This window comes from Otolemur garnettii, unplaced genomic scaffold (genome assembly GCF_000181295.1).
Source record: "Otolemur garnettii isolate 467f Iridium unplaced genomic scaffold, OtoGar3 scaffold00004, whole genome shotgun sequence".
Taxonomy (NCBI): Eukaryota; Metazoa; Chordata; class Mammalia; order Primates; family Galagidae; genus Otolemur; species Otolemur garnettii.
Window position 1 is genome coordinate 10,784,388 of NW_003852399.1, and position 72,089 is coordinate 10,856,476.

The window sequence follows — 72,089 nt, forward strand, 5'->3', positions numbered from 1 at the left end:
CAATCCTAGTGAATCAGTGGCTTTGGGCTGAAATCTCATCCATGGAGATATATAAGCAACTAAGACACCCCACCCCCCGACAGGTGACAATTGGAAGAGGACAATCCCACACTCCCACAACAACACAACCAGGGTACAACCTTGGTGGGTCCCCAGGTGATGGGCCCAGGTCAAGAGTGCCAAACCAATTGTCCCGGTGGACACAAACACCAATTAGGTGTGACAGTTCAAAAGGTCTTCAGCATGTAGGCAGCACGAGTCCACTGGCAGCTCAATTTGACCTTGGAGGGAGGGACCATGGAGCTGCTACCACTGTCAGGGAAGTTGCTGCCACCGTTGGGGTTGGCTCACTGGTCTGGGTTACTGATTTGTGCATGTTGCAGGAGATGGCCAGGAGCTGGAGGGCATTGCCACAGGCTGCAAGGGTCACAGGAGCCAGGCAGAGAACCAGAGGGTAGAGCTGCTGACCCCTGGTCTCATGCTACAGGAGCCAGGCAGGAAGCCGGAGGGCAGAGTCGCAGGCCTCGGTGGGCCTCAAGAGCTAGATGGGAAGGGTTGCAGGAGCTGGGCAGGAGTCCCCAGCTGCAGGCCATGGGTCTCAGGAGCCAGGCAGAGAGCCAAAGGGTGGAGTCACCAGCCCTGGGGTGGGTCTCAGGAGCTAGATGGGGAGCTGGAGGGTACAGTCTCTGACCATGGGCCTCACAGGTTGCAGGAGCCAGGTGGGAGTCTCCAGCCCTGGGCCACAGGTCACAAGAGCCTGGTGGGAGTTGCCACAGGGGCTGCCAGTTGCAGGAGCTCTGCAGGGATCTGAGCTGCCCACCAGGCTGCTGAGCCAGGGAGCTGGTAGGCCACAGTCCCCAGTGGTCATTAGCATGAGACTCAAGTAATGCTCTTTCCAAAATGGGGCAAGTCTCTCTCCCCTTGTGACTCCCCGCCTCTATTTAAGTTATAGTTTATTTATTTATTTATTTATTTTTTGAGACGGAGCCTCAAGCTATCCCCCTGGGTAGAGTGCCATGGCATCACACTCACAGCAACCTCCAACTCCTGGGCTCAAGCGAGTCTCCTGCCTCAGCCTCCCAAGTAGCTGGGACTATAGGCGCCCGCCACAACACCTGGCCATTTTTTGGTTGCAGCCATCATTGTTGTTTGGTGGGCCCAGGCTGGGGATTCGAACCCGCCACCTTGGGTGTATGTGGCTGGCGCCTTCGCCGCTTGAGCCACAGGCACCGAGCCTTAAGTTATAGTTTCAGCGCAACTATTCTATAGCTCATGAGGTGCCCTGCCCTAGCAAAAATCTGCCAAAGCTCCAGATTTTGCAGGGGGTAGTCTTCCAGACCTCCAGGAGATGGGGTAGGGGTGGATTGGGAGTTCAGGAAGGTAGGGAGAATATTAGATCAACTTTTGGCCCAGGCAAGAGACTTCCTGGGCTTGCAGAGGTATCTCTCCATGAAGAGAGACCTGCCCTCAGTCTTTCTCTCCCCTTTGGTGTAACAAAAGTTCCTCTGTTCTTTACTCAACTCAAGCTGCTTTCCTGGGGGGAGAGGAGAAGGATTCCTCTCCTCTTTGGGATGGGTTTTATACCTGAAATTTGTTTCCTTACAGTCCCAGCTTGTCACAGCAGGGGTGATGTGAACCTATCAATCCTCTCTCTCAGCTCAGCTCCCAATTTTCTGCTTTATTGGGTTATTTCTGGCCATTATTTCTCCCTCTGGACAGGAGCCTCTGCTGAAAGCTCGCTTCAGTCAGCCATTGTGCCTCCCTCCTCTCTGGAATCACATTTCTAAGCATGAATTTGTGAGTAACTTTCTCATATGCAAAATGTATGTTAAATGAGACGATGCATATAAGAAAAACTGGAAAATAGCTGTTATTTATGTTCTGGCTTTTAAAATAATCTGAAGGTTATAAGGGATATCTAGGAAGTTAAGACTATAAACTGAACAGCACCTCTGGTATATCATCCAGCTCTGTGCATGAAAAACTAAAAATAGAAGTAGAGAATGTAGGGGGAAAAAACAGATAACAGATCCAAGAAAACAAAACAAGCATCATTACATCAATGTGATGGCCCAATGCTTACTCTTACAAAGATATCTGTAAAATTTCTACTGAGGTAACTTAGGATCTAGGAATACTGGCAGAAAAGAAAGAAGCTCAGCTTCCTGGACTAGGCTATGGGAGGTCTAACTATTCTCACTTCTTTGAGAACAAGAGAGGTAGGTTCAGCCATAGTCATAGGAAATGGGGGCCAATCTCTAAAATAATTATGTTCACATTCAGAGAAACTATGAATAGTTATTGGTGTAGTTTGGGATTTGTCTGTATGCATTGTCAAAAAGTAACATTTTTAGACAGCAAAACAGCTGCAGTATCTTCAGTCCCAGAGGTGCAGAGCTGGTCTTTTGGCTAATTTAGGAGAATTCTGCAGTCTGAACTGGGGCTTCAGAGAGAAGTGATGGAGTTATATTTGCCATTTGTGCATCAGTGGCTGGTGAGATTGTTTAATAAGCTCAGGTGAATCTTTGAGTAAATGCTAGAATTTGGATCTAGAATAGGTCAAGAGAAATGATCAAATCCCAAACCTCTAGAGTGGCACACACTGAAAGGCCAGGGTCTGATTCGCTGGTGACAGAGCCACCACCTGCTCTTCACATACATGCACATTTGGGGCCAGTGTTTCTACACCCCACCCCCCATCAGTTCTTCATGGAGGACAGAGCGACTAGATAAGATGCAAATGTCTTTATCTCCATTACTTTACTCTTAGCATAATAGGATTGTTGTGAAGATCAAATAATCTGTGTTAGGTGTTTGACACAGTGTCCAGCATGCAGTGAAAGTCCAATAAATGTTATTTTTAATTATTCCTATTTCATGGCTGTTTTAAAATAAAGATTAGAGAAGTTCACAAAAAGGAAATTCTCAGAGGCCTGGAAGTTAATAAATTGCAACTCTAGAACTCAACTTGTAGCAGCTAGTCTTTTGACTCCAAAGCCATGCTCTTACCATCACTTGGACTAAGTGTTAAGTGAGTTCAAGAGTCAGGGTTCTGGCAATTGCAATAATAACAAAAATAAACAAATAGGACTTAATTAAACTGAAAAGCTTCTGTACAGCTAAGGAGACCACAACCAAAGCAAAAGACAACCTACAAATTGGGAAAAGATATTTGCATATTATAAATCAGACAAATGCTTAATAACTAGGATTTATAGAGAACTTAAACTAATCCACATGAAAAAAAGACAATAATCCCATATATCAATGGGGAAGGGAGATGAACAGAACCTTCTTTTTTTGCTAGACGAATGGCTAGTAGACATATGAAAAAATGCTCAACATCCTAGATTATCAGAGAAATGCAAATAAAAACAACTCTAAGATTCATCTAACTCCAGTAAGAATGGCCCACATCACAAAATCTCAAAACTGCACATGCTAGCACAGATGTGGAGAGAAAAGAACACTTTTACAATGCTGGTGGGACTGTAAACTAATACAACCTTTTTGGAAGGAAGTATGGAGAAACCTCAAAGAACTCAAGCTAGACCTCATTTTTGATCCTGCAATCCCATTATTGGGCATCTATCCAGAAGGGGAAAAAAAAACCTTTTATCATGAGGACACTTGTACCAGACAGTTTATCGCAGCTCAATTTACAATCGCCAAAATGTGGAAACAGCTTAAATACCCCCCAACCCAGGAATGGATTAAAAAGCTGTGGTACATGTATACCATGGAATACTATTCAGCCAATAAAAAAATGGAGACTTCACAGCATTTGTATCAACCTGGATGGAAGTAGAACACATTATTCTTAGTAAAGCATCACAAGAAAGGAGAAGCATGAATCCTATGTATTCAATCTTGATTTGAGGACAGTTAATGACAATTAATGACATGGTTGGGGGTGGGGAAAGGGGAGAGCAGAGAGAAAGAGAAGGAAGGAAGGGGGTGGGGGAAAGAAGAGCAGAGAAAGGGAAGGAGGGAGGGGGTGGAGTCTCAGTGTGTGACACATCTTGTACCCTCAATGAATCCCCAACAATTAAAAAAAAATACCACAAAAGCAACAACATCAAGAAGTCATAGTTCTCCGGAGAAACAGAGCCCATAGAGATAAATGATGGATATAGATGGAATAAATAGAGAAGGAGCTGGAGGAACAGAGAGAGGCAGACAGAGGTATATGTATAGGTGATACAAATATAGATCTGGGTAGACTTATTTTAAGGAACTGGCTCACAAATTGTGGGGGCTGGTAAATCCAAAATCTGTAGAGCAGGGTGGAAGCTTGAAATTTCTAGAAAAAGTTGATCTTGCATCCTAGAAGCCAAAGGCAATTGGGACACAAAATTCCTTTCTTTCTGAGGGACTTCAATTTTTAATCTTAGGATCTTCACCTGATTGGTTGAGGGACACCCACAGTACAAAGATGTTGAAAGTCTACTGATTTACATGTTAATCACATCTTCAAAATCCTTTCCCAGCAGCATCTACAATACCAATTGACCAAATAGCCAAGCCATAGCCTTGCCAATTTGATCCCCAAATTAACTATCACACAGACAATAAATGCAAAAGCGATGTAAAAAGGTGCCAAATCCTAGGCAAAAAAAAAAAAAAAAATGTATCATTGGTATTAAACAATATGCCTAATCATGGCAGCAAACCATGCCTTGGCTTTCAAACCCTTCTAAGTTTTCGTCCACATTTAATAGATGAGCTGAGGGAGCTGCTTATGCAGGTCCACTTAGCCTATTAACAGGAAGGACTATAGAAAACAAGAGAATGAGAAGAGAGAAGTCCCTGCAACTTCTAAGGCAAAAGACAATTTCTGCCCCTGAATAATGTCTGTGCAGTGTGCAAGATTATTCTACATGTCTTTAATTGTCATTCGCCCTTGAAGGTGAACAGCTCCTTAAGTCACACCCCCCCCAAAAAAGTGAGTGCCCAAATTTCTGTCATGATTCACCATCATTATGTTTATTTTTAATGTGTGATATTAAGGTTAAATTCGTGAATGTTCCTCCTCCACAATCTTTTGAAACTTCTTTTATACTCGATCTGTGACAGAACAAAAGTACTAATTGAATTAGACAGCACCATGCAATTAGAAAGGCCTAGTCTCCAATTCCTGCATTATTTTCTGGGAATGTGAAACTTTTGAAGATTCACTCAAACCAAGAAGCAAAATATTGTTTGTACAGAAAGTCCCAAATGTACCCTAGTGAGCTATGGCAGAAGCTCTTATTATTTGTCCTAAACGATGGTAGGTGCTTTAGGCTGGTTTATTGGAGCATACCGCTGACTTGCTCATTCTAATACTCCAAAAGCAAACAGAAATTCTCTTTGTTAATGGTTTGCAAAGAGTACCTTGTTTGAAAAGTCATCACAGAGTTTAGGGCATTGGCAGAGTAGAAATAGCAGGCAGCTTTCAGAGCCACATCAGGACATGATGTTGCCTCAGGTAGCCCCATAATTTGGAAGCCCTTCAAGGCAATACTCCTCAGATAGCTTTAGGTATGTGTTTTCAGAAGATTCTGAGCTCTGCATGAGGAAAGAAGGTCACAAGAGCACCTCAACCAATTTAGTTCTGACCCCCTAACTTGTATCCCCATTCAGAATAAAACTAAAAGGCCTGACCTGAACAACACTCCCTTTTTTAAAAGGCAACTTAGTTAAATGTAACTAACCTGTTAGCTCAGTTTTTCCATTACACAGCCCCCTACATGGACTGACAAAATTTCTTTCCAATCACATCTATTAATTTCCTTGATAAGAATTCTGCTAGGTTCTATTTTATCCATCTAATTCCCTTCCCTGAGCTGTTTTAGCAACCTGTACTAGTCAGGGTTAGATCAGAGAAGCAGAACCACAGGGAGGTTTATACAATAGGGGGTTTACCATATGTATTTGATCATAGGCAATTGTGGGATAGAGAATCTATTGAGCTATGACATCTGAAGTCGGGGAAATCAGACCAGCCAAGTCTGACAGTTGGAAATGGGAACAGCCAGCTTAACAGGAACCCAGCAGGGATGGATTGGATCCAAAGGGAGTGGATGAGAATCTACATCAGACTGTCTATCTGGAGATACCACATGACCCCAAGGTGAGCCAGCAAAGACCACATGTGAGAGCTATAAGAGCACATCACATGTGGCACTGGTTCTGGAAGAGGAATACTGCTGCTACTGCACTTCTGCCTCTCTAATCTGGTACACAACATCTTTGTGGCCCCCTTCAGCCTGGAGCTGTGCATGGAAGGGAATTCTGGGAACAGCAGTTCCAGATTACCTCAATCAACACAATATAAATCCACCGCATTTCCCTGTAAATTGGTACTCCAGGAAAAGTTTTGGTTGGCACATTCACAAATCCAGTAATCAGTTAAACAGTAGTTTTGTGACATCAGGATGTAAGGTAGAGACAAAAGAGAATATTAACACTAGAATATTCTTAGAGTAAGCCCACCCTGCATTTTATAAATGAATTAAAATGAGATCCCAGAGGGAATAGGAACTTTCTCCAGGTATCACAATTGCCCAGATGCAGAACAAGAAGACAGCTTCCCTGTCTGCTAACACATTATCTCCAAATCCAGAAAGACATGTGAAGAAGTAGAAATTCCCAGGTAAGCCTACCCCTGGTAAGAGGCAGCGTGTATGAATACATATTAAACTGTGGCTGTGGCATTCCCCGTTGTTAAATATATATATATTGCATAACCTATGTTTATAATTTTTATTTTGATCCTAACATTTTCTTTCAGCATTATAAATAAACGTTCATGATAATGGGTCATTAGAAAATTCATCTAACAATAAGCTACAAAAATTAAAATTTTTCTTTAAAATTAGATTCTTGATTATTTTAACTTGTGATCCCCTCATATGAAAAGCTTAACTAAATACAATCAAGGTATAGGTTATATTAAAGTTGATATTTTTAACCTTAGCCATAAAAAGTGGTATATTGCATGGGATTCATAAAGCTCCAACTTCAGATATGAGCTCTGCTACTTGGTAGTAATGGGGCCTGCAGCAATTCCTCCAAATTTTAAAGATTATTTCCTTTTCTTTAAAATAGAAATCAGACTGCTTTTAGGATTAAATAAGGTAATTCATATGCAATATTTACTACAGTGCCACAGAAATAAAAAGAGCAAAAACATGGAACATATTAATAATTATTATTGTTACTGCTGTTATTATAATTGGCACCACTAGTAATGGTGTTACAGTGATTACAATTAGAAATTAATTATTGTTAATAAGCATTATTGATACTAATTAATCACTATGAGCATATTGGACCTAAAGCATTCGATGTAATACAGTAGAATTTTTATGAGTTCTCTCATTGAAAAGAAAAATTGATGGGATTTCTTTAAGAGGTCATATTAATGAAACTAGGGTTTAATATGAATAAAACCTGATTTTATCATCATATATGCCTTACAGTGTATTAGATCTTACAGTATGAGAATTGTTTCACAAATGTTAAGCCTAGATTTCAGCCTGAGGAATAGGAATTGTATGAAGTTAAGTATATGATTTTGCTAACATCGTACCTCTAGCCATTTTTCTTCTCTCAGTTGTCCAGGTTTCTTTTCAAAATTAAGAAATGCTCATCAAAACATAACTCTGCTGATCCAGTAGCTTCTCTTCAACTGGTCTTGGTCACTGACCACAGTAACCTCTGCATGGACCATTAACACAGGAACAATCTATTCTGAAGGTATTAGGCCCCATCATTGAAACTCCGCAACTTTTTCACTGTTCAAATGAAAGTTCCACTGATAATTCGTCATTTAGAAAGCATTTCTTGCAAATTGCCTGATTCACAAAGGTTTTCCAAACTTTCCTGATGTCCTTGCACAGTGCAATGCAGGTTACTGAGAAACATGAGATCAGTCAAATTCAATTTGATATAATTCATCTCTCTCCAAGTTCCATTGTTGTTGTGACCTGCTTCTCCTATCTTCTATCTACTTTAGCTCCCCACCTAGATGTGTTATCAATCTGCTGACCTGAAATTTTATAGATCTTTGTCTTTTTCACATTATATGTCCATCACGAGGGGCCAGGATGTCTCACTTCATCTTGGTCATTCGAGATGGAGCAGCCACCATTGCAAAAATTGCCAGTTGCTGGGCTGGAAGAAAAAGAGGGCTCTACAGTGTCCTGGATTAGCTTCTAAATGCTCGACCTGAAAGTGGCATGAAGAAGCTGTAGGAGCCTCTTCTTGTAACTCAATAGCCAGAATGGTCACATGGTCCCATCTAACTACAATAGGGCTTAAAAGCACAACTTAACCAGAAGAGGATAAACCAGAAAGCCCTGGGTAAATGCTCTAATGACTAACACAGAATTTCCAGGATTCCAAACAGCAATCTTTAAAACAAACAACACAAAACCTATAACCTCGAGAAGGTTATTTACTCATTTTCTGTGAAAGACTTTCTGTGGTAAGTCACAGAACATACTTATGATATGAAAGGATTCCAAAATCAGATAAGTGTGTAGCATACTGATTAAAAACCTCAGATGCAAGTAAATTTCAGTCCGGGGGGGTTTAATAGCACATTGCCCTCGTATCCTAGAAATTACACTCACATGGCCTATTACATACTCACACTTTCCCCATCTTTCACCCCAATCGAGAACAAAATAAAGACAAACTGGAAAAACAGAACTTTCCGAGAGTTGTGCAAAGACCTATACCTACGGTTGTCAACAATCTGCCTCTGTGATGATATTTCCTAATTTGCAAAAACAGAATCTGACCATTTCTCTTAATTTATGTGTAAGATTACTAATTACTGTCCTTGGAACATACATGCTCATGCGAATGGTAACAGTTTATGTCTGTACCTAACGGTAGCTATTTTAACTTAAGCAAAAATAAAAAATGAAAAGTTCAGTTCCTCAGTCACCCTAGCCACATCACGAGTGATCAGTAGGCACCTGTAGTTGGCGGCTACTCTATTAGAACAGCACAGACAGCAGATGTTTCATCATGCAGAAAGTTGTATTGGACAGCTCTGGTCTAAGTGTTTTACTTTTGCTTCTGGAAATACGCCTAGTTGAATGGTCCCATTTCCTAAAGCCATACCTTCAGAAGAGTAAGCTGATTTCTCTAAGGACTCAAAGAACTGAATAAAAAGTCATAGCTTTCATAACAGAACCAGCCTTCATTACTGTTGGAACACAAACAGCTCAGCATGTTGTGATCCCATTGGTTTGAAATGCCTTGTACCAAAGTTGCAGGGAGTACTTCCAGTAACACAAAAGCAGCTTACATTCAAGGTCAGCCAAGCAAGGGGAAGAAAGCAGAACATCACAGATCAGGTAGAACTTAATCTTTTTTCTGCAACTCCTTCACTTCATAGCTCCAGGCAAAAATTTTAGAATAAGGTGTATTACATTTTTATGGAAATCTATTATGGAAATTCTAGGTCAATAGTCATAATTAGCACATAATAATTTATTTTGATCCTCTGTAACTCGTTCAAATGTTTCCATGAAATTGAGAATATTTTTATACCAGTCAGTAAAAATAAAGAAAGACTTGGATCAACGTGGGTTGTGAGGACAAAGGAGAAATGATGGAAGAAAACCGTCCTGGTCTTTCTCATCAATGCACATTCACATAAACTGTGCACTGATGTTCAAGATGGGAATGACTGGTGACTTCAACAGTGGTAATGGGCTCTGAAAACATGATTCAGGCAGCAGAGAAAACTTTAATATGTTTTGCTTTGCTTGTGGAATGAAATAAATATACTCATATATTGCTAATAGAAAGGTGTATATTACTGCAGCCCCAACTCCTCATTGTGACCCCGACTCCTCACAACTTATGTTTAATCCTACCTTTTCCCATTCCCATAAAGGCCGTTACATCAAAAATGAAGAATTACTTTTCACTGCCTCACCTCAGGTTGTCAAGATTCAGTAAGAGGACTGGAGATTTAATTATAAATGGCTTAAGTCCCCTATCTGATTTGAGCAGAGTTTCAGTAACAGTAAAAATCAAAACATTTTCCTGGACATGTTTTATTAAACCATGGCTATCATAGGCCAAAATAAATTCATTCTCTGAAACCTATACATAGTCAAGAAGACTACATCTTATTTGCAAGCAGGAAGGAAAAAGGACCATTTTGATCTATCAATTGACACATATATTACCTTTTTCCAGTCCAGCTCCTCAAATTAAGCTTTTAAGAAGAACTTTAAGAAATAATCATGAAACACGATCACACATGTGTAGGTATATACCATTGACTACAAACCTGTAGTCGTCAGGAATTAATGGTTTTAATGTCTGTGTTGTGTCATCATCTACAGAGACCAGTATTTAGTCTGTTTCTATCTGATAGAAACCCTAGCATGATGGGTTCTAGCCTTAGAGTCAGACTGGGATTAAAGTACGAGCAATGTTATTTCACAACTGTGACTTTGGGAAGGTTACTTTATCTTTCCCAGTCTGTTTTCCTGCTCATTAAAATGCAGAAAGCAACATCTCAGAGGGATTGAAAGTATTAGAAGAAAAGGGTGCAAATCATCTTGCGTATGGCAGACAATCGATGGAGATGTCAGTTGTGGTTATCTCGTGTTGCTGCTGCTGTTGCCATGATGAGACGGTGCGACAGTGGTGTGAATGTGCCCATGGAAGATGCAGTAACATCAACAACCCTGGAAAGCCAAACCACTTCTGCCTGATCACTTTACACATTGAAGGAATAAATGGCTCCCTCTATGGTGAACTTAGTCTAACTAGACTACTAGCACATGAACTATCACCCTTAGCCCCCATCTCTGCCATATGGGAACTGTTTTCCCTTTTAGAGAAAGGTGGTTGTCACAGAGATTCTATTTTTCTTTTCTTTTCTTTCTTTTCTCTTTTCTTTTCTCTCCTCTTCTTTTCTTTTCTCTTCTTTCTTCTCTCTTTTTTCTTCTCTCTTCTCTTTTCTCTTTTCTTTTCTCTTCTTTTCTCTTTTCTTTCTTTTGTTTCTTCCTTCTTTCTTTCTTTCTTCATTGTAGTGCTGGCTTTTTACATTTACTTTTATTGGGTTATATATAGGCATATATGTGTGTGTATATATATACATATATATATAACATAATAAAGATGTATACATATATAATTTAAGTGTACAGTTCAAGGGGAGTACATTTGCATCCTTGTTTTCTCCTTCATCCTCCCCTCTTCCCAGCCTCTGGTAACCACCAATCTATCTCTATTTCATAAAATCCCCTTTTTTTTAGCCCCCACATATGAATGAGACATGCAATATTTGCCTCTCTGTGCCTGGCTTATTTTGCTTAGCATAATGAGCTCCAGCTCCATTTGTTGTTCATTGTAGTGCTGGTTTTTGTTTTCTGTTTTTTGTATTTTTTTAATGCTATAATTTGAAATCTGAAAACCTGGTTTTGAATTCTACCTCTTTCATTGACAAGTTGTCTGATCTTAGTTGCTAAGTCTCTTGGCCTTGCTGGATTAAAATTTCCTTACCTATAAAATTGGGGCTTATTTTGAACATAATGTACACTGTTCTTGAAAGCGCTTTGCATAGTATAAATGCTAGTTATGATGTGGATTAAAGAAAAAAAAAATGCCAGAAAGATGAAGCTATAACAAAACTCTATTACCAAGATGAAGCAGCAGGTGCTTTGAGAACTTCCTTTCTCATTGTACTGGCCTGTACAGTTTATTCATTCTCCCAGGAATATTTATTGAGTGCTTGTTACTATATGTCACTTGCAGCTCTAGTGGGTGAGAATGTAACAGTAAAAAAATCAGATGAAGTCCTACATTCTGGGTGAAGAGACAGTCACTAGACTAGTAGAGACCTGCTTTAATCCCAGATAATAGTACCTGTGAAGAAAGCAGCCCAGGGAATAGGTTAGTCAAAGTTCTCCCTGGAGAGGTGACATTTAAGCAGAGGCTTGAATGAAGTCAGAGAGTACGCCAAATGATTGTCTCACAAAGAACCTTCCTGGCAGAGAAGACACCAGTGTAAAGTTACTCAGGGCAGAGAATAACTGGAATCTCAGGAACATCAAGACTTAGTGAGGCAGAAGAGGAGTGGTAGGGGAGGGAGCCCCGAGTGATGTGTACTTGTGAACCACGGCAAAAGTCTGGACTCTATTTGGGTGAGGTGGAAGCCTCAAAGAGCATAAGAGCTGAGGAACTAGAGGAGGAGAACTTCGGTGAGGATGGAAAAAGGAGATGGAAGAAAATATGACATGGGACAGAGTAGAGGAGGGTAAATCCCCAGGGCCAGGGCAGCAGGGAGCACCAGGGTGACTGTAGACAAAGGCATTCATTCCCAAATCGGACCAGTGCCTTCTGTGGGATGAGGTCAGTCCTGATCACCAGTATGACTTTCAGTCCAACATTCAACCCAGATAAGTTCACATTCACATTTAAAGTGGCACTTGGTTTTATAGTAGTACTGAGTACATTGGATACTATCTTTTTTAATGATGGGACCACACCTATGGAACATATTGCAAGGGTACAAGTCAAATCTATCAAATATTGAACACAAATGTCTTCACACTGTGATTAAGTAAATGAGGTGAAAGCTATGTTAATTAGTAGGATGTAAGCACTCTAATTTGTACAATCAACACATCGAATCCCACAAAGGCATAAATGTATTCATAATCTATGTATATATGACTTAATAAAAAAATAATAAAGTGGCACTTTATTATTCAGAATGTGTTCAGAGGGTGATGTGAATGAAGAAGAGGCCACAGGCATTCGCAATAAGGAAAAAATAAGAAAGACCTTGTACATCCCTGCAAAGGTGTAACAAAACAAAATGTTATAAGTCTGTATCTTTTTTTATTATTACTATAATTCCTCTAGACTCTTGTTTATCACATAACAGGCAATTGAAGGTTTATTGAGTGAATAAATGAGATAAGGAATAAAAAAAAAGAAGTAAGGATCCAAGGAAAGAAAAAAGAAGGAAAGAAGAGAGAAAGAGTTGGAAGAATAAAAGAACCAATAGTTGAGGGCTGCCATCACGAACAACCACAAACATCACAAACTCGGTGGCTTTGAACAACAGAAATGTATTCTCTCATGGTTCTGAGCCAGAGTCCAAACTTGAGATCTTAGCAGGGTTGGTTCTGATCCCTCCCAAAGCTCTGAGAATCCATTCCACACCTCTTTCTATTACAACTTCTGTGGCTACCAGTAAGCCTAGGTACCCTTGGGTTAGGGAAATACAACTTGAACTCTACCTTCTTCAGGTGTACTTCCTCATGTGCCTCTGTCTACCTTTTTTGTATAAAGACACATATCACTGGATGATGATGGGACCACTCTACACACAGCATGATCACACCTCAAAATTTTTAATTATATCTGCAGACACCCTTTTTCAAAATAAGTCAATACTCACAGATTCCAGGTACACATGTATCTCAGCGAACCACAAATTAACCCACTAAGGGTGATATAAATTTTCAACATGAAGAAAACTAATGATAGGTCATGCTCTCATATCAGGAGTAACATCAAATATATTCATATGATTTACATGAATTGACACATCTTACGAACATTTTGTTCTACGTACATTTTCAAAAGGAAGAATAACGTGATAAATAATATTTGGATATTCTTGAACAAGACTGCACCAGAAATGGTTAATTAGACTCACAGATTCAAGTTCCTATTTTTAAAAGAAATTGAAAATACTGCTTACCATCCTCACGCTGGTGGGAATCACTGTTTGGCTAGTTTAATTTAAAACAGTTTGAGAATAATTATATTCATGTAAAAAGACCTGTGTGCCACAGGTGCATGGGAACAAGTTTGTGTAGTATAAATTACAAATGTTTAATAGTCAATAAACATTAACTATCACAAATATGTATTTACATTCTAAAACAAGATATGTAATAGTCCAAGAACCACTTGACAAGGGACACGCATTAATGTGATTCTCACGTTAGTAAGTGACCCATAAAAAAATTGAACATTATACATTCACCCATTAGGTGGTCTTTCTAAAATTCCATGACATTCTTTATGTGGACTATATATGGTTCCATCAAAATAAAACTACATGTATACACATATAGTTTAGTATTATAGCATAGTAGTGTAGTATAGTGTTGGCAGCATAGTTTAATATTTTCTTTCAATCCTATTTATAATGAAGGGTAAAAAATATAGCTAACATTAATTTCTTAAAATAAAATATTTAGTAATGTATTCTAGAGCGGTTTGAAAAATGCTGAGCTGGGAAAATCCTGGAGCACGAGCAGGACAAACTTTGGGAATGTGTTTCAATCAGAACAAACCCGCTAGAGTTAGCTCTAGGGCATGAGAACAGTTTGGGCACTCCACAGGGAGGTGGACTCAATTTAGTCCTGGACACATCTGAAACTACCCAAAGGGCAAATGAACTCTCCCGATTCTTCTGCTATATCTTACCAAGTAATCCTTCTCTCCAGCCAGGCAGGTACACAGCATACTCATTCTCATCTCGCCACACTTGTTCCCATCCCAATCCAAACAGAAAAATATTTTCTCCTATTTCCCTGCGTATCATTTGTGCCATGTCTTATTTCTGTTTCTATTGTGAAGAATTTCCTGGGCAGGGCTGGGTGCAGTGGCTCACGCCTATAATCCTAGCACTCTAGGAGGCCAAGGCAGGTGGATTGCCTGAGCTCACAGGTTCGAGACCAGCCTGAGCCAGAGCAAGACCTTGTCTCTAAAATAATAGCCATGCCTTGTGGTGGGCACCTGTAGTCCCAGCTACTCAGAAGGCTGAGGCAAGATTAATTGGACCCAAGAGTTTGAAGTTGCTGTGAGCTATGACACCACAGAACTCTACCAAAGGTGACAAAGTATGACTCTGTCTCCCCACCCACCCCCCAAAAAAATTTCCTGGGCACACAAGCCCTGATTGAATTTCTACAGGTTTAACTATCAGTGATTTTTCTACAGTTCTACAATTTTCTGATTATATTGTTTAGGTGTCCATTTGGGTCACCCTTGTTTACCAAACAAATATAACTTTTGTACATATTAGGAACTAAAAATACGTGTGAAATGAATGAAAGAATTCGTATACTAGTTTGCTCTTTATTAAGATGTCTGGAAATGATAAACAGTATAAAACTGACATAAAAGGATAAATGAAATTCCCCAAGGACTTAGCTGGTGATTAGGGCATAATTTATGCACCACGAAACCTACATCCATTACTCACCAATGTCTTTCAGCAATAAGCACGTTTCCAGAAAAGGACTTATGTTTCTGATCTCATGTGTATGAACTCACAAAACATGAGTCTATAGTCTATAAAGAATTGAACATAGTGCAGTCAGTTCCCACGTCAGATAAATTTAAAGAATGTTGTTCCTACCTTCAACTGCTGTTCTTCAACCAAGCAGATGTCAGGAATTTGGGATGGGAAGAGGCTCCATTAGAAAGTGTTGTTTTTACCTAGGACGTTATAATATGCTGCATTTGCCTTTATTTGATCCCATCTCAGGAAAAGTCCTTTCTTTGCTCCAACAGGGAGTCACATTCTAAATGGTAAGATGGCAAGTTTGTGATTACTTCCTTCACCTTCCAGAACTATGGCAGCCATCATTAAGTGACCACAGGACTTTTTATTAAGTGTGGATTTTGTCTCAGGATCTATGTCAACCCAGTTTTCCAGGAGTCAAGGCCAATCAAATAGCTTTATAAATCCTTGTTACCATTTCTGGGTCTAAACTACCCTCAAACTATTATAATTCTCAGGAAGTAACTACCATTTGGCCATAGCTATCTGGCATTTTTTTTTTTTTTGCCTCAATTTCTTTGCTTAACATCCACTTTTGCTGCTGTTTTTTTTATTTTCCTAGAATCAACAGAAATATATAACACATTCTGGTGAGTCTTTCTGTCAGTGTTTCAGAGGCAATACAGCATAAACCTGCTCCCTCTAAACCCTTTTAGCTGCAGAAGTTTTCTTATTTTCCTCCCAGGATGTGATAAGCCACAGTCCTGGACCAAAACATAACAGGTGGTAAAAGGGACAACAAAGGTAAAAATGGAACCAAAAGCCATTAGGAAACCCTAAGTTATTTTTTAACACCCTCTTCATACTTAACAGTGCTTTTCCTATTGAGTGCAGGGAGAAGGAATCACCTAACAGATTTCTTTGTCCCATCTGTGTCTTGACCCCACTGTCAAGACAGTGTCTTGACCCCACCAACCACTGTCCCGCTTGGTGTCTTAGTAACCTAAGTAACCTATTGTAATCTTAGTAACCTAAGTAAGCTAAGTAACATAACCTGTTGTATGTTCACAGGCATACAACTTTCCTTCCCCAAAGTTCACATACTAAGACAAATGATTGCCCTTAGAATATGAAAGGGGCAAAGTAGTGTCACATAAAAAGTACTACGGAAGAGGAGAGATTCAGTTAAGTTTGTTAAAGAGGAAGCATGACAACCAAGACATCAATACGCAATTCAGAAAAGAAGAAAAAATGGCCAGTAAACATAAGAAATATTTTGAATCCAAGAACTGCAAATATAAACCACCGGTAATTTTCTTTGAGTATTACTTTCCTGAAGTTGAAAAATATTGGCAGGACCCAGTTCACATGTGTAAAGACATCCCATTCTGATGCACGGCTGTTGTTGGGAGTTTCTTTGGGACAGAATTCCCCATAAAACAATTTGACAATAGGTGCTGCAGCAATCAAGTAAGAACAGAAGCCAGGGACGCAAAGGAGCAATATGGGGTATTTATGTGAGGTTTACAGAACAGCAGGCAGTCTGGAGGGGTATGGATCAGAAAGGCTACCTCTGGGAATTTCGGGCCTATAGGATTATGAGGGGATCAGCAGTTATACCTCAGCTCCTGGCGATACTGAAATAGGTGATACCTGAAATTCTGATGACCCCCTGCTCCAGTGCTAATGTATGTAATCACATGAGGATGCCCAGAAGCAGGAGAAACTTCATGGATGAAGTTGAGTTCACTCTCATCAGCCCTCAGCTGCTGCTGGAGAACAATGTCTCCTCCATCTCACCTGAAATCCTCTCATTCTAAAAAGAGTCTGGGAAATGTAGTTTCTGGGCTTTTCGCCCCTATGTTGAGCAGAAGAACTTAGGAAAGTGGAAATAAGCAGTACGTGTCGAACACCTATGTTCGTATTTTAAATATATCTTTGACTCATTTATTTTTCCTCCAGGAATTTAGTGAGAACTCAATGGACCAGAGAACATGATCCAAATGGAGGGATGTTCATCAAAGCCTTGTTACTAACAAGAAAACTGTTTAACTATTTCTATATCCATGGAGAGAGCATTAGTTAAATAAACAATGATGCATTCACCCAGCAGAATTCTCAGGTGGGAGACATTACTAATTCCTGATTTCCTGATCTTCCCTAGGACACACAGAAGGCGGCATGTCTTACATACAGGTGGCAACATGTGACTACGTCAGGTCAGAAAACCAAGAACAACTTGTTTTGTTTAACTTCTGCATTGAGGCCATGAAAATCCTTCGTGCAAAATTCCAGCTCCCTTCTCCTACTTTAGTGACAAGAAGTCCCTCCTTCAGATGAGAACTATGTAAGCAAGATGTCATTCTTTTTCTTCTTCTTTTCAGTAAGCCCCTGAGTTGCAGGAGGTAATTTGTTACTGCAGAATAACCTCGCCTATGCTGCCTTACTGCAACTTACTACCCATATAATGCAACTCATTACCCAAAAAAGGACAGATCCTTCTCTTCATCAAAATAGGAAAGGTCATAGAAAACATTGTTTCAAGCACATTGTTTCATAAACTTTAAGCTTTCAGTAAATATTTAGCCTTACATAATGAACGGAGAAAAGCATGTTACACATAGTATCTATAATGCAATTCCTTTTACCTAACATCATGTGATTGCTCACATGGTATATGGCTGAAAGGTGTGGAGAAAGATGAGTAGAAAGACTTTCTCCAGAAGGTTAACTATGGTTATCTAGGACTACAGGATTTCTGACCATTTTTGCTTTACTCTAAAGATTCTTCCATATATTGGTTGATTTTAATGAAGTATCTATGTACTATCTTAATAAATGAGAAAATACATGTAATTTAATAGTGAAATAACTAGAACATAGTGAATGCTAGTTATCACTAATATTTTATTACCCATAAAAAAGAAAATTATTTAAATAGGTTCCAAAAATATTTCGATAAATTCATTGCTTATTATATATTCATCAGATTAGGAACACACAGACTGGGGTGACAGAGCCAGGTGTGCTATAAGACTGCACCCCAGGAACAGCACAACCTTGGCCAACCTCTTGAAGATTTGATCATTGCTACCCAGGCAGGCTCCGGACACTGAATAACTGGATTTGAATTCATATTCTTTCCCATTAGCAGTAGCGTGACTTCATATAAAATACTTAAACATGTTAGGCCTTACTTTTATCACTTGTAAAGTGGAAATCTATTACCTCTCTCCTACGGATGACTAACTAAGCTACAGTATGTCATAGGATAACATAGTGTAGAAGTAAAGACCCTTAACTCTGGAACCACACTGTCACTGTTCAAACTTCAGGCCTGATACTGGCTAGTACTCTTTACCTTCCTGTGCTTTGATTTCCTCATCTGAAAAATGGGGGTTATATTAATGGTAATTATTTGAAGATAAGTAAGTACATAAGCAAAGAGTAAATGAGTTAATTGTTTGCTAAATTCTTAAAAGAATATGGGGACTGGGGCGAGGGAGGGGAGGGGGAAGGATAGGTGGTGGGAGGGTGATTGGTGGGACCACACCTATGGTCCATCTTACAAGGGTACATGTGAATCTCTCTAAATGCAGAATATAAATGTCTTAACCCAATAACTAAGAAAATGCTCATGAAGGCTATGTTAACCAGTTTGCTGAAAATATTTCAAATTGTATATAAAACCAGCTCACTGTACCCCATGACTGCATTAATGTACACAGCTATGATTTAATAAAAAAAGAAAGGGGGGGATTTCTGGAAATTTAAATACTTATGAATAAAAATAAATACTGCATGATGTGCTTGAAAAAGTGCCCAACATATAGTATGTACCCTTTAAATGTCAGTTACTGTGTGCATAAACACAGCCTGATGCATAGTGAGTACTCTCTGGCATTTACAGGCCTCTGTTAGGGAAAACTGGAGTGCTTAGGAGGACGTCCTTATCCTTTGAGGATGTCATTTAGAAAGTGGAGGCCTCAGGGGACTATCTCTCCTCTCTCCGATACCCCACAGTACCACAGTCCAAAGGACACCTGAGGAGGCTAGATAGATATTGAGTCTGTCCCTCTTCAGCCACTTTTAAGGCCAGAATGTCATAATAAATGTGTGTGGCTATGAAGAGAGGTCTTGAGAAATGCCCAGAGGATTTGAAATTGAGAAGTTAGGAAAATGCTATGGGGAAGGGACTTCTTGCCCCCATCCCATTTTCACCACAACATCTGTAATTCTGTCTATGGTGTATTTTGATAGTCTATAAATATAGTGCTTTGTTGAAATTTTAACATAATATATTGCCCACTCAGTAAGACCAGCTATCTCATATAAATGAACCAAAAACACATTAGTCCTACACCTCGGGAGAGCAGCAAGGCCCTAATCCCCAGGTACACTGCCCTATCCTCCAGGTTGCAGGACAGAAAAGTCTTTTGCTGTCCCTTCATCTGTCTACCTCCTCAACAGCCAGGAGCAGAACACCCTAATGATCACTCCTAAAAGGATATTTGAGGTTCAAAGCTCTTGAAACAAGTTTGAATCACCTGCAGAAAAAAAAACATGGAAACTTTGTGTCTTAAAGATTGACAAAGGGAGCCCCCAAGCTCCTGAGTGATTGAATACCCTGAACTTGGATAAAATGATGACATTGGAGGCCCTGCACAAAACACTGTCCCTGTGGGGCACGGCAGTCCTCATCGGGGCTGGCAACAAGAGTGCTTACCAGGATGCCACGTCATCTCCTTCCTCTCTCCTTTCTTCTCTCTCTCTTTCCCATCTCCCCTCACCCTACTTATAAGACATAAAATAAACTTATACTTTTACATCCTAAAGAAATGGATACTTATCAGGGATTGGTGTTAAGTACTGGTCTGCAGTAACCACAGCAAAGATGGTTTGTGGCTGAGCAGCCAGAAACCATCTTCCCTTGATGCATCATGAAGCCACCACCATGAGCCAGGGCCACAGCGGCTCTTGTGGACAGATGCCCAGAGCCTCACCAGGTAAAAGAGAGGCAGCAGAAGCAGGGGAACAGGTGGGTCGCTATTAATACTGGCAAGGTGAGGCCTGGAGCTGGATTTGATTGGGTTCAAACAAATATATTAATATAAATAGGACATGTGTCATGTATTGATAGTAAGCAGAAGTGTTACCTAGAGGCTTTTTTAAAAAAATGATTTCACTGGTTTAAAAAGATGTTAGAAAATCCCTATTGTTGGAATTCACTATTCTCTGGAGCCACACTATACTCTACCTACTCCAGGAGGGATGCCAGCGGAGGAATCTTCACTTCTTATGAGTCCATATCTTAGGGCGACACACTCGCAACTGCACTAAAGCCTAATGGCATGTGTGAGATGCACACGCCGAGTCTTCACAGTGGAGAAGACAGGAAAATCCGGAGAAATGGAAAGATCAGAGGAGCAGTATCCATATGAGTGCTGAATACTGCACCATGACGAGGGCCAAGGTCTCGAAAATGGTAGAATAGCTTCTTTCCATCCTTTATCTCACCCCCCACTAGGCTTTTTCTGCACCCCCACTCTCTTCAAAATAACAAAAATACAACAGATCGCAGCTGGAAAATACGGCAAAGCTTGGATTTTTACCCTCTGATTATTTCCACCCCAGGGAAGAACTACCATGAAAGTGCCGTGTCTAGTGGCTGAAATTGAGGCCCTGTCGGATGTAAAACATTCCAAGGAAAATAAAAAGCTGATGGCACAAGTGTAGAGATTAAACTCTCATTATCACTTTTCTCTGAGAGCTCAGAAAGAAATGTGGGATAAAGTCACTGAAGTGGAGCCAAAAGCCACTCTCATCTTGGAACAACCAAGTCCTGTGGCTTCCCGCCCCCCCCCCCCATTTTTTTTCTGTGCAATTTATCCTGAAAGCACGGCTCCTATTCCAGGACATAAGGGAACCCAGAAGTCAATTTCACCTACCTCTTTTGAAAAGCGTATCATGGGTAACCACGGGAATTAAAACAAAAGAAAAAAATCACACCCTATACTGGGAGAAATAACAGTCAGTGACATAAGGGAGATAAATACCACCATTTATGCTTTAGAATTAATGAGAGCTCCAGGCAGCCTGAAGAGCTTTTCTTTTAGGAAACTCAGTGCTGTGTTCAGTGCCTCTCTGAATGGAGAAAGCAGAATGGGTACTCCTTTCCCACCGATGTACACAGAAGAGAGATCTTCCTGGATTGCTTATTCCTTTTCAATGAATTATCTCCATTTGCAACCTAACTCCCTGGGTAATTAATAGAGGTTAAGGCGGCTGGAAGTGAGAAGCTACAAGATTTGGGGGGAAAATATATCAAGTTAGATATTTGTCTCACACACACATTGGGATGTGGATTCAAGAGTGAGGTAAAAAATAAGAAAGATTGTAGATTATTTAGTGGATATTGTTACAGAAAGATTTGCTAAGCATAAAAGCACAAAGCACAAAGAAAAATTTCACTAAGATTTGTTACATAAAAATGTAAACTTCTTTATATGCTGAAACATTGTAAATCAACTTGATAGGGAAATAACTAACAGAGAATATAATTGCAACGTATAAGGACAAAAGATAAATATCTATGATACATAATTAGTTCTTATAAATCAACAAGAAAAACCTCCAGTGGAAAAACCGTAAATAGCCAACTCTTCAAAATACAAATTATCCAGAAGCATATGAATAAAATTTCACCTCATAAAGAGTCCAAGTATTGAAATAATAAATAATGCTCTCATCAAATGTCAATGTTGTTTTGTAAATTTTTTTATTAATAGTATTATAAGTAATGTTAATGATGTAAATATAAATGATGTTTAATTTTTACTTTATTTTAATTTCAGATTAATCTATGGGTACAAATCATTAGGTCACATTGTTTTATGAGGTAAAAGAACAAGTTGTAGTTGAGCCCTTTACCCAGAAGATGTGCCATATACCCCCATATTGCATCTGCTGGTGAGTGAGAGCTTTCCAAAAGCCCTCTAAGCTACCCACCCTTCTTCTTCTTCCCCTCTACCTGAATTTAATTGTGTTTTTATTCCTTATGTGGGCCTATAGTAGTTTATCCACTAGTTTCACATTTGTTTCACTATTACATACATTGGAGGCTTATTCTTCCATTCTTGTGATACTTTACTTAGAAGAATGTTCTCCAGATCTATCCAGGCAAAATACAAATGATGTAAAGTCTTCGTCTTTTTTATGGCTGAATAATATTCCATGGTATACATATACCACAGTTTAGTTATCTACTCCTGGGTTATTTTCACATCTTGGGTTAAAGTTGTTTTTAAATGGATAAAATCTATGCTGATGAAACTTTTGGAAACTTGTAGTGAAAAATGTACATGGTTAGGAATCTTTTTCAAACAAAATGGACAATAGCTAGTCTAATGGAAGACTAGTTAGAGGATAGGCAAAAGTGGGTCCTGCCACGTTGTGGGAAGCCCAAAGGAGAGACTTTGTCTTTGTACACTCGAGCGAGCAAGCCAGTCTGGAATGCCGCCGTCACTCACACTCCACTGGAAGGACTTACTTCCAGGCTCTTGATGGGACCTCTTGCCACCTGCTGTGTGGCATTGCTGCCTAAGACCAGAGGGTGTAGTAGGACTGGACCTCACACGCACCCAGTACTATGGGAAGTTTATAATGATGGCCACTCTGCAGACACTGCATCCCATGTGTCTGCTGTGACACCAAAGCTGGGGCCACCAAACCTGGTGTGTCCAGTCGTGAAGGTCCACAGCGCTGCACACGCATCTTCACATTCTTCACTCACTCATTTCACCTCTAGAAATGTGATCTAATAAAATAGAAATGCAAACAAAGCAGTCTGCCTGAGGACATTAATGGAAGCACTTTTTCATTTTTGGGAAGAATCTAGAAATAACCTAAATTTGCTATCCTTGACAGATAGCTAAATTATGAAAAACTCAGCTGATGAAACACAAAAGTAAATAAAAATAATACTGTAAGGAAATTTGTAGTGATTTTTGAAAGTACTTAAGACATAGGAGGTAAAAAAAAAAGTCACAGCAAAACTCAGTGGTGTGATCCGAATTCAAAAACAAGAAAAGCCAGAAGATAAAATGTGAACATTGCTAATCTCTGATCCAAGAGGTTAATAGTTCTTCAGTTAAATATGCAATTATAGTTAAAGACTATTGTGAAACTGTGAAAGTGGAACATGATAGTTAAAATGAAAGCGACCTAAAAACACCCAGAGCAACAGTGAAAGCCCCCCCATATTCTGCTCTTCATGGCTGCCTCTTCCAACTCCAGACTGAATGGGAGCGTGTCCTTTTAGATGTTTTCTTAGGCAGATTCACATCTCTTTATTTCAGGTAAATGGATTCACGTTAGAGTTTCGTTAGAACATGTGTACTTTGCTGGAACTTTACTTATATCATTTAAAAATATGTCATGGATATCTTCCGTGTACATGCATACAGGTGGGTATTCCTGTTATTTTTTATTTTGTAGAGGCAGAGTCTTACTCTGTTGTCCAGGACAGTCTTGAACTCCAGGCCTCAAGCAAAGTTCCCCGCTAGGCCTCTCAAAGTGCTGGGATTAGGCTCACCTGGGCAGGACATATGCTGAAGCACTGGGACTACAGGCGTGAAACAGTGCACTGGCCAGTCTCTGTTATTTTTAACACCAAACTAAATTTCTTTATTGGACAATTTATTTCTTTAATCTTTCATAATTTCAGTTTTTCCCAAATGGTCAATAATTCTACAATAAGCATGCATTATTTTCAGGGTCAGAAAAATTCTACATTTTTTTTTTTTTTTTTTGAGACAGAGTCTCACTTTGTCACCCTTGATAGAGTGTCGTGGGGTCACAGCTCACAGCAACCTCAGACTCCTGGGTCTCACTTTTGCTCAGGCTGATCTCGAACTTGTGAGCTCAGGCGATCTGCCTGCCTCAGGCCTATTTTTTAAAGAGAGGAAGGAGTCCCTTCTGCCCTAAACAGAGAGAGAGGGCAACTGCTAGCAAATATCCCTTCCCTGTGTGGATGAAATACAGAAGAAGTTGTTCTTCCTGCAGTTTTATACCAGGAAGACCTTAGGACCTGTTGTGTGTCAGGCACTCCAGGAGGAGGACCTGCTGTGTGTCAGGCACTCCTGCTGAGGACCTGCTGTGTGTCAGGTACTCCAGGAGGCGCTAGGGAGACTGGCAGCACTTACTGCATGTAAGCAAGGCTCATCTTGTTTTCCACGATCTAAGGCCTGACTCAGAGTCAACTCTCAATGAATGATGGAACCGAATCATGCTCTGCTCCTAGCCAGCAATGGGAAGGTTAAAAGCGGAGGGAGGCTTTGGAGTTCTCATCAGTTCAATAATTTTTCTGTTAATGCCTGCTGGAAATGAGGTAAATGCTTTTCCCTGCCCCCTAGCTGTTCAGAATCCCTGGGGAAACAGCCTTGTACACAGGTGATACTGACTTTTCAAATAAAATGTTCTCAACCCTGGAGGCAGACAGACTTAGATTGCAGTCCAGACTCTAGTACCTTAGCCTAGCTTGGCAATCACCTCGTGATCTCTTAAAGTGAGAATGATGAGGGTACACAGGGATTAAAGGGAGAGCTTGGATGGAATGCCCACGGGGCCTGACACATGGTGTATTTTATAAATGTCCCTCCTCAGAGTTACCATCCCTCCTCTGCCTGCATTTCCACGTGTCACCTGGGCAGCGAAAACATAGAGCTTTATCTAGAAGGAGTGTCCACTGTGTTCAGAGCTCAAGTGCTGTGTACTGCAGGACCCCAGACGACATCTAGGTTCAGCATGGGAGGAGAGGGTAGCCATTTGCGCTCCCTAAAGCCAGGTATTTTCAGAAGTATATGCTCATTTTAGAATAGTCCCAATGCAAATATAGGAAAATAATTCTGTTACTACTACATGATTTTAAAATACAGTGAGAGGATGTAGGATTATTTGAGATTTGGGATTACAAACAACATTGTTCCTATTGTGCCAGCCATGCTTCTCAAACCCATACCTGATTATGAGAAAAAGAGAAGAGCAAATATATATATATATTTAGAGAGAGAGAGAGAGAGAGAGAGACAGAGAGAGACAGAGACAGAGAGAGAGAGTTCTAGATGAGCCAGAATGAGACTAGAGAAGGTGATTTTGCTAGAGCTTCGAGTTAAACTTAGTATGAGCCCTGTGATTTTTCCTCGCTGCCATAGACAAAGCAAAACAGTTTAACATAGTATTGTGTACTGTTGTCATCGTGGTAAAAGGACATACTCTAACTGTCAGGAGAGGAAGCAAGTTGCCACACAGAAAGTGAGATTGTCTCACTGGGTTGCAGATGAGCCCTAAACAAAGTCTAATAAAGCAGTTCATTAAAAGAATGCAATAGCACAAAAGACACTCAGCAATGCTGGGTCCCTTTACTGTGTGTGTGAGGATGTATATCCTGAAGTCAGAGTGAATTGAGCCACTTTGCAGCTAGAATTCTGTCCAACTCAGTCAAGAAAGGTCTTGTCTAGGCATCATAATTATGCACATGGAGTTTACCTAGGATCAGACGTTTCCATATTAACCTCCACCTGCATGAAATTCTGAAAACCCTAGGGCATTTCAAAATAAAGTCACAAATTAATAAAAATATCTCCTCTTCGGGAAGCTTTCTTTGCCGTTTGCTCAGATTGAAGTCAGGTCCTTTAATCTACATGTGCCTGAGTTCACATCACTTTTCAGCTTGGACATGAGTGATGTAGGTATATGTGGTGCAGCTCCTCCCAGAGCCTAAGCTCTTCGAAAGCAAAGCCAAGGTCTGCTGGCTTCAGGTTTCCTATGGTGTTCAGCTCAGTACATAACAGGTGCTTGGTAAATGCACAATGAACGCACAAATCATTCCAGATAAACGGCATACAGCTATATCCACCCTAAGCCAGGACCTCCTTCACCAACTCAAATGGCTAAGAAAGCAAGCAGCTATGGTGAGTGTGGGATTCGGCCTGGGATGGGCATTTACTTGATGATGTCCTGAACCTTCAGAGGGTGGTTGTTCAGCAGTTCCACACAATTCTTACTATGCAGAAATTTACATACAAATTTGCCAAATCCTCCCTTTTTTTAGAGGCTAGAATATTGGCCTGTAAGAAGTCATTTAGTTTTAAAATGTCACCAGCTAATTAATACATTTTTAAATATACAACATGATGACAAGAAACTATGTGTATTCCAGACAGATGACAGGCTGCCCACTAACAAGCTCTATGTTAGGTGTTCATGCCCCATGCTCTCTGCCCACCCCACCCCAAATGATTTTCTTGTTGAATATTAAAAAAAAAAAAAAAGGCAGAGTTTTATTCTGTCACCCCGGGTAGAGTGCCATGGCATCATTGCTCACAGCAACCTCAAACTCTTGGGTTTGAGTAATCCTCTTGCCTTAGCTTCCTGAATAGTTGGGAATACAGACATTCACCATTACATCCAGATAATTTCTCTGTTCATAGTAGAGGGTCTGCCCTTGGTCAGACTTGTTTTGAACTCCTGAGCTTAAGCAATCCACCTGCCTCAGCCTCCCAAAGTGCTAGGATTACAGACATGAGCCACTGAGCCCAGCCTCTTGTTGAACCTTATAGAGTAATGCTTTCCAGCCAGCTGGTATACCTCACTGTTCCTGTCCTCTCTCTTACTGGGAGGGTTGTCTCTAAGACCAGGTTGACTGGTGTTTGTCTTCCAGTTTTCTTGACTTTTGTTAAGACAAACACGTTTTCCATCCCTCAACCCTGGCCTGTTGCTGTTTCCTTTCTAATGTGTCCTGTGTTTCTGCCAAGCTAAGGCACCCCCCCCCCATTTTCCCTTTGTAATCCAAACCACTGCAGAGCTTTTTATCTAAAACTCTTCAAAATTCATTGATTTCAGCTAGGCTAATTTTCTTTCATTCTAATTTCACTTGTGTATCCTTCTTTTGTGCCAATTAATCCTCTCCTGTTTTTTTAGTCTGGGCTTTCTCTTTCACCATTTTTCCTTGCAAATAGGTTTTAGGCTTCACATCTCTGCAGGGGACTCTACCTTGAACGACACAACCACCAGCCAGGAAGCTCATCACTTACCTTTCCCTCTGAATGTACTCATCCGTGTTAGGGAATCTTCTGTGAGATAAGCAGAAATGACGACTTCGTGGTATCATTCAATACACCCAAATCCTGATCGGCATTTTATCAATAGGTTGTGACTTTTGAGACCCAGAGATAGCATCAGTCTGTTTTGATCCTAAGATATCACTGAAATTCTGGTTTCTTCTACAAACACACTGGGAGTTGTTGATTTTAATTACATAGTTTTTTAGCAAAGAAAAAGAGCTTCTGAGCAAACTATTGTAATACACGGATACTTTCTCTACAGAATAAGAGTCTTCCTGTGAGATCTTATCTGTTTCATCTTTTCAAAACCTTTCCCCCATTCCCACCGTCATATAACCACCACAACGTGATGTATTTAAAGTACAAATACGGATGGTCCCATTCAGACTTGAGCTACTCAGCTGTAAAGGCCTTTCACTCTTAAATCGTTTAACTATTTTTTGCCATAGTATGTGTGGGCTACAGACCCCATTTTAAACTCTCATTTTTTCAGCCTGTTAAAGGTGGATCTCTTCAAATGATCAGGCTTGAAGCTGAAGAGGATTATAAGAACGGAGATGGCTTATTTTTTGAAGCTCTAAAGAACTAGAGATGAGCTAAATAATGACATATTTCCGTATATTTTATAAGTATGCAGTGATGATAGGCAATAATCAAAATATCACCAAAGGGTACATAAAACCAACCAGCAGGAAGCACAAATAATTGAGAGTGTTCTTCCTAAGATACCAAGAGGACAAGAAGGTTCAACTAAAATAGCTGTGCTTTCCTTCCCTGGTTAGTGTGGACTCGGTTAAATGGCACTCACTGCAATCTTAGTCAGAGGAAAACAGACAATGCCAGAGTGATATTAAGAGCACTGGTGAGGAGAGGGCACAGAGAGGTGAAGAGTGTCCAGGAAGCGCATGTAGACCTCAGGCCTCTGAGGGACGGGTGACCTTCCAAAGACTATCTACCAATATCTGAGCTTGAAACAGAACATGAGTTTGATAGACAAAATTGTGGTTATATAAATTTAAAATCAATCATCTACTCAGTGGTCATGTATTTTTTTTTTTTTTTTTTTTTAGTTCTCATGGTCGTGTAAAAGGAAAATTGAAATTCACATCTTACTACCCCAGGCTTTCAATACTAAAGTCTTCCAGAGTCTTAACATTATAAGCTACTGATACATTTGATTTGCCCAATTTCATTTCTGACCATGCAGTCTGAATTATGGTGGCAAATGACAATTATTTATTACCACTTATTATCAACTCCAAATCTGGGTTAGTGTTTCAAAGATCCTCTCCCTGGACAAGCAAGACCTTCCACCAGAGAGCTCCACCACTTCCAACTGAAATGTCTCCCTGTCTCATCCTGAGATCGGAGTGACTATTCCATTCCCCCAGGTTCCATAGACATGGTCTCGAGTACTGATTACCAGTGTTGCTTTTATTTGCCTAGGAGCCTTTCTGACACTCTACCTGCTCTTTACTATAAGAAAGTAACAAGATTTTTAACATAACAAACATTATCCACCTATGAAAATAAATCAAAATACTCAAGCGTCAAAGCTATGTTTATTCTGAAGGAACACGGAGCCGCCTCTCCTTGAAGCGTGCCTCTAATCATGCCCGAAATCGTGTTAGTTCTAGCTCTCAGTTTATAGATTCCGTGTTTGGTATTCAAGGGTAACTTCCTAGCTTATTAAATGTAAGCCACTATTAACTGCCACTGTGAAAATGAGACACTTTACAACGTTTGGCCTTAAAAGTCAAGAATCTTTGGGTTAACTAGATGATCTAATCTAGCTTCAAATTAACCACATTAAAATAAATTAAATGCTCTTTCCTCTTCATGTTGCAAAACATAAAGATGTCACACTCTATAACTTGAGAATAACTGTTCTCATTTGATTCAGGGGACGGCGTGGTGTCTTTAATTCCTTTATCAATATTATTCCAGACCAACAGATGGAAGATCAAGCAATTAAGATGAACGGGCATGTGCTGTACTTATGGTGCTTTTTTTCCCCCTGAAGTTTGCTCTTTGAAACCTGTTTTGCTATAGCTGCCAGACAGGGGTGTTTAGAGCCAAAAAATGTCAGAGAAGAAATTAAAGGACTTAGAGAAATTCACAATCTATTATAAAGGCAGGGACAAAAGTCAATTTCATCTCGTCTTTCTCAAATTATTCCTCTGTTGAAAGATTTTTATTCTAACAGACAAGTGTCCAATAATCCTTAGTGGTTTTTTCCTTATATAGGGAAAGGGAAACTGTGACCTATAAATTTTTGTGTGTGCTAGCAATCAGTCAACAAGCACTTACTAAGTATCTATTATACACTAAGCATGTAGGCTCTACAGACACGCTGGTGACAACAGACTGTGGCCAGGAATCAGAAAACTAGTAGACGGTATTAAGGGCATTACTCATTTATTAAATATAATGGAATTGAATTTTAGATCATTTAGGTTCTAGGGATAAAGACATGTCACGTTATATCCCTCTGCGTCTCAACAAGCAGCAGTTGACACACTCAAACAGGTAAATGGGAGACTTAACAAAGGCACTATTTATGTAAGTGTGGACAGGCTTTAGTCTCCTAAAGTAACAGTTTAGCACACAGGGTAGTATTATAACTAGGAATAGCAGAGTCCCCCAGGGCAATAACAAGGCCTGGCAAAGTACCCTAGGTGTAGTATCAGCAGAGAGCCAGATCTAATAAGTTCCTCCCCTCCATGCAAAGGAGCAATAGAACCAAGCTCAGGGGCACGTGGAGAAGTCTGCTGAGGTCCACCTCAGTGGAAGAATGTCACCAACCCTCAGCAACCCAGCAGAGAGGGTCCCCAACTGCACTCTCATCTTTCCTGTCTCCTGTTTGTAAATGCAGGGGGCAGGGCTAGGTCCCTCAGTGCACTGGGGAACTCATTTCCTTCACCCTAATCCTGGCCCTGGGAAAACCCAATTAAAGGCCAGGGGGCCAGGGAGCCTAGAAATGTTTTGCAGGGCACGGAGCATGTCTGAGAAAGTGAAGAGTAAATTTATGGAAGACAAATAGCATACCCACACACCTGCCTTTTTTTTTCTAAATCATATACTTTCTCTACATCTCCACCCATCTGGTTGGAGAGAAGTTCAACTTCATTACCTGGCCCTCAGTCATCTCCTTTGAGGGATAACAGAAGATTCCTCGAAATCTGTAACAAAAGTATCAGGAGAAGGGCTAGGTCTTGGTGGTCATTACCTTCGAATTTGCCCATTGGGCTACTTGATATTTCTCTCTGTTAGGCATTTACACATCTAGAGATTGTCTATACAGTATAACTATTTTCTTGATATGTTCTTTAAGTCAATTTAATTCATAGGAAGAAAGGAATAGCATTCATCCACAGCAGGCATCCTCAAACTACAGCCTGCAGGCCACATGCAGCCCGCCTAGGACATTTATCTGACCTGCCAGGTGTTTTTACCCCTGCTGCCTGCCCTGCTTAGCAGCCAACTTGGCCCGGGGCCTGCAGTCTGGCCCTCCAGCATTCTGAGGGACAGTGAACTGACCAGTGAACTATTTGAAAAGTTTGAGGACCCCTGATCCACAGTTTTAATATGTCAAGTATTCCTCCCATATACATTAAAATAAACAAATAAGTGTCTACCTAAAATCATCCCACCTTGTAACCCCTGCTAGATATTTTTGGCTTATCCAAGATTTCAGTCCATCTTCCCAAGCACAGCTGCCCTGGACAAGGCCAAGAATGCATCTCACAGGATTTATTCCCCTAGACACTGGCTAGGCAAGCTCCCTCCACCCCTGGGCACAGCACAACCTGGTATCTTCCACCTGGATCTTGTTCTCAGTCTCAGTGGTTGCCCTAATTCTACTTCTAATTCTGCCCATCCAAGCACTGACCTCCTCCTCCTTCTCCACCAAAGACTCGTTCAGTTTAGTCCTCCTGAAAGGACCCAACTGTTAAGAGCTCCTGATACTGCTTCCAGTTCAAGAGAATTCAGAAATCTAGAAATAGAGTGCTGGCTGTTTTGGGTTAGGAAGAGAGAAAGGAATCATGAACATCATTTATAAAATATGTTCTTCCTAACAACTCACTCTGCCACTAAATAATAACAGCTGCTGTGAAAACTGTTGTAATGAGACAAACAGTGGTGAGGATAATGGGCCCAGGGGGAAGGAGCGTATGACCCACACAAACTAGGAGAGACTTGGCCACAGGCAGCCTAGAGAAAGATGTGCACAAGTCAGAGCCCCTGAGCTTGGCAGGCATCCTTGCTGATTTTGCAGGAGACCTTCCAAGTCCTCTTGGTACCTGCCTTACCACCTCGGCTAATGATGATAAACAATTGTCTTGCAGCCATCCTTTCGCTCCGCGTATGGGTTTACTGCTGTCACCTTTAAACAACAGACAGCCATTAAGGGAAGATGAGTATTTGGTAAAATATAAAAATTCAGGTGTTGTTCTGATCCCGTGTGACATCCAAATCTAATTAAATTTTTAGGGGGCAGATATCCTGGAAACTACACATGATAACAAAGCTATTGATGGTTGAAAAACAAGTAGAAAAAACAGATTTTTCAGTCTACTCATGCTCTATAGCGGCACAAATTCCAATGATTCCTACCTTATGTCTACATGAAAAGAGTTGAACTAGAAAGCTAGGAACTTGGAGGAGGCACTGCTTGGCTGAGATTACAATGGCAGGAGACACTGCTATGCCCAAAAAGGTGGCGCTGACACATGGAGATGGCAGGGAAGAAAGGCCCCAACTTTTTTCACCTTCTGCACACTCATTTCCTGCTTGTTGTTTACCATTGGTTGAACCTAGTAAGAAGCTAGCCAGAAAGGGAGGCTGGTGGATCAGCTTTGCAGAGCCAGGAACAGAGAAAAGAGCAAGGTCAAGGTGGATGGGCAGAGGAAGATGTATCATTCATAATTATTTTTATCTTCTCTCTCTCAGCCACTGGAGATCCACTTAGCTTATCTGAACCTGACAGGGATCAGAGGTATGGCCAAGAGAGAGCAGAAAACTGGCAGTCTCTCTGAGTAGAGTCTACCAAAGTCATGGTTTTTTCCAACAATTTTCAAGATAACATACTGACATGGCTATAAGACTGATATAAAAGCATTATAGAAAAAAAATGGGAAATTGACCATGAGACTCATTTAGAAAAGTATTACAGACACATTTTGTTATGGTTTTATTCCCTTAAGCACTAATCGCATAGGTATAGGACACTGAGTTAGCAGAAAATATTCCTTAATAGGATAGCAAAACAGCATTTCTAGAAAATTGTCCCTCCCTGCAATCACTCCATTCAGAATATGTAGAATGCAGAGATGTAACATGCAGATTCCTCATCAGGAATGGAGGTTATTAATCCCACTTGTGGGGAGTGGAGCTGGAAAATAGTTCTCAGCTAGCAGCTTTCTCCAGGGATTGCTTCAGCTTGAAGAAAGCCACTCACTCAAGGTCACACTCTGCTCCCAAACCAAGAATGACCCACACCAATGACTGATGACCATATGCCTCAAAGAACCAGCCCTCTCACCCCAGAGTCATGCCATCATCAGGACTTCCCAGAGAGATGTCTGGGCCTTCCACTGAGACTGCATCTCAGCCTGACCTTTCTCTGACCAACACTGCTCCTTTTTCTTTTCCACAAAGGCTGACGGCAAGAGCACTCCCTAATAGAAGCCCTCTATGCTGATCTCCATCTCATCTCAGATTGTACTTTCCCAGGATCCAACTTGCATTGAGAGAGCCCCTAGCAAATTTCTTTATATGGTTCAACACGCTTCCTACTGGAAAACAACCCAACAAATGGGATTATGTTCCTGCTATTGTTTCATTAAACTCTCTACACATTAGTTTCCCTTTTCTAAGGTTTTAGTTTTGCTCTTGAAATGTACTTGAGAAAATTAATAGACCTGGATCCTTCAAAATAAAACCTCAAACACACTAAGCCTTATATCAGAAAACCAGAGAAGAGAGCAAAAAGGAGCATCCAGCTCCAACTTTAAAAGGGATGAATGACAGTAAGAAACTTGTTTACACATCCAGTGAAAAACATACTGAAGATACAAGATAGACACCTGGCCCCTTGGACTTCTTGCATTGGAATTTCTATTGGAAACCAGAATCCTTTTCCTCTGTGGTAGCACCACATCAGAACACTAGATTTTATGTGGGTGAAAATTCTCTTCCCATTTGCTCACTCCACTCTCAGAAGACGTCAAGATGAAAGAAGTCAAATGAATCCTTAGTGACTGGTACGAAAGGTTACCCTGCAAAGTAACAAAAAAATCATATTGTGTTCTGTGATAATAGAATAATTGCTAACCTTTATGTTAAGTATGGGCAGGGGCCAATGCTAAGTGCTTTAATAATATCTCTATTACCTGGAAAAAAGAGGAAGAGGAGATGCTGAAAACTATATGTCGTGTATTGAGTTATATCATTTACTAAATGATTATGGAGATCAAGAAAAAGAAAGAAATCAAAGATGAACTACAGTGGCTTTGCAATGTGTTAACTTGGCTTGCTTGATCCACATTTCCCCAAATTCCCTTTCTTATATGTTTCAGGTTAGACTAGCCTGCAAGGGAAAGTCTCAGGAGATAATTAAAGGTACAGGATCAGTTCTTTGGTAGCTCATGTACACGGCTGCCAAGCCGTGATTCATTTGGATGGTGTGAGCCAATGACTGAGCTGGGCAACTGCTACACTTTCCCTGGATCTGGAGGTGAGATTGGCCCACACAAACCTAAAATTTAATTCAGATGTTGAGGCTCCTGACACACACACATGCACCAATAGATATGGAAAGGACTATTACTCACACAGTAAGGTTTTCTGGGGAGAGCAAGGCAGACCCTCAAGCAGGATGGAAAGTGGCTTGAGCGAGAGCAAGAGAAAGAGACTGGTTTCACTGGTTAGTATGTGGGAAAACTCAAATGAATCCTTCTTGCCAGAGGTGGGGGCATCCAGGCTTTCTTACAACCTTCCCAGATTTAGAACAGAAGAAGGAAGAGTCATGATGCTTGAATACTTTCAGCAAACAACAGAATGGACTAATCTCTTTATTACAAGCATCATTGACCGTTGCACCACATGTGTGTTTATTTAGCTCTAAGACAAAGGGCCTTGGCTTCTGGAAAGTATTCATACCAACAGTCAGAGTCAGTAAGAACTGACACAGGTTTTGGTTTATCTTTGTGGGCACCAACTTTTGGTTGTAGGTAATGGCTTGATCTCATTCTCCCACCAACTTACATCTGTCTTTCTTTCAGGACTCCCTGCCCTGTGGATTTCAAGGTCCAGTAACAGGTGCAAAGAAAACAACTTTTCAGAAACTGCTTAACCAGCTCCCAGCTCCCTTAACCAGAGCCAAATCCCTGTATGTATGTGTGTGTGTGGGTGTATGGGTGTACACACAGTAGTGATTCTGCTTTTCAGATTAAACTCAGACCAATATAGGAACACAGAACTTTTCTTGTATAGGAGATGGGAACATGGCTCAAGAAAGGTTTGGCAACCCAACTCTTTCCATATGGTATCTGCATTCAATATATTGTTAACAGTTCTAAATGAACCCCAATTCCAGTTGTTTAAGGTCCTTGAGTCTATTTATACCCTGCACTGTAGCCAAACTAGACTGCTGGAAGGTCTTTGACCAGACAGCCATATCTACATGTGCAAAATGCAATGGTCTGGGGAAAAGGCCTAGGTCAAGGTCTCATTTTTGACTCCATCAAGATGAAGGATCCTGGCCAATATTACCCTGCTAACCTTGATTTCCTTAATTGTATGCTGGGGTGTGTATGGTCACCTTGAGTAATTATCCACCTTTATCCGCCTTATTTTGAAAAGGATGAGATCATGTTTTCAGTCGGTGAGATTTTTTTCAAAGAAAGATTCTAAACACTGAGACCATTTTGATTACTATATTTGTTATAAACCAGTTGTCAAGGCCTGCATTATACAGTATACTTTCTAACTTTCAGATAACAGGGTCTTACTGTGTCAGTCATGATACGTACATGTGGATTCACTTCCTCCCTTTCATTTTACCTCACTTCCCTTAAGCATTGCATTTTTTACAAGGCCTAATCTATGCCAAGTGAAGTTTGTTTTTTTTTTAACTTTGCAGATAGGATTTAAAAGTGTCAACATTTAAAAGCTTATGTCCTTATCAAGGCAAATGATTACAGTCATTTGTGTAAATCTTGTTGACAGTTTTCTTTAACTTAGATCTCCAACTCATAAAAATTAATGTCTATAATTTACTTTATGGTCCCACAGAGGGACAGCCAAGAAAAGAGGAAAAATACCTGCTATGTTAGAGAGTGTGGGCAGAATTGATCATGTGAGTGAAAATACGGAATAAAATGGAATGTTACTAAGAGGCAAAGAAAAGGAACTAGAAGGAAAATAAAACATTAAACAAACATACCAAGGGAGAAATATAAAGTCTACAGAAGACAGGTCTGCTAATAAAAAGATAGAGTATCAAATTATTTTGACTCCAAACTTAGCTAAAAGATTGGAGTCATTTTTCAACTCCTGTTTACCAAATCAAATTAGAAAAATTAACTTGTGCAATAAGAATAATGTCAGCAACAGTAACAACAACAACAAAAGAATAATGGCAACAATACAAAAATAAGTATTGGCAAAAAGCAAGTGGGGAAGACTCCAAGTAGATGTGAACACGAATGTTTGGGTTGGATGATATGCTGCCTAACATAATAAGAAAATTAGCAAACATCTATTGAATTGTTTATATGTGTCTTTAAATAAAACACTAAAGACACACCATATAATTAGAGAAAAACATATGTGGTCTCATTCCACCGAGCAGATAAGAATGGCTGAGCTAGCTGTTATAATTCAGAATTCCACCTTAGCAATATAATGAAACAAATATAATAAGATGAAAATCTCTAAACAGTTAGAACACAATGGAATCATAAGCAAAAGAAAAGATGGCCTTATAAAGAAAATATCACTTTAGATGGAAGCCATGGATTTTTGACAACAAATTAGAAAATCAATGGCTGAAGGAAATGAAGTAGATGTTTCATAATTGGCCTTTGGTGGAGCTTATGACAAAGTCTCATAAAATTTTATTTGCTAAATTGTTTGAATTGGCTGAGAGATGAATATAGTCACCTGGACAGAAAAGTTGCTTTTTTGAAGGAATATTCCTAAAAGTCTCTGACAAGGATGAGTATTCATACATTTAATGCTCCCAGATTTTACTTCTTCCTTTGAAGATCTTGATAATAAGCCCATGGAACAGACACAAATCTAACCTCAAAAAAATTAAAATAATTGAAGTGATACCTTGTACCTTTTCAAATCACCATACAATAAAAGTGGAACTCAGCTCCAATAAAAATTTTCATCCCCACACAAAAGCATAAAAATTAAACAACCTTATGCTGAATATAGTTGGGTCGTGGAAGAGATAAAGGAAGAAGTTAGTAAATTCCTCAACTCTAACAAAAATGAAGCAACAAGCTCCCAAAAAAGCAGTCCTAATCAGGAACTTTATTGTATTAGATGCCTACATCTGAAAAACAGAAATAGAGCACATCAATAACCTAATGAATCATCTGAAGGAAATGTAAAAGGAACAGCAATCCAATCCCAAAGCTAGCAGAAGACAAGAAATAACCAAAATTAAATCAGAAATAAATGAAATTGAAAACAAAAGAATCATTCAGAAAAGTAATGAAGCAAAAAGTTGGCTAGTCAAAAAAAAAATATAATAGAATTTATAAACCTCTGACCAGATTAAGTAGAAACAGAATAGCAAACCTCTGATAACCTTAATAAGAAATGAAAAGGAGGAGATAACTATAGATATCATTGAGATACAAGAGATTGAGCTGGCACCTGTTGTTCAAGGAGTAGGGCACCAGCCCCATATATCAGAGGTGTCAGGTTCAAACCTGGCCCAGGCCAAAAACTGCAACAATAACAAAAGAGAGATACAAGAGATTATCTCTGACTACCTACTATCTGTGACAATGTGAACGAAATGGACCAATATCTGAAATCATACCATTTCCCTAGACTTAAACAGGAAGAAATAGATGTCTTGAACAGACCAATATCAAGCACTGAAATGGAGAAACAATAAAAAATTTTCCGACAAAACAAAGCTCAGGACCAGATGGATTCATATCAGAATTCCATCTAACCTTCAAAGATGAGCTTGTGCCTATGCTGCAGAACATTTTCCAAAACATTGAGAAGGAAGGAACTTTCCCTAATGCATTCTATGAAGCAAACATCACCATGATACCAAAAACCAGGAAAGGACCCAGCTAAAAATGAGAACTACAGATCAATCTCACTAATGAACACTGAAGCAAAAATACTCAGTGAAATTTTAACCTATAGATTATAGCTACACATTAAAAAAAAATATATCAAGATCAAGTATGTTTCATCCCAGAGATATAAGCCTGATTCAACATATACAAATACATAAATGTAATTTACCATATGAATAGAAGCAAAAACAAAGACCATATAATCTTCTCAATAGATGCAGAAAAAGCATTTGACAAAATTCAGCATCATTTTCTAACAAGAACACTTAAGAATATAATTGATCATATCCTAGGACACAAAACAAAGCTCAACAAAATCAAAAGAATTGAAATTCTACCTTGCATCTTCTCAGACCACAAGGCACTAAAAGTAGAACTCAACTCCAACAATAATGTTCAACCTCACACAAAGGCGTAGAAGTTAAACAACCTTATGCTGAATGACAGTTGGGTGCAGGAAGAAATTAAAAAGGAAATTATTAACTTCCTTGAGTATAACAACAATGAAGACACAAGTTACTAAAAACTATGGGCTACAGCAAAAGCAGTCCTCACAGGAAAAATGATCACTTAGAAGCCTACATTTGAAAAACAGAAAGAGAACACAACAAACGCATCACAAGCCATCTGATGGAATTAGAAAAAGAAGAACAATTCAAGCCTAAACCCAGCAGAAGAAAAATATCTAAAATGAAATCAGAGATCAATGAAAACAAAAGAATCATTCAGAAAATTAATGAAACAAGGAGTTGGGTTTTTTAACAAATAAATAAAATAGATAAACCTTTGGCTAGACTAACTAGAAATAAAAAAGTAAAATCTCTAGTAACCTCAATCAGAAATGATAAAGGGGAAATAACAACTAATGCCACAGACATATAAGAGATTATCTCTGAATACTACTGGAAATTTTATGCCGAGAAATTTGACAATGTGAAGGAAATGGATCAATATTTGGAATCACACCCTCTCCCTAGACATAGCCCAGATGAAATAGATCTCCTGAACAGACCAATTTCAAGCACTGAGATCAAAGAAACAATAAAAAATCTCCCAACAACAAAAAAATGCCCTAGTCTGAATGGCTTCACACCAGAATTCTATCAAACCTTCAAAGAAGAGCTTATTCCTATACTGCAGAAATTATTCCAAAGAACTGAGCAGGAAGGAACCTTCCCTGACACATTCTATGAAGCAAACATCACCCTAATACCAAAACTAGGAAAAGACTCAACTAAAAAAGAGAATTTCAGACCAATTTCACTAATGAATATAGATGCAAAAATTCTCAACAAAATCTTAGCCAATAGATTACAGCTTATTATCAAAAAAGTCATACATCATGATCAAGTAGGTTTCATCCCAGGAATGCAAGACTGGTTTAACATACGCAAGTCCATAAATGTTATTCACCATATCAACAGAAGCAAAACCAAAGACTACATGATCCTCTCAATAGATGCAGAAAAACCATTTGATAAAATCCAGCATCCTTTTCTAATTAGCACACTGGACAGTATAGGCATAGGTAGCACATTTCTTAAACTAATCGAAGCTAACTATGACAAACCCACAGCTAATATTTTACTGAATGCAGTAAAACTTAAAGCTTTTCCTCTTAGTACTGGAACCAGACAAGGTTGTCCTCTGTCACCATTACTATTCAACATAGTAGTGGAAGTTCTAGCCAATACAATCGGACAAGACAAGAAAATAAAGGGCATCTGAATGGGAACAGAGGAGGTCAAACTCTCCCTTTTTGCTGATATGATCTTATACTTAGACAACCTTAAAGACTCAACTACAAGACTCTTGGAAGTCATCAAAAAATACAGTAATGTCTCAGGATATAAAATAAATGCCCACAAGTCAGTTGCCTTCGTATACGCCAACAACAGCCAAGATAAGAGGCTAAGTAAGGACTCAACTCCCTTTACCTTAACCCCAAAGAAAATGAAATACTTAGGAATATACCTAACAAAAGAGGTGAAGGACTTCTATAAAGAAAATTATGAAACCCTAAGAAAGGAAATAGCAGAGGACATTAATAAATGGAAGAACATACCATGCTCATGGTGGAGAAGAATCAACATTATTAAAATGTCTATACTTCCCAGAGCAATTTAAGGTTTCAACACCACCTCAATTAAAACATCAACATCCTACTTTCAAGACTTGGAAAAAATGATTCTGCATTTTGTATGGAACCAGAAAAAACTCCATATAGCTAAGGCAGTTCTTAGTAATAAAAACAAAACTTACTTGGTAAGTAATAAAACATACCATATTTTAGGCTGTATTACAAGGCAATGGTGGTCAAGACAGCATGGTACTGGCACAAAAATAGAGACATAGACATTTGGAATCGAACAGAAGACCAGGAAATGAAACAAACAACTTACAGCCACCTAATCTTTGATAAACCAAACAAGAGCATCCACTGGGGGAAAGACTCCCTATTCAATAAATGGTGCTAGGAAAATTCGATATCCATATGTAAAAGACTGAAACTGGACCTGCACCTTTCTCTACTCACAAAAACTGATTCAAGATAGATAAAGGACTTAAATTTAAGACATGAAATGATAAAAATCCTCAAAGAAAGAACAGGAAAAACACTGGAAGATATCAGCCTAGGGAAAGACTTTATGAGGAAGACTGCCATGGCAATAGCAACAACAGCAATAATAAACAAATGGGATTTTATTAAACTGAAAAGCTCCTGGAGAGCCAAGGAGACAACAGCCAAAGCAAATAGACAACCTACCCAATGGGAAAGGATATTTGCATATTTTGAACTAAGACACAAGAAAAAACCCAACAATTTCATATTCAATGGAAGAGAGATGAATAGAATCTTCTCTAAAGATGACAGACAAATGGCTAGCAAACATATGAAAAAATGCTCATCATCCCTAATTATTAGAGAAATGCAAATTAAAACCACCCTGAGATATCATCTAACCCCAGGGAGAATGGCCTATATCACAAAATCTCAAAACTGCAGATGCTGGCACCGATGTGGAGAGAAAGGAACACTTTTACACTGCTGGTGGGACTGCAAACTAATACAACCTTTTTGGAAGGAAGTATGGAGAAACCTCATAGAACTCAACTTAGACCTCCCATTTGATCCTGCAATCCCATTACTAGGCATCTATCCAGAAGGAAAAAAAAAATTTTATTATAAAGATACTTGTACTATGCTGTTTACTGCAGCCCAATTTACAATCACTGAAATGTGGAAACAGCCTAAATGTCCTCCAACCCAGAAATGGATTGGTAAGTTGTAGTATATGTATATTATATATGTATATATATGTGTATATACATATATCTGTATATGTATATAATATATGAATATTATTCAGCCATTAAAAAAATGGAGATTTTGCAGCATTTTTATTGACCTTGATGGAGGTGGAACACATTCTTAGTGAAGCATCACAGGAATGGAAAAGTATGAATCCTATGTATTCAACTTTGATATGAAGACAATTAATGACAATTAATGATATGGTGGGGCATGGGGGAAGGGGAGACCAGACAGAGAAGGAGGAAGGAAGGAGGTGAGGGAAAGGAAAAAAAGAAAAGAAAAGAAAATAGTGACTAATTCTTACATAAATTGGATTTAATTTTGACAAAAAGTACATTACTTAAACATTAATTTTTAATTCAACTTGTTAATATGTTGTTTAGGATATTGCATCCTAATTTATAAGTGAAATATGTTTGTAATTTCTTCTTTATAATAATATATTTCCTCCAATTTTATTATCAGCTGTATCCAGATTAAGTAGAATGATTTTGAAGTATTTCTTCTTTTTCTGTTGTCTGTAAGATTTGGCATGATCTGGTTTTTCTGAAATTATCTTCTACTTTTATTTATAAACATTAGTTGTCTATTTTTTGAGACTTTGGAAAAAAATAAGAAGTTAACTGATGACTCCATACTGAACTTCAGAGTAAAGGATTCTATAACAGACATACTCTTATTTGACAATGTGAATACATTATTATTATTGCTTAATATTTTGGTGCAGCAATCATCTGATTTCTTTTCTGAATGGACTTATCTTCATTCATTCTCTATGAGATTTTTGTTTCCAGTCCTTATCTTAAACATTGTTATTGTTATTAAATTTTAAGCCTTTTTAATTTTCTGAAGGCAAAAAATGGAAACCTAATAAACACATGTATATGTAAAAAAAATTCAGCATCATTTTCTAACAAGAACACATAAGAATATAGCCACAAGTGGCACATTTCATAAACTGATTGAAGCCATCTATGACAAACCCAAAGACAATGTTATACTGATTGGAGTAAAACTGAGAGCTTTTCCATGTATTACTAGAACTAGACAAAGATGTCCACTATCACCACTACTATTTAACACAGTTCTGTAAATTCGAGCCAATGAAATCAGGCAAGAGAAGGGCATCCAAATGGGGGCAAAGCAGGTCAAATTCTCACTCTTTGCCAATGATATGATCTTATACTTACAAAACCCCAGAGACTCAACCACAAGAATCCTGGAAGTGATCAGGAAATACAGTAATGTCTCCAGGTATAAAATCAACGTCCACAAATCAGTAGCTTTTATATATACCAACAGCCAACTTGAAAAACTAATCAAAGACACAATTCTCTTCACAGTAGCTTCAAAGAAAATGAAATACCTAAGAATATACCTAACAAAAGAGGTAAAGGACCTCTACAAAGAAAATTATGAAACCTTAAGAAAAGAAATAGCTGAAGACATTAACAAATGGAAGAACATTGATCTTGCTCGGAAAGAGTCAACATTGTTAAAATATCTATACTACCCATATCAATTTATAGATTCAATGCAAATTCCATTAAAATACCAGCACCATACTTTGAAGAACTGAAAAACTAGTTCTTCATTTCATATGGAATCAGAAAAACCCTGTATAGCCAAGGCAATTTTTAGTAATAAAAATAAAGCCAGAGGCATCACTTTACCAGACTTTAGGCTATATTCCAAGTCCACAGTGATCAAAACAGCATGGTATTGGCACAAAAATAGAGACACAGACATATGGAAATGAACAGAAAACCAAGAGATGGAACCAGTCTCTTGTAGCCATCTGATCTTTGATAAACCAAATAAAAGCATACAGGGGGACAAGAATCCCTATTCAATAAATGGTGCTGGGAGAACTAAATAACCACATGTAAAACATTGAAACTGGATCCATACTTTTCACCATTTACAAAAAATTAATGCAAGATGGCTGGACATGGTGTCTCACACCTATAATCCTAGCACTCTAGGAGGCCAAGGCAGGTGTATTGCTTGAAGTCACAGGTTCAAGACCAGCCTGAGCAAGAGTGAGACCCTGTCTCTAAAAATAGCTGGGTATTGTGGTGGGCACCTGTAGTCCTAGCTACTTGGGAGGCTGAGACAAAGAATCACTTGAGCTCGAGTGAGGTTGCTGCAAGCTCTGGCACTACAGAACTCCATCAGGGCAATAAAGTGAGACTCAGTCTCAAAAAAAATTTAATTCAAGATGTATAAAAGATTTAAATCTAAGGCATGAAATAATAGAAATCCTAAAAGAAAGTGTGGTGAAAACTCTTGAGGATATTGGTCTGGGGAAAGATTTTATAAAGAAGACTTCTATGGCAATTGCAACACAACAAAAATAAAGAAATAGGATTTAATTAAACAGAAAAGCTTTTGCACAGCTAAGTACACAACAATCAAAGCAAATAGACAACCTTCAGAATGGTAAAAGTTATATGCATGTTATAAATCTGATAAAGGCTGATAACAAGGATCTATAGAAAACTCAAATTAATCAACAAAAATATAGCAAACAATTCCATCTATTACTGGGCAAAGGACATGAACAGAACCTTCTCTGAGGAAGATAAATGAATGGCTAACAAACATGTGAAAAAATGCTCGTCATTCCTAATCATGAGAGAAATGTAAATCAAAATCACACTGATATATTCCTTATCCCAAGTGAGAGTAACCCACATCACAAAGTCCCAAAGTTGTAGATGCTGGTGCAGATGTGGAGAGAAAGGAAAACATTTACACTGTTGGTGGGAATGCAAACTAATACAGCCTCTTTGGAAAAAAGTGTGGAGAATCCTTATAGAACTCAAAGCAGACCTCCCACTTAATCTATCCAGTAGATGCTGATTATTACTAAGCATCTACCCAGAAGAAAAAAAACATATTCTCTCATAAAGACATTTGCACTGCATTGTTTATTGCAGCTCAATTTATAATTGCCAAGATGTGGAAACAACCTAAATTCCCATCAACCCAGGAATGGTATATGTATGCCATGGATTACCTTTGAGCCATTAATAAAAGATGGTGGCTTTACATCTTTTATATTAAACTGGATGGAGTTGAAACAAATTCTCTTTAGTAAAATACCACGAGAATGGAAAACTAAATGTCCAATGTACTCAATATTAATATGAGGCCAGTAGATGACCTAATACACCCCCACATAAGAAAAAACTCAATTCAATTCAAATTGAGGGAAGGGGGAATGAGGCAGGGTGAGAGGGGAGAAGGGAAAGGGATTGGTGTGCCCCTACCTAATGGGCACAATGTAAGGGTATACGGCACACCTTACACTATCAGAGGGACTCTATCTAACAAATGCAAGTATTGTAACCTAGTTGTCTGTACCCTCACATTAACCTGACATAAAATAAAAAACTAGTATCAAGAACATATAGTCTTCAAAGTAGACATTAAAAAAAACAAACAATTCAATTCACAAATTGGCAAAAGAAATGAACAGATGTGTTAAGAATGATGATATATAGATAGAAAATAAGTCTATGAAAGACATTCAATATCATTAGGCATCAGAAAATGCAAATTAATACCACAATGAGCTATCACTATACACCTAACGTATATGGTGGCTAACTGGCTAAAATAAATAATGACTATTTATTATAGTCATTAGCATCCAGCACTGAATTCTAACAAGGATGAGGAAAAACAAAAACACTCATACTTTGCCCACAGTAATATAAAATGGTACAGCCATTCTAGAAACTGTTAAGCACATTTTTAAAAAAATAAACATGCATTTACCTTACAACTCAGCAACTGTACTTTTGGATATTTATCTCAGACAAATGAAAACTATGTCCAACCCCAAACCAGTACACAAATGTTCATTGCACTTTCGTATTTCATGAACAAAATCTGAAAACTGGTGAGACATCTTCAAGTGAGAGAGAGATGGGGAAATAATCTGTGGTACAGCCAAATCATGGAATACTACTCAGCAGTAAAAAGGAACAAACTACCAGTAAAGAAGACTTGGATAAGTTTCACAGAGTGATGCTGAATGAAAAAGCCAGTCTCAAAAGGTTACATATTATATAATTCTACTCTTATAACATTTCTGAAATGACAAAATTGTAGAAATGGATAACAGATTAGTGGTTTCAAGGTTAAAAAGGTGACACAAAGGATCCCAGAGTGACAAAACTGTTCAGTATCTTGACGACAGTGATAGATACATGAATCTGTACATGTGATGAAATTATAGAGAACTAAAGACACAAAAATACACACAAATGCATGGCTCTTCACACAAATAAATGCAAGTAAAATTTAGAAATTATGAATATGATCAATGGATTTTCACAATGAAGAGTATGTAGGCTCTTCTTGTATTATTTCTTAAAACTATATGTAAATCTAAAATTTTTTTCAATTAAAATTTCAATAAAAATCATATGGGACATGCTAAAGACACCTTCTGTGGATCAGAGAAGTCATTTATCGAAGTGTATTTAAAGGCAAAAGAGAAAAAGGTAATCACTTCCTGTTTGCAACACATCAAGACCAATCAATGTCATACATTATTATATTACACAATTTTACATTTATTTTTGTTATGTTGTTAAACCAATAACAGAAATCTTTTAAAATGCCCAAATATTTGGGGATTTGGGAACACACTTCCAAATGACATATGGATCGAAGAGCAAGAGAAATTCAATAATATTTGGAACTAAAAGAAACTGAATATACAGCTCATGAAACACAAACATTGATGCAGTGAAAGCAGTGCCTAGAGGGAAATAAATGGCATCAAACGTGCATATTAGAATGGAAGAAAGATCTAAAATTAATAATCTAAGCTTCCATCTTAGGAAACTAGAGAAAGAAGAATGGAATCCCACAGCGAGCAAAAGAAATGATGACAAGCAGGAACCAACGGAACTGAAAACAGAAAAACAATATGGAACATCGATAAAATAAAAGCAAAAGACAGTTCTTTGAAATGAACTTCTTTCCTCTGTTCCTTTTCTCTTTGGTCATATTTTCTGTTCAGGTGTCATCCCTCCTATGAAGCACTTCATTCCTTTCTGTAGAGTTGGCTATTCCTGCTGTGTGCCCCAGTGAATAGCCTGTCTGTTTCTATCATGGCAAATAAACCACTGAAATATATTGAGCTGTATGCATACATTTATCCTTCTAGTAGTCAGTGAATTCTTTTTAAAAATGTATTATTTCTTGAAGACACATCATTTTATTTTTATTTTGAGATTTATTCTGTCAAATTGACAAAATCGTGTATATTTTGATGTACAACATGATGTTTTGAAATACGTATACATTGTGGGATAGCTAAATCAAGGTAATTAACATAAGCATTACCTCCCATTGTTTTGTTTTGTTTTTTTATGATAAGAACACTGAAAATCTACTCTCAGCAATTTTCAAGTATACAATACATGTTAACTATAATCACCACGTTATACGATAGTTCTCTTGAACTTACCCTAACTTAAATTTTGTATCCTTTGATCAACATCACCCCAACCCGCCTGGGTCTTCCCAACCCCAAGTAACCATTTGATGGTTACTACTCTATGAATGTGACTCCTCTAGATTCCACATATAAGTGAGATCATGTAGTGTTTGCCTTTCTGTACCTGGCTTATTTCACATAACTCCTCTGAGAGTTCTTCCTAAAGAATTAACTCATAAATCACTGAAACAAAATAGCTCAGAATAGGTTCACACAAATATCATCAATGAGCAATGGGAAAACCATGAAGAACAAGGTAGTCACTTCAACAAATGGTGCTGGGAAAACCTGGACAGAAAACAAAAACAAAAGCAAAGCAAAACAGAAAATTCCACATACCAAATGTATTCCAACACAAAAACTAACTCAAAATGGATGGTAGACCTACATATTACATGTAAAATTAAAAAAAAATACAAATAAAACTCCTAAATAAAAGCAAAGCAGAAGATCTTTATGAACTTGTATCTGGTGATAAGGTTTTAGTCATAACACCAAAAGCATCATCCATGAAAGAAAAAATGATTAGTTATACTTTATTAAAATTAAAAGCTTCTGCTCTCTGGAAGACATTGTTGAGAGAATGAACAGACGAGCTACAGACTGGGAGCAAATACTTGTGAAACACATATCTGATGAGGGATTTGTGTCCAAAATAGACATAGAATTCTTAAAGCTCTACAATAAGGCAACCAACAACTCAATTTTTAAAAATGGGCAAAAGATCTAATACATGCCCTCGCAAGAGAAAAATTCAATTCAAGTTGTGGGGAGGAGGAGAAGGGTTGGTAATGGAGAGATGGGGCTTGGCCCACTCCCATCTAATGGGCTTAATGTAAGGGTACATGGCACACCTCCTTGGGGTGGACACAACTACCACAGGGGCTCTACCTAACAAATGCAAACATTGTAACCTAATTGTACCTTCCATTAATCTGACATCTACAAAAAAGAATCATAATAAAAACATGGGCCAATGAGCTGAACCAATACCTCATCAATGAAGATATATAGAAGGCAATTAAGCTTATGAAAAGAGTCTCTATATTGTTTTTTAGGAAATTGCAAATTAAAACATTTCTAACTATATAGTAAAGAAATGTGACAAACAGCAACTTAACTGAGTAATTGAGGTCAGTGTTAGCAATGGTGTAGAGCACTGATAGAGCAATGGATAGAGCACTGATAGCATGTGCTCTATCGAACATCTAAGCACCAGAAAACATCATGTAAGTCCCAAACGGGTAGTATTCTACACAATTTCTGACCAGCACTACTCAAAATTCTCAAGGTCGCCAAAAACAAAGAGTCTAAGAAACTGTCACAGCCATGAGGACCCTGAAGAGACATGCAGGTGGTAAATTCTATGTTCTTTTTTACCAAAATTAAAGATAACAAAATGTGTTTTTAAAAAAGCATCATTTTCACTTTCAGTCATATAGTGGTTTCTTCAATTACCTTTAATGAAACATTAATTATTATAACATTATACTTACTAATGTAGCTTCTAGCATCAATAGAATGCTTAATGTATGTAGACACTGTGCTAAGTATTTCACAAAAATTCTTCAGTTGACTCTTCACTCCCACTCCGTTCAGTGGGTGTTAGTACTATGTTTTCCACATCACAGGAGGTAACTACCAAACTCAGGGAATTGAAGTCAATTGCTGTGGTCACATTGCTAGAAAGTGGTTCTAATTCCCAGGACAATCTGACTCCAAAACTCCACATTCACAGCTACCTTGTTATATTTGCAAATTTCACTTGCAGCAGTTCACAGCCCCAAGGTATTAAAACAAAACAAAACAAAAAACAAATTGACACAAAGAAAGAGTAAACAAATAAATAAATGCTAAGCCAGCAGAGCACCCGGCCACTTCACTAAAGTGACTTTGAGTCCTGCTGCATTTCCCACACCAATTTTGTACCATTTTAAAGATTGCTAGTCCCCAACTGTAATCCCATTCCAACCAATATTGGCTGCTGGGATGTAATCTATGTTCCCTATTACTCACATTTGTCTTATGAAAACTGGGAGGAAAAAAGGCTGCTATGCCTGAGAACCTGAATTTAAACAAATGTTAACAGTCCTAGGAAAATTAGGCTACCAAAGCTCCATTGTGAATGTCAATTCTTTTAGGTGAGGGGAAAATCTTTGAACAAAAAAGAGAAGTAATCCCCCAATGAAACAGGGTAGTCCTTTAGCTTGTTATCTGTCTAACCAAGTAGCCCCTTGCAAGGGTCCGTCAGGGGCTGTGACTGAAGGGAAAGCAATCTCCCTGTTTGTGAAAGCTCACATTTCTCTCCTGACATTTAAAAAAGGTAGAAAGCTAAACTGAATCGCTCCTGGGAAGTTAAAGTTGGAAACTTTTGAGGAAAATATTCCAAGTTTTGTCTGATCTAAAAGTCAGCACCAATGCCTACTTTTAATACGGAAATTCATAAATAGCTAGAATAGGTCTCAGTTTGGGATGGGGCAGGCTGGGTGAATGGATCATGGAAAGTGCATAAATAATTTTCCATAGAAAACGTGAACACATTTTCTAATTTTCAAAGTGCTGCAGAACGTTAGTTAAACCAGAGTTTAAAATCTCCATGATTTTTTTTTCTTTCATCAGCTTTTACTAACTTTAGTTTCAAAGAGTTTTACATAAAAGAAAGTCATAACCTCTATTATCAGGGCTCCAATTTCAGAGATATTACCTTTATCTTATGGGTTATGTTATTTGAGACACCTCTCTTCTTGCTAATGGTTTGTCCTCTGACTTTCCTAGAATTGAGAGAAAAATGTTAAGATCACCTATTAATAGTGTGACTTTGACTACTGTTCATCTCTAGTAGTTTCTGCTGTTTGAAAGCTGTTGCTATGTTACTGAATGAAAAAAATAACTTTGTGATTTTTCTGCCTTTAGGAATATAAAATACCCTTCTTTATCTGTTTGAATGTGTTTGGTGATAATTCTATTTGGCATATATCAAGACCTCTGAGTTTTTAAAAAATTTTCTATGCCTATCCTTTTATTTTTAACCTTCAAAAATCATTTAATTTTCAGAATATCCCTTTTACACTTGTAGAGCAAGAATTTGCCTTTTGGAGACAATCTAAAAAGAATCCCCCTTTTCTTTCTAATACGTAAAGTAAGCCATTTACATTAGTTATGATCTGTGTTTGGTCTCTGTTCTGTCATAATGTTTATGACATTTTTCAGTGAATATAGAAAGTTGCTCACCATGTGGTCTCCTTTCTTTTCCTCTCATTTTTTATAATGCATACTAAAGTATTTGATAGTAAAATGATTTCATGTCTAGGATTTACTTTAAAGTACTTCAACCATAAAGAGTGGTGTTTGCAAGGAGACTAAGTATGATGGTCATTGAAGCTAGATACTGGGATTCATTTAAGTTCCTACTTTCCTGTATGCTTGGAAACTTTTATTTTTAAAAGTGCTTTGTTTTCTAAAGAGTTACAAAAAATAATTTCATCTTTTTCATCCGTTATACAAAGTTTGCATGTCTTTTATTTGCTTTCTCTATAAGCCAAGTTTTATCTCCAGGAATACAGACCTGAAATAATTAATATGTAAGAGCTTCATAAAAAGAAGTGTTAGCCTCTAAATCACATAAAGACCTTCTCTACTGCCTTAAGCTTTGCAGTAAATTATACATACTGTAAATGAGCGCAGTTTCTTTTAAACTTATAAGAAACAATTTTGTCTTTGTGAAAGTTTTATAACTACAGTCAACAGCCTATAAAAAGCCTGTCTTGATGTGGTTCCCATGGTGACAGGACATAATATATGTGTCCATTAAATTTGGAAATGTAATGAAGTGCAATAAAAATCTACTTCAGAAAAATACACTTCTCAGCATATTTTTATTAATTAAAATATTACATTGAGCATTTTTCATGTCTGCCTGCCTGACAGCAAATAAAAGCTTTGCCACAGATTAACTGTGACTCTTGAGTTGCATCCAATATTAATTGGTACAAAATAGGAAAGGCATTTTTGCAGAGAAAATGTTTTGACTGCTGGCCCAGAGTGATTAATGAGTAAACAGTAATGCTTCCTGAATGGCCCATATACCATTTCAAATGTCACCAGCAATACAGATTTTGATATTTGTGTCTACAGGGACAGGAACAGACGAGAAAGGAGATATCTTTAATCCTTGGAGGAGAAGAGAAGTTCCTTATTGGTGATTCCGGGCTCCAGCCCTGCCGAGGGTGTGTGACTGATTTGCCTGTGGGCGGGAGGCTGGTACCATAAAAGCAGATTAAGAAAATCCCATATAATTTCAACTAACAAAGCAAAAACGATCTCAGTACACCATTTGGAAACACATATGCTGCCAAAAAAAAGTGTGGTGGGGGAAACCAGGAAGTAATGAGCCAAATCGCTCTCCAGTCTACTTTGGATACTTAAAAAAAACTAAGCAGAACATGAGGACCAGAGTTTTAGTACTGGGGGGATCACTCACTCATCTTTGAAAGAGGAAGAGAAATCTCCCAAGTACATTTTCTTTGAGCACCTGTCTGTGTCCCTCCTCCCACATGAGCAAAATCTGCATGACTTTAGTATGCAAGGTCAGACAATTAAGTTCTCAAACTCATGCCAGAGAAAGTGCTACATACCTCATTGCTGAATATTACCATGATCCCCTTTAAAGTACTCCCCCTGGAAATCTATGCTCTGACACCAGAGCCTATTCCACCCTCCCAAAGGGAGTACTTGGAAGGTGACTGTAGTAATATTCAGGAATGAGGTATGCAGTACATTTTCTAGGATGAGTTTGTGAACTTAATTGTCAGGCCTGGTAGCTGTAATCTTATGGAAAATATAACTGGGAAAAGAGTACATAGCTTCTTGCCCAACCTGCAGAACAATATGAATTGCCTCTCAAATATTCAACTAACCTGAGAAATACTTGATTTTTGAGGTCTCGGTCACACTCTAACACAGTAATTATAAGAATCTTCACTGCCCTTCTGATTGATGTCCCATGAAGAATCCAGCTGAACAAACCACTCAGCTACTCAACTGAAAAACTAGTGTGCTGGACTCACTGGGTTATAAACTCTCCCAAAATATTTTCACAAAAAATACTCGCATGGGATTCCCATTACTTAACCACACACTTCAGTATCCTAGTTACAGTTTTGGAATTATGGAAAATACCTGAAAATTCACCGCCCCAGCTTAGGAAGTGCCATACTCAGAAATGAAAAGAAATGCTTCGGCGTGATATTCACACCAGACCCATCACTGAGGGTTAAATATCAATATTATATTACTGCTTAATGGTATAGATTTGCCTCACTGATGCGGTGAAACAGTAATTGATGGCAATCGCAAATGTTTGGAAGTTCCCCAAAGCAATCTTTTTTCTACTGGCTCAGATGGCTTTTTGGAAGTAGGAAACTCTTAAGAGTGCACATATTTCATGGCAAAAATAGAAAGCAAAAGAAGTGAGGAAACCAAAGGCCTTCCAAATCCGGAGGCTCCTGGGCATGGAGGTTGGCTTTTGCCAGCAGCTCCTCCTTACGCGGTGAGGCAGGGGTATGCAGGTGCACTCCTCTAACCACTCAAGCGGAGTGTTGCTCCACAAAGTACATCAGAGGACTCTACAAGAGTTTACACTCTGTCGGGCTTCCCTAATTTTCAGCACACTCTAGCTCCCGTCTGCTCAGGTTCTCCATGCTCTCCCAGCTCCCAGTGCTTCATTCCACGTGGACACACTCATCAGACTGTCTCCAGCGGTCTTCTTTTCTGTAACCGCCTGCCTACTCTCTCTGAGCCCCTTAGTGGAAGGAAACAAATCTTGCTATTTTCAGTATTTCACCTAAATGAACACTTCACATATGAATGTTGATTTATATGGATGAAAAAAAAAGTCTTGACAATTTGTTTGTAAACTATTGTACACAAACCCACTCTGATTCTTTTTAATACCTAATGGCACATTTCATCGAGATCTCATTATCTGGCTAGTAGGTGCATAAAGGTGAATTACTTTTTTCTTTGCACCTTTGTGACTATCTGAAATATTACTGAGTTTTTAAGTGTAAATATGGAAAAAGTGAGTACATACACACATATAAAGTAGAGCACCCACAGGGAGCCACTGTCCTACGCTGACCACCTCCTCAAAGTTGGCCTAATTTTCATAGACCAGACAAGCACCACATGCACATATCAGTAATCCTTACATTGACCACCTCTATCTGTTGACCAGTTTGTTACAGTGCCTCGGGTGGTCAACTTACAGAGGTTCTACTGTTTATATTTTATAGACATTATATATATATATATACTGAGTCACCACTTCTGACTATTTGTTCCCATTTATTTATTTGCTGGTAATTTTTTAGCACCTATACAGTGCTAGGTTTTATCCTAGACATTGGATAAGCAGTAGTGAACAAAATACAAATGTCCTTTGCACCACGCAACTTACCTTCTGTCACATTAGTGAATGAATAAAGGTACTAGGCAATATCCGGTAGTAATAACTACTTATAAAAACAGCAAGCCATATGATATAATAGAGTGGTGGAAAAGGGGAGAGGCTGCATTAGTAGGTGGCAGGGAAGGCCACTGGAGAGGTAACTTCGATCAGGATCAGTTTAGAAGAGTGAGGGAGAAGCAAGGGGTTTCCACTGGGTTAGAGGATGAGCTGGGCGAGATCATAGAAGGATACGTGGCAAGGCATGAGGAATTCAGATTTCATAAGAAGCCATTGGGTTGTTATAAGCAGGGAAGTGGCAAGACCTTATTTTTAGGAAAGACTACTCTAGCTGCTGGGGAGACGATGGAATGGCCGGGCAGAAGACTGAGCCACATTTACTACAGTGATTTTCAACCACGGGCAATTTTGCCTCCAAAGCACACGTGGCAGCACTTGGAACCATTTGGGGTTGTCACAAGGAGGGGAAAGAGTCTACTGGCACCCAGTGGGCAGAGACCACAGATGCTGTTGAACATCCTTCCATGCACACCCATTCCCTCATGCCAAGGCTGAGGAGCCTCGATTTACTCTGCACAGATCCACTCTTTGACTTCTGGGCTACACGATAGGAGAAAAAGAAAAAAAATGTTAAGTAAATTCTAGGGGGTATGTGTTTATATTACATAGAAAGCAAAGAAGCAAGCTGTGGACAGAAAAGGGCAAAGCAGGACGCTGCAGACCTAGAATCAAAATGGCTGTGAACTTGAGGGCTGCGCCAGCGTCCCTTCTTCTACCAAGAGCAAAGACGTCTCACTCTGGAGACCAAGTGAACTCCCTTTAATTTTTTTTATTGCATCTTCAACATGGTGACACTCACAGGTGGAGAATACATGGTTATTTTTTTTTTGTTTTCCTTTAATTAAATTAAGTAGCATTCCATGCAGATGACTTGTGGTAACAAGCACTTAGAAATCTTTGACCAACGTCATATCTTGTCCTTACAAGTGTCTTCCTTTCCATAAGTTGATAATTTGCCTTCAGAAGTGTGAGCATTTTAAAAATTAGTGATTAGGATGTAAACTGTTCTTTATAACAACCTATAATGAATAGTACAGTCAGGTACATTGAACTGTGTTTAACTGATGGAGAGACTTTTGTGTGGGCTTCCCCCAACAAATTGTTATATTGAGTCTTAGGGAAGATTTCACCCTCAAAGGGAATCCTTGAGCGAACCCTTAGAATGCTGTTGTTATTCTTTGAAGGATGTTTTGACTTTCATTGAATATCCGCCCATTTAATGTACCCTCCTAAATGTGAGCCCCTGACCTGGATATGTTGACCTAGGAAAGCAGTGAGCAAGAAGCCATTTTATAAGCTCTGGGACCTCTACCAGTGGACCAAAATACAACTTAGATCTTCAGAAAACGTTAAATATGGATTTTCAAGGGTTTCTTCTAATGGCTATATTTTCTAAATGGCCACATCTAATGAGAATCAATAAAAACTACAGGAAAAAAAATTAGGTGTTTATATAAGAATGGGAATGTTAAATATTTAGTAAAATAAAATACATTCTAATATGAGGGTAAAAGGGAGGTTCCTTATATACTAAAGGAAATTGGGGCTTATAAATTATTATAAAATAGTGCCTAATCTATTAAGCGCTCAATAAATATTTCCCAAATGAAAGAATATAATATTTAATAAAAAGGATATAGAATAATTTTTCAGTGATCCAAATTCTCTTTTAAAAAAATACAAACACACACACACACACACACACTCCTACTTATGCATAGAAAATGGCCTGGAATGAAATTCACAGAATTATTTACACTGTGCCTTTGGATGGTCACTTTGTGCATCATTTTTATGTTCTTGGTTCTTTCTTTCTTTTTTAGATCGTCTACAATAAATATTCAACAGTTCTGCAATCAAAAAGTGATATTTCTAAGTAACAGAAGGAATTCATACGTTAGAAACATAAGTCACATAACTTACTGTTCCCTTTTGATCATGTGTCTTAGCTTCATTTCTCTATTGGATTTTGTAAGTGTTTATGGAATTAATCAATTAATTTAGTTTAATAAACATTTGGTCATGATCTATTGGTTTGGGGAAACGTAAATAAACAGCACACATCCTACTCTTAACTGTGTTACAGTCAATACAAAGTGATATTACATTACATGTGATATATTTAACATTAAGATAATACAGTGAAGATAAAAACTAAAGGAACATTTTTAGGAGCCGGAGCCAGTATCATAAGGGAAGCAAGTGGGAATAGGCTGCTGGGGGAGCAAAGACCAGGAGTACCTTTCCCTACCCCCGGGGCACCAGAAGGAACAAAGTCATAAGTAAAACTCAGAGCACAAAGGGTGACAGAAGCCAAGGGAAGGGAATGAGAATAAAAGGAGGCCACCTTGCCACGCTACCGAAAAAAACGGAAGAGCACCTGATGTGAAGTCAGGTGACATGAGTGGCCCTTCCCTGCTTTCTATCAAACAGGGCCCTAAAGATGGTTGGCCTTAATGCCCAGCCCTGTGCATTAATAAACACCAGGTCCAGGAGGGGCAGCCCAGAGTAGAACCTCAACTGCTACCAATATGCACTTTGTTCAATGGCTACACAGATATGAAAATCACCAATGTAAGGCCATATTGCCAAGAAGAGTTTGGTCCATTTTTATGTGTAATGTATAGATAAGCAACAAAAGTTGGAATTTTCATTTTTAAACATAGAGGTCAAAAATAACAAAATATAAAGCAGCATAACCAATGTATGACCACAGAATGCTAGTTTTGTGGGATTACAACAGCTGTCATAAAAAATGAGGATCTTGGTCAAAAATTCTGGGAAACAAACTCAAACAATGTAACCTAATCATATGTACCCTTATATTAATCTAAAAAAAATGTTTGATGAATAAATAAATTCATTCATTTAAAAAAAATTCCTGGAAACACTAAATTGGAGACGTTTATTTCCCATCGTCTTTAACACGTCAGGGTGAATTAAATTGCTCCAAGAAGATAAGATATGTAAAACTTTCTGATTTTGTCTGGCCACAAAATCTTTTTTTTCCAGAGAATATTTTAGGTCTAGAATTTTTTCTTTTCTTTTTTTAAGGAGCATATCTTTAAAAATCATCAACATAGATTAGAAGAGATTTCTAATCTCAGTTAGATGAGATCTTAGAATAGCTATTCAAATCCCATTGCCTGGGCTATCCTCAAACCAATTAAATCAATATTATATAATTTATTATATATTATAAATCGGTATTTTATGAAGCTCCTAAAGGGACTGCAGTGGGCAGCCTCATGGAGCACCACTACCATCAAGCCTCCTGCCAATGCTGGAAGCTCTTCACCACCTTTGACACTTTGTTACCCTAGCTCTTCAGTAATGGAGAACCTTGATACCAATCAGTCTTTTTGCCTGCAGCCCTGAGCCATTATGATGACGCCCCCTGCAGGGCAGGGGAGAAAGTGCTGCCCTAGGAGAGCTTCATGGGTGAGTGACCTGCTGCAGTGGGACTTGGGATAGGAACTGGGCCATGGAGACTAGATATATGAGCAGCCGGCTACATACCTTCATCTGAGAAATGTCACTGAGAGACTTCAGGAAACTAAGCCCTTGAAATTGAATCCACACAGGTGGATTTGGGCCATAACTTCTTCATTGATGAAGTGGTCCCAGATACTTCAAACCTCTACATGGCCCCGGGATAAGTTTCCTGGAGTTGATACTGGCAGAAGCTCTGAAGTTCATTGATCCTAAGAGCTCTATCTCCTCACAGAGCTCAGAGATAGACTCACCAAGGGCTCCATGAATATCAAAGCCCATAGCCACATGCAGCCAGGGGGCTTAGAGAGCTACAAGGCCTGCAGAATTTCCCAGAGAAGCCTCACCATTGACTTCTTCCTCCATTCTTTGACTTTAAAAAGTCTGAATGCCTTTGGGGGGTTGGGGGGAACAATAATGGGAACCTTGATGCCCCCATGAAACAGCAAAACATTCCTCTGCTATGTTAAGCACAAAATGAAGCATGTTGTATCTAAAATTTCATTTATCTTAGTAATATCTTTTTTTTTTTTTTTTTTTTTTGGCAGTTTTCGGCCGGGACTGGGTTTGAACCCACCACCTCCAGCATGTGGAGCCAGCACCCTACTCCTTTGAGCCGCAGGCACTGCCTTATCTTACTTAGTAATATCTTTTATTGCTACAACTGTAGGGCACATGCTACGTTCTTGTCTTCCATCAGTAAGTAAATGGCCAGTATTTTTTCCTGTAGTTGTTTGAACATAGTATTCCAGATAAAATTCACACCTAGGGAAAAAAACAAGCTTCGGATTTATTAATAAAGTTCTAGCAGCAAATATTGGAAAGCAGATATCTAAACAGAGAGTGCAGAATATTAACTGTGACATGTAATATTTAAGGGCAGAAAAATTTTATTAATATTTATATACCTAATATGTACAACCTAGAAATCTAAATAGCAGAGATATTTTTTGCATTAGGCAGACATAGGCCCCGTGTGTCTAACTAGCTTCCCTGGCACAGAGTAAAACTATCTTGGAGGTGAGAACTAATATAGGCCGTTTTGCCAATCTTCAATGAACTTTATTTATATTTCTACCAAGTACTGCCTTGCTGCTTCTCAGTGAAGTTTGTGGAACCCATGTTCCATGGTAAAATACCACTTTCAGTTGAATAGTTCAAATAAAAATACCTGAACCCCAGGGGCCCTCGTCTCTCAAAATCTTGGAGCTTAGAAAATAAATAGCATTGATTGAATCCATCAAAAACCAGTTTTTCAAGTGACACCTCAAAATGCAGTGTTTCTGATTTGAGGCGATTTGATGTAGGTCATGCCGTTAAAATGTGTAATAACTTAATTCTTTACTACTCATGAATTTCATGTAAAATTCTTACCAAAACAAACAAGAATACTTGGTGCACTATCCTTATTATTGAAAAAGTTTATGACAAAGTAGTTGGTTTTTTTACGTGAATTATAAAATAGAGCCCAATTTCAGCCTGACTTTCTAAAATCAGCTATCTGATTTTGGAGTCATTAATCTTTACTTCCTTTGTAATCCAATTTCCTTTATTATTTGCATTGCTAATGACTGTTTTGATTAAGGAATTAGGGATAGAAATGATAATGCTGTATAATTAAGTATGCAGATTTAGAGCATTTTGCCTTTAAACGCAGTATATTCAGAGAGCCAGATCTTGGTAGTAGATAATTTGTGAAATTATTAAAGTGCTGCAATTGTCAAGGAACTAAGAATTTCAGGATTTTTCCCATTATCCAATGGCTGATGGTTGCCTACTGAATGAATCTAAGAAGATATTTAAAAAGTCTAATTTATTGAATTAAGTATGAGTTTTAATAGTCCAATAAAGCAACAATGAAAGGCAATCATTGCAAATTATACCACAGGATTTCAGCATGGCAAGTCATTGAATTTTATCTCTCTAGGAAAAATAAATATTACAATTATTTTTTTCAATGACCAGTTAGTATCTAATTTAAATGTTACTCCTTCGTGAAACTGAAGGCTTCTCTAATAATGGTATAATGGTATCCATTATTTCTGACGCAATTTTTCAGGTATTTGGAGACTTTGAAATATAGAGAGGGCCTGGGACATAATTAGTATTTATGCTACAGAAGTGAAAGCATGGAGAAAGAAGACACTGAGCAAATGGGGAAGTCATGGCTGTGTGTAACGTGGCGGTGAGGCTGCCGTCCCGTGGGAGAGGAATTAGGCTTTGTCTGATGTTTCTAAGAGCTAGAGACCACATAAAGGAAGACTATAGAACAACAGGAAAAAAGTCAGGATGGACAAAAGGAAACCTTTTGTTCATGAAGGGATTAATAGACTTAATAACTACAGACTTAATAACAAGCAAATGGAAGAAGAAGACATCTGCCATCAGAATGCGGAGTCCACTGGATAACCGTAAAAGTCAACTTCTACCCTGAGATCCTAGATTTGTTGGAGATTAATTAAGGCTTATGAAAACCAAGGAATTTAATTTAGATAAACCATTGAAATATCAAAAATCAGGCTCAACTTAAAATAAAAACATTTAATTCAGGACGTAGCTACTGGGAGACACACAAATTGCCACAATTAAAAATAGTCTCTATTAAAAATATGTACAAGTAGGATCAAATTCTTCTAATAGTCGTAATTTTTGAAAATGTGTACAAGTATGCATACAAGCATTTTTTGATATGCTTATAGTTGTTATCTCAAGATTGTGTCATTATGGATTTTTTCTTTTTTGCTTATGTTAATATATTAGTTTTCTTTAAAAAAGCATGGTTAATTGAGAGATAATTTTAGTAAACTATTAAAAGTATATTTTGACAGAGCAGCACCTGTGGCTCAGTGAGTAGGGCGCCAGCCCCTTATACCGAAGGTGGAGGGTTTGAACCTGGCCCTGGCCAAACTGCAACAACAACAACAACAACAACAAAAGAAATAGCCAGGCATTGTGGCGGGTACCTGAAGTCCCAGCTACTCAGGAGGCTGAGGCAAGAGAATTGCCTAAGTCCAAGAGCTGGAGGTTGCTGTGAGCTGTGACACCATAGCACTCTACTGAGGGCGATAAAGTGAGACTCTGTCTCTAAAAAAAAAAAAAAAAAAAGTACATTTTGACATATCTGTGCTAGCATGACAGGCCTGAGCCACCACACCCAGCCTATCAAGTAATGCTTAAGGGATGATAATCCTGATAAAATTTCCCAAGAATGGATCCTATTATGATGAATATAAAATATACAATGCAGGTGGTGCCTGTGGCTCAAGGAGTAGAGCACTGGCCCCATATACCTGGGAAGGTAGGTTCACACCGGGCCCCAGCCAAAACTGCAAAAAAATAAAATAAAATAAAAAATACAATGCTATAGGAATTGATAAATGCACAAAATACAATTAACATTGCATGACTTTGAGAGATTAATAATCCATGTTAAAAACTGAAACACATACATGCCCGATAAATACATACACACAATTCCTCAAACACTAACAATTTTTTAAAGTAAAGTTTATGTCATTAATTGTAAATGAAATGGAGATACAACCACCATGATACTAAAGAAAAAAATAAAAACTCATGTTAAGCTTAAAAAAAAAGGATATTTTGACACATGTGTACATTTTGCAGAATAAAGTTAAAACTTTAAACACTCTTCATCAAATCTCTCTTTGATCTCAATTGTCTGGCTAGTATACAAAAGTGTTTAAACACCTAAATAGTAATAATTATCTAAAGGTGTTAGGAATCTGAGGTGGAAGGACCACTTGAGGCCAGGAGTCAGAGATCAGTTCAGGCAACATAGCAAGATCCTGTCTCGAAAAAACAGAAATAAAAACAAAACAATATTGTTCACAATATAATTCCTGAGGAATATTTTACATTTTACAATATTATAGTTTAAAATTAAATTATTGTTGATAATTATTTAGAGTTATAATCTCAATCACTATATTAATTATGAGGGAAGAAAAAGTGTCAAGAATTAATTCTGGCAAAATGAAGCATTTTCTCAACTACAGAATTATAATCAAACGGCAATAGCTGTATGGTCCAAATTCAGGGAAAAAAACATAATTTATTCTTCTGCTTCCCACTGGTATCATGTAATAGAAAAAAAATCCATAATGTTTGCTATGTACATACTATCTATGTGCACTATTTTAAAATCATAGTTTCCCTTATGTAAATGCTATGACTAAAAGTTAAAGACATCTCAGAAGGCATTAGAATGGGAGTTAGGCTTCACATGTTCATGATTCTTTGAAACTTCTAAAAACTAACATGAGGTAACTCAACCTTTAAATAAAATTTCTAGTTTCTATCCACCTACCCAGTGTTTGATTCAATTCATTCTTCTAGGAGGTGCAATTTTGGCATCAGGCCAACTAAATTAGCCGAGCCATTGAGAAAAATCTGATTCTCTCTCCTCCAGGCTAGCACCATTTTCATGGGTAAAGAACCAGCTAGAAGCAGCTTCCCTTGGGAAATGGTGGTGATTGACAAATGCTTCTGCAAGCCCTTGCTTGGTTCTCTGCAGCCATATTCCTTCTCTCATCTGTAGCTGGGGCCACTTGGTCCCCCCTTGCTCATGAAGACTCAACTCGGTTGTTCAGGTCCTATGACTAATTGATCCTTTGTCAGAAAGCATTTGAAGAAGCCAATTTAGGATTCAATAACTAACAGTGAGTCAGCTTAACTCTAGCCTGCCTTTAGTGTTCTACGCCAGTTCTGGTATGTGGTCTTCCAATCAAGACCTCCATCTTTCATCTTTGTCCCGACAAATGATTCCTGTCTTGTTTTCCTGTACCTCTTCATCTGCTTGGATGCATGGCTAGGCAGACAATCTCTCTGAGGCTGGGATTCAATTTTGTCCTTCGACTTGATGGAGGTTGAGATTCTCAGATACTCAAAAAATAACACACACACACACACAAAATTCCAAAAGAGACTTTAAGTTGTGATATTCTTTAAATGCTTACTTTGAAAAAAATGATGCTTTTAACATGCAAAACCTTCAACACAGTATACTTATGATAGTCACAAAACAGAATTACTAAAATCAATTCAAAATGTGTTTATTAGAAATGTAGCAGGAATCGTACTCTGATATAAAATGGTATCACTAATGACTCCGCAGTCTAGTCACTGTACCTGTGTGTGGCCGTATCAGGATTTACACTGGATGATGTTCCTTAGTTCCTGCAAATGTATTCTTCAAGCCTGCTTTGCACTGAGGATGGCTTGTACAAACAGTTCTACATGCTGTCTTGTCCATGGCTTCCTACTGAGTTTGTTGGTGGTAGTAGCAGGAAGTTGGAGTGATGGTGAGATGGGATCAGAAATATATACCCCCAGCTCCAACCTAGCTGGGTCACCATGGGCTGACTACCTTTCTCAACCCACAGTCACAACTCACATAAGCTTTCCCACATAGCCTGTCTCTCACCCCCTCAATCCCTTCATACCTAGGGGTGATAACAGATCTTAGGAGATCTGGAGTGTGCACTATTCCTGTGGTTTCTTCACATTAGTAATAGTCCCTTTTTCCGGCTACTCTCAAATTAATCTTTTTGACAGTGCCATCTATTTCCTGCTACAACTCTGACAGAGAAAATAAAGCAAAACTTCTTAAACTTAAAGTTCTAAATATAAGGGTAAGGCCAAGGTCAAATTACTCTTCTGGTTCTTTCTGATGTCCCTGGATTTCCATATCCCACATCCTGAACCTGGCATCATTACGGCTAGTTGTTTCTGTGCTACAAACTGCTAGAACTCCCAGTTTTACCTTCTACCAGCTCTGTGCTCCTGGTGCCTCCTTTATCAGGCTTTGGTGCAGTCAGTGTGGCACTGATGCCATCCATCACCTACATCACCAACTACTATTATTTTTCCACAAGCCTTTTATATTCCTGCCTGGCTAGACCTTCTCCACCTCCCGGGAGCTCCTTTTTACTGCATGAACCTGCTCCAGCATAACGGCTGTATCTTCTCTTTTTTTCCCATCCTACTGAATCAAATACTCTGAATCTCATCCATGTCACATTAGATTCTGGTTCTGGAACTTGGTTTTGAAATAGTTCATGTATTCCCTTTCCTAATCACTGTTGCATCTTTTCTTTGCACATTGAAGTTACAATGGAATATGCATGTGGCCACCCTTCACTTTCAGACGTGCGGTGTTGGTATACTGTGCCTTCTCTGACTTGCCTCCCCTAGTACGGGGTATCCACCGCTCTCCTTTCAAGCCTATGCTTTACTAAATACACATTTAGGATGATGTCATGTGCTAAAAGGCAAAATGGCTTTGGGGCCTTGACCAGTAGCTACCATCACCACTGAGAAGAATCCAGGAATGTGCTTTTAATACTGGTGATGCTGGTGGATATCGGGAGGAATGAGCATTCTGAGCACACCACCTTGGGGTTAGGGGGCACTGATTCACTTCACAACAATGAAAGCAGAAAAGCTGCTCAGAATTGTTTTGTTACTGTACAAAGTCTTCCATCTGCTTTGCTGCTCTCTGTAAGGGCTCTTAGAATTTCAGAAACAAGATTTGTAGTTGCCTGGAGTGGCACTTAATTTTAAATTGCTTTAGGAAAAGCGTAGGAGCGTTGCACCCTCTGAAGGAACAGTATGAAAGCAAAGCGTGGGGGATTTTACACCAAGTGATAGTACAACTGAACCCCTTGAAGAGACCAATCAAGAACTTATTTTCCTACCAACACCGGCCTAGATTTTTCTTTTCCTAGTCTCATGGATTAACTACGGCCTCATAAATCTCAAACATAAATCTTCAGCCCAGACCTCTTCGCTGACCTCCAGATTTATTATGTAAATGGCTCCTCTACAACTCCACATGGGTATCTACCAGGCATCTCACACTAAGTGTGTCCAGAAGTCAGATACTGCTCCCCCACCCTCAGTCTGTTCCGCCTGAAATCGTTCCTGTCTCACTAAATAACACCTCCGTTTTTCCAGGTATACGGATAAACCATCTTGATTCTTTCCTTTCATTTCCAATCAATTAGCAAATTTTCCCAGCTCTTCCTTCTGAATATTCAGAATTTCACCACCCCTTGCCATCTCTACCACTGCAACCCTGGTCCAAGCAACAGCACCTTTTGCCTGAACTAACACAGCCTCCTACTTGTGGCTTTCCCGAATGCACATCTGCATCTGTTCTACACAGAGCAGAGAAAGGGATCTTTGAAGAAGTTAAGTCAGATCATGTGACTCCTCTACTCAAACCCTTGCAGTGGTTTACCAGGCCACACAACACAACATCTAAATTCTGCCTTTATGATTTTTTTTTTTAACCAGAGCTTTTATGAGGCTTAACAGTCTTTACCCCGAATATCCCCTGCCTCTTGCCTGCTTCTTGCAGATGGTATCACCTGTCACTCTCCTTACTTGCTTTGTTCTAGACACAAGGACATTCATGCCATTCCTTAAATACACTCTTACTTCAGGGGATTTGCCATGATTGCCAGAAAACACTCTTCCCTGACATCTGGTAGTCTTTCTCCAAAGTCTCCTCTGAGATGTAACATTAGAGCAGCTGGGTGTTCTAGGGGTGCCTGTAGTCCCAGCTACTTGGGAGGCTGAGGCAAGAGTTTGAGGTTGCTGTGAGCTGCGATGCCACAGCACTCTACTGAGGGAGACATAGTGAGACTCTGTCTCAAAAAAAAAAAATATATATATATATAGATAGATAGATAGATATAGCATGTCATGCCCACCTATTTCTTTCCCCCTATTGCATCTCTTCTGACAGAATTTAATATATGTATTTGTGTATTGCCTGCCAGGTGCCTTCAGAGTAAGGACTTTGTATTCTCAACACCTTGAGAGTTTCTGATACAGAGTAGACCCGCTGTATTGGCCCACATTTGTTGGTTGACTAAATGAATAAATTATGTACTTTTTTGTTCTTAGCCTTCTTCCAAATGGAAGCCCGAGTATGTGTTCATCCTAGCACATCATCTGGAACACATCAGACCTTGATCTGGGCATTCACAATGCCCCAAGAGTGTGAAATCTGGAGTTAATCATCCTTTTCGAATTGGCACTGCCCCATGGGCATTTTATCATCCCTTATACCAAGACTGCTGAAAAGTCCAGATTGAGCGATTACAATGTTCTCCTCAGGAGCCATTTGCTGTTCATAAAATTCTAAAAAAAACTAGCATCTATGGAACAAAGAAGCCGATGGGTGTAGAGATACATTATCCTGAGCAGCTTAAGATGGCTTCCAGGAATAGGCTGCACCGTAATAGCGCCATAACCTGTCCATTTCTCATTAAAGGGGATGGAGAGTGCAAATGGCACCACGCATTTATTTTTAAGGTTCCTGTATAAAGCTGCTCTCTTAGACTCTAGCTCTGGACTTCAAAGAGAAATACAAGACTCTAACAGAGAATGTCTAATAATTTGGGCAAATAATCAAAATAGCCCAGGCCTGCTAAATGTGGAATTAGAAAATGAGGTAGAAAAAAGCAGAGGGAAGAAGCTGCTGCAGAGAATACGGCTTGCACTTTTCAGACAGATCTTTACTTTTTAAGAATTAATGGACCAAAAGATTAGACTGAGCAAACATCTTGTCCCATTTATTATGTGTTATCTAAATAAAGTGTTTGACTTAGAGGAAACGCGGAGTATTCAGTAGGTTTTTTTTTTTTTAACCTCTATAATATTGGTTAAGATACTAGACAACACAGGTTACATCTAGGCTGTTACTTGTTAGCTGCAGGACTAGGTTGAGTTCTTAGCCCCTCCAATCTACTATTCTCTTGATCTAGAAAGAAGGGGTAATAACACCCTTCACAGTATTTATTAAGCAAAATAAAAATGTGTGTAGTGTGGTATCTAGCATGTCAATAATAATAACAAATTTAACACTACCCATAGATAAACAGGATGCATTCAGGAAGAGAATGTGAAGAAACAGAGGGAATGTCTCACATACATGGTGTACGTGGTGGAAGGGGATGTCTCACGTATGTGGGTACGTGGTGAATCCTCTTTCTCAGGTTTCTACCCAGCTGTCTATGGCCTGTGATTTGAACAGTTGCTAACACAGTAAAAGGCTTGGGACTCTTCTTTCCCATGCATGATGCAGGGGGGATTACTTTTTCCTATTTACCAATTGATTTCTCACCTGACTCCCACACTAAATTTAGCTCCCCTCCCAGGGTTCGAATATGCCTGGGAATTTAAACATGACCTTCTAGAATGAAGGAGGCCCATCCCACCATCATTACTTTAATCCTGCCAGTTCCTCCCTGGCACTAAATCAGCACTGCCCCTCACTCTCCATTCCCTGTGTTCCTTGCCCTGTGTTCCTTTTGTAGAAGACTCCTCCCTACTCCCTGAAGAAGGAGCCTGGAACATCTCGCAGTTCATGACATGTGCTGTTAATCCCTCTCTTTGTCCTCACCCAAAACAATTCAGGATTACCCTCCCGTGGAGGTCCTACCGTCTTCCTCCATCAACCTTGAGAAGACAATGCCTGCTTCCTTTGAATCATCTTGTGCCTTATTAGAACTAAATGATGCCTTTTAGAACCTCTGCTGCAACTACTGGGTCACGTGTAGCAAAGGATTAGAGTCATAAAGACGTAATTTCTAATTCCAACTCCTCATTTACTCACTGTATGACCTTGAAAATATTACTTAATGTCCTTGAGTCTCAGTTCTCTTGTCTATAAAATACCAATGATATTATCTGAGAGAATTAGTATCAGAGTACAATGACATCATAGAAATTAATGTGTAGCAAATGCCTGTTACATACTAAGTATTTCATGTGCACAGTTCCTGCCACATAGAACTCAGGTATTCATTCAAAAGTATTTGTAAAGCATTTGTTTTGTGTCAGGTCCTGTGTTAGGATCTTATAATGCAACACGGGGAATAAGACCCACTTCCAGAGCTCAGGAAGCTCGGAGGCCAGTTAGGGTGGCTCATGCCTGTCATCCTAGATAGAACTCTGGGAGGCTGAGACAGGAGGATTGCTTGAGTTCAGGAGTTTGAGGTTGCTGAGAGCTGTGACACCACAGCACTCAACCTAGAGTGCCAGAGTGAGACCCTGTACCAAAAAAAAAAAAAAAAAAAAAAAAAAGTTCTAGACTATTTGGGTGGATTAGAGAGTGTTGGTTGTGGGGGGTGAGGTGGCGGCAGAGCAGGGCGCGATGTGGATAATTAGACAAGGAGCATGACCATCAAAACAGTCTGGCAGGGGCTATGCTGGGGTGGGATCATATGTGAGTACATCCACTCTCTCCCCAGAAAGGCAGAGCAGCGTCCCAAGCTTTGGGATTCAAGCTGAGACCTGAGGAGAGAATGGGATTGAGCTACACAACGTTGCTCCTAGACATAGTAGATATGGCAGAGGTGATGATGTTAGTGGGCAGGGTGCTGCCAGGGGGCCAGGGCATGAAGGGTAATTTTAGCAGGGAATATGCAGAGATCTGGAAACAAAAGAGAACATATGAAGTTTAGTGGGCCAAAAGCACTTCAGTATGGCTAAAGATAGTGAAAATAACCAATAAATATTAAATTAAATGATTGTGTAAGTAATTGACTAAATAGACTGTCTACCCTTCGTACCTTTTTTTCCCCTTCCTTCTCTCACGTTGCTTTTCTGCTATTTGTCTCATATATTGGAAAACTTGCTCACATCTGGTATAATACGGTGGTTAAGAGGAAGGACTCCTAAGTTCACGTCCCGGCTCAGCCCCTAATTACAGTGCAACTTCAGCTACTTAAGTCCAGCTTCCCTTCTTATGAAACAGACATAAGTCCTTTCCTTACACAAAGTTACACGGATTGAGTTAATTGTCTGGTGGGTGGCATGGGAAGTAATTCAATAAATGTTATTAACATGACATGTACTCCTCCCTACATTTTTTCTATCTGAACTTGTCTCATCTACATTGTAAGCTCCCCGAGGTCAAGGGGATGGCCTTAAACATTTTTCTTCCCTGATAAGCCAGAGCATGCTGGTTCAAAGACACTCAATAAATATGAGCTGACAGTTAAGTTAGTTCATAGTGCTTAAGTCAAGAACAAGCTCTGTGCTCTGCTAAATCTGGAACCAGATCTTCCTGGGCACATAAATACATGTAGCTCTGCCATTTTCTGACTCTATGGTCTTGGGACGGTTGTTTAACTACACCTTGTCTTGGTTTTCTTATCTATAAAATGGGGATAATCATAAAAATGACCTCACTGGTTTGTTAGGAGAATTCAATAGGTTGAATTCTAGCGAACCTGTGGGCCAAGGTATATAAGAGTATTGGCATTATATCTTCGTATTTTTAGCATTAGAACAAGAAATCAGGAATGGGACAGGAGGAATAGAGGTCTAAAGATGCAGCCTACCTAACGATATGATGGGATAGAAATGCATCATTTATATGTATTTGTGCAATGTATACTTACAAATACATGATTTATATGAGTCACCTGTTTAAATGCACAACTTTATACTTGCGAGATCATTACGTTAAATAACAGTGCCTTCCGTAACAGTTTATACACAGCCTTCCCTCTGCCTCCTGCCTGATTCAGTCCTATTGGTCTTGAGTCAAACAGAATCTTGGCTTTAGCGGAACCCAAGTAGGAGATGAGTGCTTTTCAGAAATAAAAAAATCAAACAACAAAAGGCTGCATCTTAATATCCTGACACCAATAAATACCTAAAATTATGGCTTTAAAAAGTTAGATATTAATGATTAATCCAATCCTGAGAGACTCGATGCAGTTTGAGCCATCAAAGTCAGTTCTAAAGCGGGATCAAATCCACTTAACTATTCCTGATTTAGAGCTTATGGATTTTATTCTTCTAAGGATCTGTAATCCAAATATCTCATTTAAGACTCCTGGGGGAAAATGCAATAAAGTGTACAGAATGCCAGGAATTAAAACAGGGAAATTCCTAACTCCTTAATTAAAGTTGCAGGGATAATGTTTTCTGCATGAATCAGATTCATGAAAGTACAAAAACAACTACAGATTTATAGCTGGACAACAGATATGTCATGCTCTAAGATACAGCTGAGAACAGAGTTTGTTAAAGCTGAATTATGGCAAATGTCTTCAAACTGAAAAAAAATGTATGCATAAGATATTAGCCATGATACATACTTAGAATACTCTACAGTAAAGACAATTTCTTTTAAGGTTATAAATTAAGCCCGCTTCCTTGCAAATGAATTAAAATTATCACTATTTTTCTTAAAGTGGTCAAGGGCATGTCCCACGCATATCTCCTATTTAAAGAGGAGGGACTTAGCCTCAACAGTTCCTATGTAACTTCCACCAGAGCCCTGGACCTCAGAGTCAAAGCTGCTATAAAGACGAGAAAGGAACACCCCACAAGTGTTACAATTGGTAATTACGTAGTCACCAAACTACTACAGCTTATTCTTTGATTCAGTGGGCAGGTTTATAAGTGTTCAGAGGACTTTATATTTTTTTCCTTTCCTGCTATTTTAAGAAAATCCATGTAGGAATTGTATAGGCAGTAAATAGTCCTTGGACATGAACTGCAAAGGCAGACTACATTTTCTTCATTTTCAAAGCACGTGAGGGTACATTTTGATTAAGAAACTTGGAGATTTGAGCTCCTAACTCATGCCACTAGGAAAGGAAGTTTGTTGGATGGAATAAGTGACCCCTCCGGCCTGCAAGGAGATTCTATCACTGAGCCGGCAGGTGATGGCCTGAGTTTCAGTACTGCCACTTGTCATACTTGCAATAATATTTAGCCTTTGTAAATTACCAACTCCCAACATCATGTCTACATTTTTTTTTTTCCTGCCACTTGGCTTTGGTTCTTACTGGTCTACTGACTTGAGTTATTGCTGAGTTCATCCAGAATTCATCTGGTTTTGCTCCATCACTTCCTTGCCAGGACGTGATTCATTTAGCTGTTTCTTGTAAAAGGAAAACACACACACACCCCCAGCCTTAATGCTGTTTATCAATTAGACCTTAAAACATTTTCTTGGTTTAAAAGCTGCCACTCTTTGAAGACATTTAAGGTTAAGATTCCCAATGTGTATGCTTAATCAGAAATTCAGACATGCAATCCACTGATCACCACTTTCCCTTTTTCTATATTATGTCTTTGATACACACATTTTCCTTCTTTTCTCTAAATATATGAAAAAAGAACATGTTTGTGGCAAATTTTGAAACTATAAAAAGGAAAAGAATACAATTTAAATCATCCTAATTCTGGTACCCTGAGATAATCATTATTCATACTTGGATATTTCCTTCCAGCACTCTTCCGCCTTCCCTCTGGTAGCGTCAGGACTGTGACATATATAGGTAACTTTACATGCTGCTTGTAAAATGTAACATCATGTCTGAGAATGTCTTCATTCCTCTATTCTTTGAAAATCTATTTTTTCCATGGCAATATAATATTCTGTAATACAGATAGAGCATAATGAATTTAACCATTTTTACTATGTTTAACATTTAAGATATATTTAATTTTTCCTATTTACACCCAGATCCTTGCTCTCCTCTCCAGTTATTTTCTTTATGTTTCTATAAGCCCAATAGCTGTGTCAAAAGATATTTTAGAAGCCTACGTAGCACATAATATGTGGCAGATTCTGTTCTTAATTTTGATAATAGACTTCATTTATCTTTATAAAGTATAGGTACAAGTACAGCTTATTATAGGTTATTTTACAGATGAGAAAACCAAGGCAGTGAGATTAGATAACTTCCCAGAGTCACACAATGAGTACGTGAGGGAATTGAGATTTGAGTTCAACTATATGCTCCTAATCAGTATTCCAAGCTGCCTCTTGGAGAAAGTTGCAAGGCCTTTGATAAATATTGTCAAATTTTATTAAGATCACATACCATCCACGTGAGAGCACTTATTTTACCGTACATCGCCTTATACTCAGCAATTAAGAACACTGTAGTTTTCAACGTCTGTCCCCAAATTGTAGATTTTAAGTTTGCATTTATGCAATTCAGCCTCTTCATTCTAAATTACAGAGAGGTTTTATTCTATGAGAAAACAGTACTTTGAACATAGTTGGTGTTCAACCAGTATTGTTGGTTGGTTGGTTGATTAATGGATTGAGAACAGAGAACAATTAATTCAAGTCAGATCAATAAGTCCAGATTTAGTCTATCTGAATAGAGACCAGCAGGCCCGAGAGAACAGTATCCCCACCTGAGCTATGAAAGGCGAGGCAGATATCTGTTAGCATACTCAGAAAAACTCAGAGCAGCCACGCTTCTGCTCGAGGGGATTCATTTTCTAACTCAGACACAAGCTGAGACATGGTCCCTCAAGATGCTTACCATTTCCCAAGGGCCTTCAGAAAGCAATCAGAAAATAACACAAAAAGGCATCCAGGCGTGAGTAAAGTGAAAAATAAATGTTACGGTATTGCTGAGAGGAGAGAAGCTCCCTCAAGTTGGACCATGAACTAAACCCCAACAAATGCTGAGAGGTTAGTCTTGTGTCATTGCATTGAATTTGTTAAGCACGTCTTTCTGAGCAATGGTGAGGCCACTCTTTTGGATAAAATCTAATTCAGAAAAAGTAGAGATATTGTCAAATGGCAATAGGCAGTATTTTTAATTCTCTTTTATTCTTAAGCTGGAAATGCAGTGCCTACAATGGTACCTAGTCATTTCTTTATTTAGCTATCATTGTTTTGTTTTATTTTATTTTATGTCAAAAAGGTAGAAACTTCAAGTAACCTGAACATAGAATAGCACCTGATTATGTGCTGTGCTTTTGCACACATTTTGAGTTAGAATAAGATCCAGGGATGCTCATGGTAAGCCCGCTAATTATAAAATGTGGCTTTTCTAGCTGCCCTTTACAATCAAGTGTTCTTTAAAATGAGGGACCATTTTTCATTGCAGAGGCTAATAATGGCAGCATTTTAAATATAGAATTACTTGTCATGATTGTGGGAACATGGGATTATCTCTAGACATTTCTTTAGGGAGCAAACATCTCAGTCACTTAAATTCTATACTACTTATAAGTTGTGTTCTGCCACTGCTAAAAATGCAATCACAAAATGATTAAACATAATATAAAATAAAAAAAGAAAATTGCCAAGGAAAAATTAATAAATATTATTATATCAGCAGAAGGTTTCATTGTTAACTGATGATAGTTACATCTTAAAACAGTTATATCTAAGTTAAAATATTCCTCTTCCCTTATTTAATTGTATTTGGTAACATGTTCACAAGAAAGCAGAGTGTGGGGCGGTACCTGGGGCTCAAAGGAGTAGGGCGCCAGTCCTGTATGCCAGAGGTGGCGGGTTCAAACCCAGCCCCAGCCAAAAACTGCAAAAGAAATAAAGAAGGCAGAGTGTGGAAGGATGGATAATGGAAACTCCGAGGGGGAGGGAGGGGGTGGGTGATGGGGGTTCCTGGGTGGGTACAAGGTGCATTGCCCAAGTGAAGGATGCAGGGAAGGCCCAGACTTCACCACAGT